General features: G+C 41.6%; 2 protein-coding genes across 2 annotated transcripts; one reads left to right on the plus strand and one right to left on the minus strand.

The window, feature by feature from the left end:
• Positions 1 to 28,172: 28,172 nt before the first annotated feature.
• Positions 28,173 to 29,207, minus strand: LOC138363607 (protein FAM186A-like). The gene has a single exon (XM_069322976.1). The coding sequence runs from the start codon at positions 29,205 to 29,207 to the stop codon at positions 28,173 to 28,175; it is 1,035 nt and encodes a 344-aa protein (XP_069179077.1).
• Positions 29,208 to 31,232: 2,025 nt separating this feature from the next.
• Positions 31,233 to 57,143, plus strand: LOC138363617 (U2 small nuclear ribonucleoprotein auxiliary factor 35 kDa subunit-related protein 2-like). Its single transcript, XM_069322986.1, has 3 exons — positions 31,233 to 31,371; positions 56,261 to 56,482; positions 57,121 to 57,143. Exons 1-3 carry the CDS (start codon positions 31,233 to 31,235, stop codon positions 57,141 to 57,143), a joined length of 384 nt encoding a protein of 127 aa, XP_069179087.1.
• The last annotated feature ends 14,946 nt before the right edge of the window (positions 57,144 to 72,089 follow it).

The raw sequence follows: 72,089 nt of genomic DNA on the forward strand, positions 1-72,089 counted from the left end.
TGTCCCTCGATAGAATTCTTGGCGACTCGGATACTTTTAATATCGTTCTCCTTATGCGATTTTGTTCTTGTATTGGCATCCTTGGTGATATTTAGCGCCCTCTGATTATCCCTCACATTTGATGGTGCTACATAGCCTTACCGGTTTGGTGCCTTCTATTGATAATTACTTACTTACTTGTTGTCGGCTGTGGCAGTTTCGGGTGGTCCGTCGTTGTCTTAGTATGTGATATCTTCGTTGGCATGGACAGCCAAGGTGGGTGACATCCCTGTTACCGTACTGGCTGTGGAGCCTGTTGTGGAGTCGGACGCCGGGCTGGCAGCAGCTGGAGAAGCTGAGAGAAGGTCACCGGGTATCGTCACTATTAGTAGTCCATTTGCGGTGAGCAGTCGGTTGATAGTGTTGACATATAGGTAAACGTCGTTGCCTGCTGATTTATCTGCGAGGTGTAGAATTACCTCTAGCAGGGTGTTGTTGGTGGTAATTGCAGGTTTGGTTGGTGATAGTGAGGACTGCGGAGGTGAAGGACCAGGCGGTGGTGAGGCAGCAGCAGCTTTCCCAGATGTGTTCCCGGGCAAGGCCGGGAAAGCAGACGTAGGCGGGTTGGCTGGCTGAGGTGAGGTGGAGGCAGCGTTTGCTGTCATCTTTTTTTTTTTTATTTCCTCATTTCCTCCTGCCGGTGAAGAGTCAGGTGAGACTGCAGTTGGCAGCCATTGCAGAGTAGGCAGCATCGGAGGAAGGTGTGAGAGTTTGGAAATTGAAGATGGAATGGTAATGAGGAATTGAACTCTAAAAATTCTAAAATTTCTAACAATTTTCTTTAGTTCTTTTAACCTTTACTCCTGTCGTGATATTCAATTAGGTCGCCTGAGGAAGGACCTGCTTAGCTAACACACCAGTGTAGTAAGCAGCTCATTCCTCACTCTGGGACCATTTATGAACAATTGACTAGGCGCGAGCAAACGCCGAGACCAAAAAAAGTTGAAATCCCCTGCATTTAGGTCATTGACCTTCGCCATTCGCCAAAGCAAATCTAACGAGTAGGTCCAGGGCTCTCACAACAATAATTTATTGGTATGTAGTGCCATATATTCAGTCAAAAACCCATGAATCAGTCTCAATTTAATAGTCGAGTGTGACAGAACACTTACATGACAAATATAATGTGTGGGGTGTAACGAAAAGACAGTGTTCAACATAACAACTTAGTTTATTCAATAAAGTACTAACTACTACAACAAAAACAAAAGAAATATCAATGACGTTACTCGAAATCCATCCTGTGACACTATCAATGACAGATAGACACCAGCCCCTCGGACTGCATAATGAACTAACTCGAACATCAGGTGTGAACACAGAGGAATCAATCAAGCAAGCAAGATACAGATCTATAATCACACCTGCAACTATGACACAGTAGGTTCTGAGACACGTCTCCAGTAACCTCCTAACTGTTCTCCGCCTCTGTGCAGTCTACACCTGCACTAGCGGTTGCAATGCAATCATATCAGTAGCCTGTCAATGACACAACAATGACTAATGAGTTCACTGGCAACTCCAGCACCCTTCCTCAATTAATCTTTACGTTAACACTCCATCCCACGGACGATCAACAATCAATAACAAATGATTTCCGTTAATAACAAAGTAACGTTTACGTTAATAACAAGGTAACATTTACGTTAATTTAATAACTCTTACAACTGTCACTAGTAACGCGGAAATTACACAACACCCTACCCGTCGAGCATTCAGTGAGTAAATCCCATTAATCCCTGTACTTCCAGACAGCTGATTAATCTCTTTACTAGTTACGTTAATTTACGTTATCAGCTACTATCGCTCAACGAGAGTTAACTCTGATTTACAATGTCCAAAGTGCTAAGAGAACAGTAATCACTTGTGATTACCTTTAGAGCAATTAATTACTATCCTCAAGATCAATAATTAAACAATTAAATACGCAACCTTTCACACTGGCTCGCCAATTTACATTAAAGTATGAATTCCGTCTGAGCCTTCCATACTCAGACCAATTCAGGTGGCTAATAACGGTAATTAGGCACCACGTTTACGTTATTCTAAAATGACGTTACTCTTCCCACGAGTCAATCAAGTGCCGGTTCTTCCGGACAGATAAATAACGACGTTACGTTAATGGAACAATGGAGCCTTCGTGCGAGTCGATCAACACGGATCAAAGTTAATTACTTTGACTTCCTGAAACACTCATTTACCTGGCCCACTGACCGTTAATTACGACAGACAATACTCTAATACTTGTCCGGCTGGTGGCTAAACTACCCTGAGACTACCATAGCTGCTTTCTGGAAAATAATTAACCCAAACGTATTCTACGTTACTCAAATTGTTAAAGAACAAATTCTCTTAAAGCAATGGGCGTTCCCTTGGTTACGTTATATTAATTGCCTCACAATCACCTCACTGAACACTGGACATCGATGTCCTTCCAGATCAAGAATATAAAACCTAAGTACTCGTCTTCAGCCGAGTTCACCCACGTCAATGTTAAATCACACTAACAAATCACAGTGATCGATGTTACAATCCGGTTGCAATTACAATATTGCAGAACACTAGTAAATAACCCTCAGAGCATGAACCGTCTAGAACATGACTCCACAATGATTTACTGAACTGCAAAACACCTCAGGTGATTGATCAACACTTGCAACAATCACCATCAATGACAACCCCTTTGCAATAACACACACGGCAATGTGTACTAAATCAAACTATATTAGTACACTGCTCAACACTTACTGTTGCAAATGACTTAACCGTACTATAAATTACCCCTTAGAACATAGGTCCACACGTTGCAATCACCACAGTAAATAACACTGGGCTTCATGACAACGAATATATATATATATATATATATATATATATATATATATATATATATATATATATATATATATATATATATATATATATATATATATATATATATATGTCGTACCTAGTAGCCAGAACTCACTTTTCAGCCTACAATGCAAGGCCCAATTTGCCTAATAAGCCAAGTTTTCATGAATTAATTGCTTTTCGACTACCTAACCTACCTAACCTAACCTAACCTAACTTTTTCGGCTACCTAACCTAACCTAACCTATAAAGATAGGTTAGGTTAGGTTAGGTAGGGTTGGTTAGGTTCGGTCATATATCTACGTTAATTTTAACTCCAATAAAAAAAAATTGACCTCTTACATAATGAAATGGGTTGCTTTATCATTTCATAAGAAAAAATTTAGAGAAAATATATTAATTTATGAAAACTTGGCTTATTAGGCAAATCGGGCCTTGCATTGTAGGCTGAAAAGTGAGTTCTGGCTACTAGGTACGACATATATATATATATGCCTGTACCTGTTATGCCAGTTGCTGGAAGGCTTCTGTGCTGGCTAGGGTTCGAGTCTCCTGGTGGGAAAGTGTTCTAAAGTTGTATATATATATATATATATATATATATATATATATATATATATATATATATATATATATATATATATATATATATATATATATATATATATATTTATATATATATATATATATATATATATATATATATATATATATATATGTCGTACCTAATAGCCAGAACGCACTTCTCAGCCTACTATTCAAGGCCCGATTTGCCTAATAAGCCAAGTTTTCATGAATTCATGTTTTTTCGTCTACCTAACCTACCTAACCTAACCTAACCTAGCTTTTTTTGGCTACCTAACCTAACCTTACCTATAAATATAGGTTAGGTTAGGTTAGGTAGGGTTTGTTAGGTTCGGTCATATATCTACGTTAATTTTAACTCCAATAAAAAAAAATTGACCTCATACATAGAGAAAAGGGTTGCTTTATCATTTCATAAGAAAAAAATTATAGTAAATATATTAATTCAGGAAAACTTGGCTTATTAGGCAAATCGGGCCTTGAATAGTAGGCTGAGAAGTGAGTTCTGGCTACTAGGTACGACATATATATATATATATATATATATATATATATATATATATATATATATATATATATATATATATAGAGCATAGTGAGGGGCTACTCACGTTCTTCCATCAAATTCCTGTTAATATAGGAGAACTCTGTGTCCATGCTTAATGCACAACTTGCCTAAACACGCAAGAGAAGTTATATAACCTTAGAACACTTTCCCAACAGGAGATTCGAACCCTAGCCAGCACAGAAGCCTTACAGCAACTGGCATAACTGGTATGCCTTTAACCCACTGCACCACAGCTCAGACCCTTAAAAGAGATGGTAATTTCAGAGTATTTAAATCCCCCAAAGATCACCACCTCCCAAGGGCAACTAGAGCATAGTGAGGGGCTACTCACGTTCTTTCATCAAATTCCTGTTAATATGGGAGAACTCTGTGTCCATGCTTAATGCACAACTTGCCTAAAGACGCAAGAGAAGTTAGGCAAAAAGTTAGGAAGTTTAGGCAAGTTGTGCATTAAGCATGGACACAGAGTTCTCCCATATTAACAGGAATTTGATGAAAGAACGTGAGTGGCCCCTTATTATGCTCTAGTTGCCCTTGGGAGGTGTGGTGATCTTTGGGGGATTTAAATACTCCGAAATTACCATATATATGTATATATATATATATATATATATATATATATATATATATATATATATATATATATATATATATATATATATATATATATATATATATATATATATATATATATATACAAGAATACCTGCATAATAGACAAAACCCAAGATGCAAGGAGATTACAAATTCTTGAAGCAATTCACATAAGAATAGAACAACCTACCATGAACACCCAAATCACGGAACTATTTACTCTACCCACCATGAGAGTAAAGACAAGACCAGAACATAACGGTAATTACTGAAGACAATGTCCAACATAACAGGCCAATTACACTGGATTAATCTTTGTATGTAGATAGGAGCTGCCTCGAATGGGCCAATAAGCCTTCTGCAGTTACCTCTATTCTTATGTTTCACCCCACATTTATCCCTTATGTATCCCCCCCTATGTTTTCACCTTTATTGTCTTATCACCTGACCCAGTGCGGGTATAAAATCAACCAGCATTGTAAGATCTCTTCACTTGAGAATGAACCATGGAGGTTCGAAACGTTGTGCAAATTGTATAAATAAGTGTAATACATTCTATAGTAAATCACTTCTTTTCTTCACCTTAAAAGAACGAAAATGAGTTTTGGAGAACTCCTATTTCAACTAAGCCCTGATGCTAAGAAAATAGTTAGAGGGATAGAAGCCCTAAACCAGAAAATAATCAATACAGAATATGCGGTCATATTCAGTGAAACATGTTTGAAAGAAAACCTGCTGCCAGTATACACCAATATATATATATATATATATATATATATATATATATATATATATATATATATATATATATATATATATATATATATATATATATATATATACTGGCAGCAGGTTTTCTTTCAAACATGTTTCATTGAATATGACCGCATATTCTGTATTTATTATTTTCTGGTATATATATATATATATATATATATATATATATATATATATATATATATATATATATATATATATATATATATATATATATACTGGCAGCAGGTTTTCTTTCAAACATGTTTCATTGAATATGACCGCATATTCTGTATTTATTATTTTCTGGTATATATATATATATATATATATATATATATATATATATATATATATATATATATATATATATATATATATAGGTGCCAATGTGGGGACCCATAGCCTCGGAGAAGAAAATAAAAAGTATTCAGAGGAGACCTTGTGGTTTCTCACTGAACACTAATATTATCTTCTCCTACCACCCCCATTCTTTTGTATGTACACATATATATTTACTTAATTTGAACTTTGTTACAAAAAAGGAGTTACATATGGGTCACAAAGATGGTTGTCATAGGTTGTCGAGTTCCTCCAGCTCCTCAGATGGCGGGCAGGAACCCTGGATGCAGTGCGCATTTCCCCTCTGTATCGCCACACTGAGGCGCTGGAAAAGAAAGCTTGCAGCTCTCGGGTCCCTTGTTGTTTCAATGAACCTAGAACCCAGTTCCTTCAAAAAACTGGTAGCACTTTTACCCCAGGCGCCGAGCGTCTCAGAAGCAATGGGGACAAAATTGTAGTGGTGATCCAGTTCTCTATACTTACGGGATTTGGCTGCTTCCCTGTGGGTGGCAGCGCCACCTGGTTGTGCAACACTGAGGTTAATGTAGGTGTTAGCCAGGATTGATACGCACGTGTAGTCCCATACCAACTGCTTGCCATTCTTCCAGGGATTCACTATGATACCATCCGGGCGACCAATAAGAGCATCAGAGTTACGGGGCGTTAGGTAACGGGGCTCTCTTTCAGCTGGGCATCCAGCTGTGGTGAGGCTCCTCTTGATGATGTCGTTAACTTCACTGTGCCTCGAGTGCCATCCCCCTGTGTTTTGGCAGAGTAGGCCATGGTGACCGTACCTGTCAGCCACCACCTCGCCGCAAATACACCTATATCTGGTGTGGATTGGGGCAGCAAGGCGGAGGGCCACAGCAATTCGGAGGGCGTGTGGTGTGAGACGCGTGCCAGTTGCCGACATTGGGGTTGCTAACAGGAAATCCCCTGCATGTGGTGCTGCTACTGCTGTGAGGCGAGCAATGTCGTGTTGTGTTGTTGCAGCACCCAGGCACTCTGCAGCAACTTGGTCTACAATGGGACCATCCCAGCTGGATTGCTTGTGGGATTTTGGGGATGGTGGTTGAGGTGATTGGCCTGCACGAGAGGCCCACTCTGTGGCACAGCGTGTAAAATTGGGATCATGTACACCTGCCAGCTGATGTAAGTGGGCAGGTAGAATTTCCTTCACAAGGTCGTCGGATGCTGATAAGGAGGACAGGAAGGCTGGAACAGCGATTTGCGTTGCTGTTCGAACTCCGAGGCCCCCAAGTCTTACGGGAAGAGAGGCTTGTTTCCACTGTAGGTCATCGAGAGAGAGGTTAAGGGCTTTTTCTAGCATTGATTTCAGTAACCGGTCATACTCACTTAGTTTTTGGCTACTGTAAGATGGTGAACACCTCAGAAAGTAGGTTAACCTGGGGAGGGACAGACATCTGGTGATGAGGTAGAGTGCATCATGAGCATCAATATCCTCAATCCTCCCATCCATCCTCTTAAGGTCGGCGATTTTCTTATCAAGGACCTCATCGATGGCTTTCAACCCCAGGGGAGCTCCTAGGAGTGTGCTGTCTTCAGGTTTAGTTTTATGGATATTTGGCAGAAGACCCTCTATTCTCTCTACGATGCCCTGGTTGGAACATATTATTTCACATTTAGAAGGGTTCAGGGTGAGGCCTAAAACTGCACCTTGCTCCTGGATTTTTCTGATGTCCTCCAGGAGGGAGTCTTGGGAACCAGCTAGGGTACCATCATCCAAGAACCAGATGTTAAGCTCGCTGGACAGGACCTCTGTGACTTGTTTGATGACAAAGCAGAAAAGGAGAGGAGCGAGGGGGTCACCCTGTTGGACGCCTTCTCGCGAGTCAATTTCATGTTCGCCAAAAAGTAGCTTAAGATCCATACTGTAGCATGAATGTAGAAAAGGGTAGAGGGAAGGGAAATGACTATGAACCGCACGGAGTACAGCATCCCTCCGCACCAAATTGAAGGCATTTTTGAAATCTAGCTTGATAAGGGCCTTTTCGTCTGTGATGTTGGCGATGAAGGCTCGAGCTGCATGGGCTGCCGCCTCACACCCTTGTGGAATGCCAAACCCGAGCTGTTTTGGCTTCAGCATGTTGGCCGCTGCATCACTAACTGTTCTTGCAGCTGCCTTTGCGACGAGACGCCGGAGAGAATTGCCCACAGCTATTGGCCTGATCCCTCCATCCTTTTTCTTCAGAGCACAGAGAGATGCTCCAAAAAAAATAGGTCTTATGGACGCTGGTATGTTGCCAGCTAGACATGTGTTGGTGAATCTGGTTAGTTCCACCAAGAGGTTCTTTGCAATGTCACCCAGTGCAGGGTTGAGCATTTGCTTGAGGTGGTTGGGTTTTAGTCCTGTGAACCCACCTGCTGATCCTGTAGGGAAGGACATGGCTGCTTTATGGACCACAGATTCAGCCACCCAGAGAGGTTCTGCTCCGGTAGCCCCCACTTGTACAATGTCGTCCTCACGCGGAGCCCTGGGTGGGTGTTTCTCCCTTAGGGCTTGAGCTGTTGCGGCATCTCTGTCGGCAATTGAGTCCTCACTGGTGATGACTCGTATTGCGCCAATAGTGTTTCCTTCTTCTATTTTCTTGGTGACTGATGTTCTGATTTTTGATGTCTCGGATATGCCACTGTTGCTCTTCCTGCCGTGGGTGTTTCTCGCGCGAGTGGGAAGGCGCACCTGGTTGTCCTCCCTGGGAAAATCATTTATAGCTTTGATGACTGAGGCAGCTAAGGTTTTGTCTCTCCTTGCAGGGGTGGCTAGACATATGACCTCCGTGGTCTGACATTGTCATATATATATATATATATATATATATATATATATATATATATATATATATATATATATATATATATATATATTGTGACGATATATATATATATATACTGCCAGTATATATATATATATATATATATATATATATATATATATATATATATATATATATATACTGGCAGCAGGTTTTCTTTCAAACATGTTTCATTGAATATGACCGCATATTCTGTATTTATTATTTTCTGGTATATATATATATATATATATATATATATATATATATATATATATATATATATATATGTGTGTGTGTGTGTATATCACGAAAATAAACACGTGATTAAGAATGTGACAATGTCAGACCACGGAGGAAAAATGAAACAGGAATTTCCTTAAGTACTTTCGTATATTAAATACATCTTCAGAAGATTAATATACGAAAGTACTTAAAGAAATTCCTGTTTTATTTTTCCTCCGTGGTCTGACATTGTCATATATATATATATATATATATATATATATATATATATATATATATATATATATATTGTGACGATAATCTCTTTCAAGAGAGATTGAGCCTGCTCTTCCCTACAAAGTACGTAAAAACAAAAGATAATATAGAAGATACGTCCAGCAAGTATCTCCAAAACGTTTTGCCCAGAGAGCAAAACGTATCCAGCACACCGGCACACCTGCTAGCTACCGCCACCGTAAACAGCAAACTTCTTGTCCTTTGCCTGCCTGTCGCTGATTGGCTGGTGTCCCGTCGCACCTGCCCTCCGCCCTCCGCCACAAGTTGATGTCTGGGCTGCAGTGCTTCAGTATTGTCAGAATTTCTCAGTGCTCCTTGCAGTTGACATCTCTCGCTGGTAGACTAAGCCTTGGCTTTCGTGTACTAAGGGAGGTGGCAGCTCGAAGCCAATATTCCAGCTCCATTCATATTTATTTTGCTATCACTGTAACTCACTTGTCTTAACGTAACTTTTCATTTGCCAGTGATTATTCATATTATTTTGTTTGTTGACTTGTCTTTTATATTTTATGTGCTTAACTTTATTCATGTCTTGTTTTTCTAAAGTAATTAAAATTTCATTGTTAATTTACTTGTGTTTTGTGTGTCTTCCCATTACCTTACCTCAGACGAAAGTTCCAGCTTTTCTCTTTTTTTTTCTATAATGTGACGAGGCCCTGCCCCTAGCTTTTGAAACAGCCGAACACCAACGCTTTACCGTCACATTAAAGTGGGGGCCTGTCCGGGATCTTCACTCAGGTACTGGTGCCAAGTAGTAATTTATGGTAAGCGTATTTGGCTTTGGTAACGTAGCTTTTTACTGTTTTCAATTTTTAATTTTATTTTTATATGGTGCTGTGTGTATTGTGCATTCCGAGAGTAGCATATGGTGAAGGTGAGACAACTTTGGATTACGTGGTGACTGTAGGCCTCAGTCATTCTCTTAATTGGTCATCTCTCCCTCCGTGTTATTACTCGTGTTTACCATCTTTTGTCCCTAGGATATTTCTCATTTTCGACAGATCATCATATTGGTACCCTGGTACTGTGGTCTGTCCCCGGGTCAAGTGCACCTAATCTTCTGCAATCTGACAGAAGGAGGATAAAGAGGGCCATAGTTCCTCTAGCACGAACTTTAGTTGCTGAATTGGGACCTCAGCAGCAGTTCTCGTCACCAGTTGACACCTCGCACCCCTACACGTCGGTCAGAGATGATGATACCTACATTGGTAGGGAATTAGCTTTCTTTTTCAGAGCACAAAAGTTCGCTAATTCTGTATCATATTAATTTCAGTGGGAAAACTTGCTTATATCCTATAGAGACTTGGCAAGGTATGCCTACATTCTTGGACTACAAATTTTACTTTTGAGGCAATTAACTGTTTCATTTGTTTTAGAAACTCAGTTTCGCTTGTTTAGAATGATTTTCTTGCCCTTATCCTCTTACATGAGTACCGGGTACAAGATTTCCTGTGACCTTGATTTAATTAATCATTTAACATCTTGTAATTAACTTTAATTGTTAAAGATTCCACAGGATAGGTACCAGTTGCCACGTTGTCCTGTTTCTGACATTCACCATATCACAACAGTATATTCGTTGTGCATTTATTTGCTAATTTCACCATGTTTCGTCTCCAAGCTTTCCGTGCAGATCCAGCAGGTGAAATAGGGACTTTAAGTCGTGCCAAGAGGACTGAATTACACACTCTTGCACATGAGTATCAACTAGAAGTTCCCTACCAAGCCAACAAAAATGAAATACACAACCTGTTACTGGATCATCTCCTAGAGCAAGGTAAGATAGACTCTGAAACTCACGAAACTTACTTTATTGCAGATAAAACTGATTTGGCAACGATGAAACTCAAAATAGAGCTGGCCAAGATTGAACGCGAGCAGCAAAGGGAAGCAGCTGCCATGCAAAGAGAAGCCCTCGAGCAACAAGAGCGAGCAGCTGCCATACGAAAGGAAGAACAAGAACGTGAGATTGCATTACTCCGTGAGCGGGAACGAATACAGCTTGAAACAAAACAACGCCAATTGGAGATGCAACACGAACATGACAAACAACAAGCAACTTTGGCTATGGAATGTCGTCAACGAGAATTCGCGTTGGAAACTTCACACCTCGCTCAACGCCAGCAAGCTACCGCCAATCTTCCCGTCAGTTTTAAAATATCACATGCACGTAAGTTAATGCCATCATTCGTAGAAACAGAAGTTGACATGTTTTTCACCACCTTTGAAACCCTTGCTAATCAACTTAGTTGGCCTGCCGACCAATGGGCCACCCTTCTCAGAGTACATCTTACAGGTAGAGCTGCAGTTACACTCAGTACTTTAGCGTCTGAAAATGACTACCAGACTCTGAAACAAGCAGTGTTGGACGCCTACCTTCTCTCCACCGAAAGTTATCGAAGGAAATTCCGTGACCACCTGAAGGCAAGTACCACTACCTTTCTCGAGTTTGCTAATACCAAAAGGAAATATTTTATGAAATGGCTGGAAGCAGCACATGTCTCTACCTTTGCAGAACTCGTCAACCTTATGCTAGTTGTAGAATTCTTGAGGCGTGTGCCGCCTCCTGTCCGTCTATATTTACCAGATAAAGAAGAAACCGACTACCTAAAGTGTGCTAAGTCTTCTGACACTTACAGCCTCATCCACCGGCTGACACCAGAACCATCCTCCAGTAAGAAGTCGTGGTACAGTTACGAGAAAGTGAGTACCGATCAAGCTGGCTCGCAATTGTACTGTAAGTATTGTAGACTCTATGGACATACCATAGATAAATGTGGTAAGTCTCAATACAAAGGAACCACCGAATCACCAAAACCCAAGCCAACTCCTCCTAAGTCCGGTAAGCCTGTGATGAATGTTGGTGTTCATGTTAATGATCTTTTTCTTTTCAGTAAACACCTGTATACTGGAACTGTCTCTGCCAACGGTTCAAATCCGGAGGGACGTTTCAAATTGAAGATCTTGAGGGACACAGCGGCTCTTCAATCGATTATTTTGAAGTCGGCTGTGCCCAACATCGCCTACACCGGAGAAACTGTCTTCATCACTGACCTCACTGCTACCACTCCTTATCCTCTCGCCAGAGTCCACCTGGATTGTCCCTTCGTGAACGGAGAAGTCCAAGTCGCCGTCAGGGAAAAGCCTTTTCCCATGCCTGGAGTGCAACTTCTCCTGGGCAACGACTTGGCAGAAGACCTGCAACCGAACAACCTGATCGTCATGGACAAACCCCAGGTGTGTACCTCTGTGACGGATAATCCTATTTTTGAGTATGTTCCAGCAAAGGTTCAAGAGAGTGATGAAGTTTCTCCTCCGGTTCTAGTGACCACCCGTGCACAAGCCGCACGACCACAGCCAGCTGACTCTACTGCTACCGCTGTCCCTCAAGACCCTCAGAAACTACCCCCGAATCTGATCAAGTTGGAGTTCCGTAAGTTACAGAGGGAAGATCTTACCTTGACACCATTATTTTTCCAGGCTGAGACTCAACCCGACAGTATTCCTGGGTTCTTCCTAGAGAACGAATTGCTCTACCACAGATATAGACCCAGTAAACTGAAGGAGGAGGACGATTGGGCCAACGTTGAACAACTTGTGATTCCTGCCAGCCTGCGGCCCACTATTCTACACCTGGCCCACGGAGCACTCTCCCACTACGGATTCAACAAGACCTACCATGGAATCCGTCAAGACTACTACTGGCCAGGTATGGTAAATAGCGTCAAACAGTACGTCAAACAGTGTCATACATGTCAGATGGCAGGTAAACCGAACATCTCTATTCCCAGAGCGCCACTGATTCCCATACAGGTGCCTGCGGAACCTTTCCACAGACTTATTATAGACTGTGTTGGTCCTTTACCTCGGACCAGTTCAGGTAACGCCTATATCTTAACCATCCTGTGTACTATCACCAGATTCCCCATAGCAGTTCCAGTAAAGAACATTACGGCTGCTATGGTTGTGAATCACTTATTGAAGATCTTCACCCAGTATGGATTTCCCAGGGAGGTTCAGAGCGACTGTGGCACCAACTTCACCAGTGATCTCTTCAAGAGGACACTGGAGGAGTTCAACATCAAACAGGTATTATCCAGCCCCTATCATCCTGCTTCACAGGGTTCTCTTGAGCGTAGTCATCAGACTATTAAAGCACTCCTGAAGAAGTTTTGTAATGAAACCTCTAAGGATTGGGATAAGCAAATTGACCTGATAATGTGCATATATAGAAGTCTTCCCAATGAGTCCCTAGGAGTATCTCCTTATGAGATGCTCTACGGACGTAAGTGCCGTACTTCCCTCAAGGCTTTCAAAGACTCTCTACGTGTTGACCAGACCACACACTAGAAATTGAAGGGACGACGACGTTTCGTCGATTCTGAAATTGCCTTTATCTACAAATCATTCTCTCGCCTTGGTTATCCTTTGCATTTCATCAACTGTGCCCACTCCCAAGCTAAACGAAATTTCTTTCATCCTAAACCTGCTTCCAACACTAGTAGCACTGTACTATGCCTTCCCTTCATATCTGAACTCAAAACTTTTACCAATACCTTTCGTCCTCTTGACATTAAACTCGCCTTTCGACAAACTAACACACTTCGTAGCAATCTAGTTCACACTGCTCCTCCTGCTTCTAATGCTGCTGGTGTCTACTCTATTTCCTGTTCATCTTGTCCTCTCCAATACTTTGGCGAAACTGGCCGTACACTGAATGACAGACTTAAAGAACACAAGAGAAGTGTTATGTCTGCAGACACTAACAATGCTCTCTTCTGCCATGTGAGGGATTCTAATCATCCCATTGATTGGTCTTCCTCCAAAATAATCTTTCCTGCCTCTACTCTACACAGACGCCGTCTTGTAGAATCGGCTCTTATTAACAATGTACCCAACATGAACTTGAGTCCTGGCTTTGTTGCTGTGGACTCTTCCCTTTCACAGTATATACTCAAATGCTCTAATCTTTCTAACAAACGTGACTTAACATAAGTTTTCCCCCTTCCATTTCTTTCTTTCTCTTTCCCTTTCTTTCTCTCTTCTCCCTTTTTCTGTTCATTGTCTTCTACGCTCCCTTGCTATCCTCTTCTTATTCCTATTACTATCTCCTTCGGTGGTTATAATAGGAGCTGCCTCGTATGGGCCAATAGGCCTGCTGCAGTTCTCATTACTACTATCCCCTACACCTGACTTTCCTCCTCAGCTCTCTCTTGCCTATTTAATGCCTGTCCCTACCTGTCCTCATCACAATCGACTTGAGAATGGTCCAGGACGGACCGAAACGTCGTCGTCCCTTCAATTTCTAGTGTGTGGTCTGGTCAACATACTTCAGCCACGTTATTGTGACTCATCGCCTGCACTCTCTACGTGATGCCACCTTCAGTGAGCATCAGAATGTGCCCCAGTTTCTTCAAAACCTACAACACATTCTAGAGAGAGTCCACAGTTTTGCCTAAGATAATCTATTGAAAGCACAGGAGAGGATGAAGACTCATTACGACCAGACCAGCAAAGTAAGAAAATTTAAGCCGGGAGACTTCGTACTTGCTTATTTTCCTATCCCAGGTTCTCCTTTACAAAACAGGTTTTCAGGACCCTACCGCATCAAGGAGTGCAGAAACAACCATAACTACGTTCTAGAGACTCCAGATAGGCGGCGGAAGACCCAGCTGTGCCACGTCAACCTCCTGAAGCTATATAACGGTACTCCTCCCACTGTCATGCTTAATTACTCTGCCTTTAAAGAGCCATACATCCACAGTGCGACCTTCCCTGCTTCTCCTCCCGAAAGCACTGACAAGGAGTCGGCGCTTTCTAATTCAGAAATCCTTACTGATCTTCCAAACTATTTTCAGGACAATCATAGTGCTCCTTTGCCATATTCTAATTCCACTCTCACCTCATCAGATATCACCAAGCCTTTCGTCCTTCATGTCGACGCCAGTGGTATCGGCGTTGGTGGTGTCCTGATACAACAACGATGCGAGGAGAATACACCTGTCAGCGACCACAGCTACAAGGAACTATGGAACAATTGGCAAGGAGCTACTCTTCATCATCCTGAATCTCCAGCACTTTGCTCCATACCTGAAAAGTGCTCGGTCTACCATCAACACGGACCACAACACCCTACACTTCCTGCAGCAAGCCCACTTCTACACTCAACGTCTTCTACGATGGGCTTGATAACTGCAGAAATTCAACCTGGAGATCCGCTATACCAGGGGTCTGACAACATCATAGCTGACTCCCTCTCCAGAGTTTATGAAGTAGAAGAAACTCCACCTATTACTCCACCACATGACGACGTAGTTCTTCCAGAACCGCAGGCTTCGGGGGAGAGTTGTGACGATAATCTCATTCAAGAGAGATTGAGCCTGCTCTTCCCTACAAAGTACGTAAAAACAAAAGATAATATAGAAGATACGTCCAGCAAGTATCTCCAAAACGTTTTGCCAAGAGAGCAAAACGTATCCAGCACACCAGCACACCTGCTAGCTACCGCCACCGTAAACAGCAAACTGCTTGTCCTTTGCCTGCCTGTCGCTGATTGGCTGGTGTCCCGTCGCACCTGCCCTCCACCCTCCGCCACAAGTTGATGTCTGGGTTGCAGTGCTTCAGTATTGTCAGAATATCTCAGTGCTCCTTGCAGTTGACATCTCTCGCTGGTAGACTAAGCCTTGGCTTTCGTGTACTAAGGGAGGTGGCAGCTCGAAGCCAATATTCCAGCTCCATTCATATTTATTTTGCTATCACTGTAACTCACTTGTCTTAACGTAACTTTTCATTTGCCAATGATTATTCATATTATTTTGTTTGTTGACTTGTCTTTTATATTTTATGTGCTTAACTTTATTCATGTCTTGTTTTTCTAAAGTAATTAAAATTTCATTGTTAATTTACTTGTGTTTTGTGTGTCTTCCCATTACCTTACCACAGACGAAAGTTCCAGTTTTTCACTTTTTTTTTCTATAATGTGACGAGGCCCTATGTCAAACTTTTGAAACAGCTGAGCACCAACGCTTTACCGTCACAATATATATATATATATATATATATATATATATATATATATATATATATATATATATATATATATATATATATATATATATATATATATATGCACAACTTGCCTAAACACACAAGAGAGATTATACAACCTTAGAACACTCTCCCACCAGGAGATTCGAACTCTAGCCAGCATAGAAGCCTTACAGCACCTGGCACAACTGGTACGCCTTTAACCCACTGCACCACAGCTCAGACCCTTAAAAGAGATGGTAATTTCGGAGTATTTCACCTCCAACGATCACCACCTCCTTAGGGCGAATAGAGCATAGTGAGGGATTACTCACGTTCTTTCATCAAATTCCTGTTAATATGGGAGAACTCTCTCTCTTGCGTGTTTAGGCAAGTTGTGCATTAAGCATAGACAGAGTTCTCCCATATTAACAGGAATTTGATGAAAGAACGTGAGTAATCCCTCACTATGCTCTATTCGCCCTTTGGAGGTGGTGATTGTTGGAGGTGAAATACTCCGAAATTACCATCTCTTTTAAGGGTCTGAGCTGTGGTGCAGTGGGTTAAAGGCGTACCAGTTATGTCAGGTGCTGTAAGGCTTCTGTGCTGGCTAGGGTTCGAATCTCCTGGTGGGAAAGTGTTCTAAGGTTGTATATATATATATATTTATATATATATATATATATATATATATATATATATATATATATATATATATATATATATATATATATATATATATATATATTTATATATATATATATATATATATATATATATATATATATATATATATATATATATGTATATATATATATATATATATATATATATATATATATATATATATTAGTATATTTTGGTAGCAGTCTTTCCTGTAGACATATATTATTAAATATGACCGAAAAAGTAAGATTAATAATTCTAACACGAATTTTCTCAATCTTTCGTACATTTCGTTTCACTGTTGGAGGTAAATCAAAAATCAATTCTCCAAAATTCATTTTTATTTCTAGTCTGACGCGACACGAGCGCGTTTCGTAAAACTTATTACATTTTCAAAGACTTTAGTTCACAAATACACAACTGAATAGAACTTACGTATCTCCGATTTTATATCTACATTTGAGTGAGGTGGAAGGGGTGATGTGGCATTAACACAAGACAGAACAAGATGTGGTATTAATAGGGTATTAATTTCATCAACACAAGACAGAACAAGAGTATTAATAGGGTATTAATTTCATTAACACAAGACAGAACACGAAACAATGGATATTGAATAGAAGTGTTTGTAGAAAGCCTATTGGTCCATATTTCTTGATGCTTCTATATTGGAGCGGAGTCTTGAGGTGGGTAGAATATAGTTGTGCAATAATTGGCTGTTGATTGCTGGTGTTGACTTCTTGATGTGTAGTGCCTCGCAAACGTCAAGCCGCCTGCTATCGCTGTATCTATTGATGATTTCTGTGTTGTTTACTAGGATTTCTCAGGCGATGGTTTGGTTGTGGGAAGAGATTATATGTTCCTTAATGGAGCCCTGTTGCTTATGCATCGTTAAACGCCTAGAAAGAGATGTTGTCTTGCCTATATACTGGGTTTTTTGGAACTTACAGTCCCCAAGAGGGCATTTGAAGGCATAGACGACGTTAGTCTCTTTTAAAGCGTTCTGTTTTGTGTCTGGAGAGTTTCTCATGAGTAGGCTGGCCGTTTTTCTGGTTTTATAGTAAATCGTCAGTTGTATCCTCTGATTTTTGTCTGTAGGGATAACGTTTCTATTAACAATATCTTTCAGGACCCTTTCCTCCGTTTTATGAGCTGTGGAAAAGAAGTTCCTGTAAAATAGTCTAATAGGGGGTATAGGTGTTGTGTTAGTTGTCTCTTCAGAGGTTGCATGGCTTTTCACTTTCCTTCTTATGATGTCTTCGACGAAACCATTGGAGAAGCCGTTATTGACTAGGACCTGCCTTACCCTACAGAGTTCTTCGTCGACTTGCTTCCATTCTGAGCTGTGGCTGAGAGCACGGTCGACATATGCGTTAACAACACTCCTCTTGTACCTGTCTGGGCAGTCGCTGTTGGCATTTAGGCACATTCCTATGTTTGTTTCCTTAGTGTAGACTGCAGTGTGGAAACCTCCGCCCTTTTCCATGACTGTTACATCTAGAAAGGGCAGCTTCCCATCCTTTTCCATCTCGTAAGTGAAACGCAGCACGGAACTCTGCTCAAATGCCTCCTTCAGCTCCTGCAGATGTCTGACATCAGGTACCTGTGTAAAAATGTCGTCAACATACCTGCAGTATATGGCCGGTTTCAAGTTCATGTCGACTAAGACTTTTTGCTCGATGGTACCCATGTAGAAGTTTGCAAACAGGACACCTAGGGGAGAACCCATGGCGACCCCATCTACTTGCTTATACATGTGCCCATCCGGGCTCAAGAAGGGTGCCTCTTTAGTACAAGCTTGGAGTAGTTTCCTCAGAATATTTTCTGGTATGTCAAGAGGAGTACAGGCTGGATCACGATACACTCTATCGGCTATCATTCCGATTGTCTCGTCCACAGGTACGTTGGTAAACAGCGATTCTACGTCCAACGAGGCTCTTATCCCTGTGGCCCGTGTGCCCCGCACGGGCCACAGTATTAATACCCTATTAATACTCTTGTTCTGTCTTGTGTTGATGAAATTAATACCACATCTTGTTCTGTCTTGTGTTAATGCCACATCACCCCTTCCACCTCACTCAAATGTAGATATAAAATCGGAGATACGTAAGTTCTATTCAGTTGTGTATTTGTGAACTAAAGTCTTTGAAAATGTAATAAGTTTTACGAAACGCGCTCGTGTCGCGTCAGACTAGAAATAAAAATGAATTTTGGAGAATTGATTTTTGATTTACCTCCAACAGTGAAACGAAATGTACGAAAGATTGAGAAAATTCGTGTTAGAATTATTAATCTTACTTTTTCGGTCATATTTAATAATATATGTCTACAGGAAAGACTGCTACCAAAATATACTAATATATATATATATATATATATATATATATATATATATATATATATATATATATATATATATATATATAGATAGATATATAGATAGATATATATATATATATAAACATATATATATATATATATATATATATATATATATATATATATATATATATATATATATATATATATATATATATATATAAACAAAACAAAATAAAAACAAAACATACAAAAAAATAATAGGGGTGGTAGGAGAAGAAAAGAATAAAGTATTCAGTGAGAATCCACAAGATCTTCTCTGAATGCTCTTTGTTTTCTTCTTCGAGGATGTGGGTCTCTTCAATTCCACCAGAGGTGGTACCCCTAATATATATATATAAATCATACTTGTCACGGCCCAGGGAACACAACAAGAAAATAACCACAATCTGGTATCATTCCACAATAATTAATTGCCAAGAATCCGTGGTGTACACACTCACACTATTACCTGAGCACTCAGTACTGGAATACCACACCTGCAACATTATATCACATGGAATAATATCACCAACAATGACTGAATTACCAAAATTCTACCAGAATGGAATATAAAATATTCTATGTAAACTTGTTCCCGTGTGTACCAAACACACACATATGTACGTCTGCCTACACAAGCCGTAAGTCCCTCTGGACTGACAAATGACAAAAAGAGTGATAATCTCGTGCGTTCACACTTCAACCGCCCCTCTACAGGTGCTTAGTGACAATGCGATGGAACACCTGACCTTAAATTCATGCTTAGAGAATATAAATCACCAAAATACACACGGAGGTACTACTCATATATACAGCCGGCATCACCCACTCACACAAGTGTCCTACCATACCTCAGCCAGCCAGCTGGCGGGTCGCTGTCTCAAGGTGGAGGAGCTGGCTGGCGAGATACCTCACGAGATATCGTTCGTACAAAGATGACTTGGCGCGTCTTTCGAACCCTCCCTCACAACACACGGCTCGGTTCGCATCCCTGACCCACCAGTGAAGTGGTATGTTCGTACACAGATGCGCACAACGTATAGTGTCTTACACAAACATGGAAAATCTGCCTTAATCACTGAGTAAGTGCATTTCTGCACTTACTCAGTGCATTTCCTGGTATAGTGGGAATACCGGTAGCACTTGTGTATCCTTCCTTGGTCACTTGGGCGAGTGGAATGGGGATTCTGGCGCATTTATGTCCGTGTTCTGTGGTGTGGGTCACTGTGATGGCTGTGATGACAGTCACCTTCAGTGTTGGTCTGCGGTTGTTATCAAAATTGGTGCTGGTCTTGTCCACTAACGCGGTCTGCGTCGGGCATTGACGCTGGCGAGGATGTCGTCGTCGCTGCGGTCGGCTATCCATGCGCTGATGTGTCTGGCAAACATAGTCGTGCCCGCCAGGTAGCATCGTGGAGGTGTGAGGGGTGAGGCCAGCGTCTAGCAGGGTACGTGGTATTAGTTGGAGCGACGAATAGCTTCTCTAGGTCCATGTCTCTGAGGAAGAGCAGAATACCTTCTCTAGTCTCCAGGATGTCAGCCGGTAAGACATTTCCGATGGTAGAGACCTTTTCTAAGATCTCAGCCGTGGTGAAAAGGAGGTCCTCACGGAGGCGAACCTTGACCCTGTACAACATGGTGCAGGCGGGGCCTGGACCATAGGTGCTTGGGTGTGTAATGTTATGTGCTGCAACGTGAACAAGGTCGATATTGATGAAGATTAAAGTATCCAGGAGGTGGTGGCACAGGTATAAATAGCCCGTAAGTGAACAAGATCCTAGGTCTTGCGTTTATAAATCCGTCAGAGAGACTAACTTGGCGTTCGCCTTTAGACACCATTGTGATTATGCTGCCAAGGGATGCCCAATTTTCAAAAGAATGCTCAATTATCCTGACCTCTGGGAACTGTGGGCAGGGCTCCGCGAAATCACTATCCAGACTCTAAATATCACAAGGTCGTCTCTGCTGATAGAACTTAATGAGATTAGTTTTGCTTAATTAAGAATAATTTTATGGTTAATTGGATCTACTTTACTAAAAGATTTATTATCCTTTACTGTCTCTGTAGCATCTATAATTACTCCATCTATCAGGTGACTATTTGTTATATGAGCAATTATATATAATTGAATAATTAAAGTAATAAGTAATATTTTAAATAAGTATTTTGTCCCTGCATTTACTAGAGAACTTAAATATTTTGCCTTCAGCTGAAACGCCATTCATTAAAAGAATTAAAACAAAATTGATCCAAACAAGTCTTCAGGGCCAGATGAAGTGTTGCCAGGGAGCTGAAGGGATATAAAGAAGAGCTTAGTGAGCCTCTTGTCTTGCATATTTATTAATCATTAGAGTGGAGCTGAGTATTGGATTGTGGTGCCAATTTTTAAGTCGGGATATAGATCACTTGTGCCGAACTCACAGGTAATTAGCTTAACATCAGTTGAAGGAAAATTGTTTGCATCGGTAATCGAAAAGCAATTCATCTTCGTCTTGAAAAGAAGACTAATAAATAATTAACAGAGTGGTTTTCCTAAGAGTTTTCCGTCATGATGTTTGACAAATTTATTCTCATTCTGTTGTTGCATATTCGAGCAAGTTAATAGTGGAAAGGTTTGTGACGCTGTGCACCGTGACTTTTGCTACTGTGACTCATGGCTTATGGTATATGGGCTGCTATCTTAAGCTGGATAAGAGTATGGCTAGATCCAATGAAACCAAGAGTTACTATAGAGCTATACCAGAATGGGACGCAGATGTAAGTGGAGTGTGCCAAACCCCACTCCTTGAACTCTCTCTCTCTCTCTCTCTCTCTCTCTCTCTCTCTCTCTCTCTCTCTCTCTCTCTCTCTCTCTCTCTCTCTCTCTCTCTCTCTCTCTCTCTTTAAATTTATTTTCCAAATGATTTTTTTTCCAAAACAGCAAGTTAAGGGTCCTCTGGTAGGTTAGGAGGGCAGGAAGCTCTCCTAAGGTATTAAAACGTCATGAAAACCTTTAATTGAAAGTTTCCTCTCCTAACCTAACAGCCTAAGTCAGAGGACCCAAAACAGAAAACGGGGAAAGTACATCACTTTCGTGAGCCGATTTCATTTTACCAAGTCGATTATAAGCCTGAGTGCGCATACGAGCAGAAATCGACGTAATTTGTAAGAGGACGGGTTGGATGACTCCCGTGTTCTTCCCAAGATAAATTATGAACATTAGATAGGCATTACCTTCCCCTCTCAACCTCCTCGTAACACACCCCTATTACCCACACCCATTACCCACCCCTCATTCCACACTCCCATTACCCACCCCATTACTTTCTCCGACTGCCCAACACCATTACCTCTCCTCTTACCCACCACCATTATGACACCCTCACCACAGCTTCACAAGGGTGCTGCCACCATTGACCACCACCATTATGACACCCTCACCACAGCTTCACAAGGGTGTTGCCACCATTGACCACCACGATTATGACACCCTCAACACAGCTTCACAAGGGTGTTGCCACCATTGACCACCACCATTATGACACCCTCAACACAGCTTCACAAGGGTGTTGCCACCATTGACCACCACCATTATGACACCCTCACCACAGCTTCACAAGGGTGTTGCCACCATTGACCACCACCATTATGACACCCTCAACACAGCTTCACAAGGGTGCTGCCACCATTGACCACCACCATTATGACACCCTCAACACAGCTTCACAAGGGTGCTGCCACCATTGACCACCACCATTATGACACCCTCAACACAGCTTCACAAGGGTGCTACCACCATTGACCACCACCATTATGACACCCTCACCACAGCTTCACAAGGGTGCTGCCACCATTGACCACCACCATTATGACACCCTCAACACAGCTTCACAAGGGTGCTGCCACCATTGACCACCACCATTATGACACCCTCAACACAGCTTCACAAGGGTGCTACCACCATTGACCACCACCATTATGACACCCTCACCACAGCTTCACAAGGGTGCTGCCACCATTGACCACCACCATTATGACACCCTCAACACAGCTTCACAAGGGTGCTACCACCATTGACCACCACCATTATGATCTATTGAATGAATAACTGACTCATAACGTAATTACATTACATTTACATTCATGTACAGCCACTAGTACGCGTAGCGTTTCGGGCAGGTCCCTGGAATACGATCCCCTGCCGCGAAGAATCGTTTTTTCATCCAAGTACACATTTTACTGTTGCGTTAAACAGAGGCTACAGTTAAGGAATTGCGCCCAGTAAACCCTCCCCGGCCAGGATACGAACCCATGACATAGCGTTCGCGGAACGCCAGGCGAGTGTCTTACCACTACACCACGGAGACTGTTCTTACCACTACACCACGGAGATATATTATATTAAGATATAATAAGAGATATTAAGAGATATATTATATTAATTATATTAAGGTATTAAGTTTATTGAATATATTATCCATTTGAACTGTAATAAAGATTTTAGGATTCACTCTTGTATTGTCTGTTATTGTAATGAATAATGAGAGTATGTCTGATGTATTACTGTATTACTGAGGATTGATCGGATGTAGTGGATTAGGGCAGTACCAAGTGTGTAGTGTGGGGTGAGGTGAAGGCAGTGCTGTGTAGTGTGAGGTGAGGTGAAGGCAGTACTGTGTAGTGTGTGGTGAGGTGAAGGCAGTACTGTGTAGTGTGAGGTGAGGTGAAGGCAGTACTGTGTAGTGTGGGGTGAGGTGAAGGCAGTACTGTGTAGTGTGGGGTGAGGTGAAGGCAGTACTGTGTAGTGTGAGGTGAGGTGAAGGCAGTACTGTGTAGTGTGAGGTGAGGTGAAGGCAGTACTGTGTAGTGTGAGGTGAGGTGAAGGCAGTACTGTGTAGTGTGAGGTGAGGTGAAGGCAGTACTGTGTAGTGTGGGGTGAGGTGAAGGCAGTACTGTGTAGTGTGAGGTGAGGTGAAGGCAGTACTGTGTAGTGTGAGGTGAGGTGAAGGCAGTACTGTGTAGTGTGGGGTGAGGTGAAGGCAGTACTGTGTAGTGTGAGGTGAGGTGAAGGCAGTACTGTGTAGTGTGAGGTGAGGTGAAGGCAGTACTGTGTAGTGTGAGGTGAGGTGAAGGCAGTACTGTGTAGTGTGAGGTGAGGTGAAGGCAGTACTGTGTAGTGTGAGGTGAGGTGAAGGCAGTACTGTGTAGTGTGGGGTGAGGTGAAGGCAGTACTGTGTAGTGTGGGGTGAGGTGAAGGCAGTACTGTGTAGTGTGAGGTGAGGTGAAGGCAGTACTGTGTAGTGTGGGGTGAGGTGAAGGCAGTACTGTGTAGTGTGGAGTGAGGTGAAGGCAGTACTGTGTAGTGTGGGGTGAGGTGAAGGCAGTACTGTGTAGTGTGGGGTGAGGTGAAGGCAGTACTGTGTAGTGTGGGGTGAGGTGAAGGCAGTACTGTGTAGTGTGAGGTGAGGTGAAGGCAGTGCTGTGTAGTGTGAGGTGAGGTGAATGCAGTAGTGTGAGGTGAGGTGAAGGCAGTAGTGTGAGGTGAGGTGAAGGCAGTACAGTGTAGTGTGAGGTGAGGTGAAGGCAGTACAGTGTAGCGTGAGGTGAAGTGAAGGCAGTACTGTGTAGTGTGAGGTGAGGTGAAGGCAGTGATGTGTAGTGTGAGGTGAGGTGAAGGCAGTAGTGTGAGGTGAGGTGAAGGCAGTACAGTGTAGTGTGAGGTGAGGTGAAGGCAGTACTGTGTAGTGTGAGGTGAGGTGAATTAAGAGGTCTCCGTAAGGTTTCCTTGGCCTAGAGTCGTTTATTATAACTCTGGAGTCATACATTTATGTATAAATGTTTATAATACAAGTATGTTTACCTCCTATGTAATGTTTATTCAGTATGTTGAATTTCCTTGCTTGTGAGAAGTCAGTTCCCACATCACGCTGTCATGCGGGATTCAGTTGCCAAGTAACGCTATGTTTCACTTACAGTAAATCTGGTGAGCCTGTCATTTTCAGTTAGGAGCCTACGGTATGTAGTAGGTTAATCATATACCCATCACCTGTGAGGGTATGTTAAATCCATAGTGTTGTGTTGGAGAATAACTTTCTCAAGTTTGTAATTAACTTGGCATGAGGCGAGCTGGTCAGGCCTACCACCTGAGATGTGAGACTGACCTGTGTTTTAAGTACGAGGTAATTCCTTAGTAACGAAAGCATTTAAGTATATGTGACCAAGTAATTACCAGCATTGTGATACTCAGCAGATTCTAAGTAAATAAATGAGGGCTTGAGAGATATAGGAGAGATAGCATTAGTAGTAAATTAACTAAGCCTACGCGCTCAAACAAATTCGTCCGAAGCCAGGCCCATCGGTACTCAAATCGCGCGCTCTTTAGTCAGCTGTTCGGGAGCGGCGAGCAGAGATGACATAGGCTTTTGATCTCTGAGAGCAGCTGCTCATTAGGTTCTTGTATTTTGTTGACGGTAACTAGGATAGGCATTAGGGTGTTCATTTGTGTGTTATTATACTGTGGAGTGCTAGTCACCCATTATTATACTGAGGAGTGCTAGTCAGCCATTATTATACTGTGGAGTGCTAGTCACCCATTATTATACTGTGGAGTGCTAGTCACCCATTATTATACTGAGGAGTGCTAGTCAGCCATTATTATACTGTATAGTGCTAGTCACCCATTATTATACTGTGGAGTGCTAGTCACCCATTATTATACTGAGGAGTGCTAGTCACCCATTATTATACTGTGGAGTGCTAGTCACCCATTATTATACTGTGGAGTGCTAGTCACCCATTATTATACTGAGGAGTGCTAGTCAGCCATTATTATACTGTATAGTGCTAGTCACCCATTATTATACTGTGGAGTGCTAGTCACCCATTATTATACTGTGGAGTGCTAGTCAGCCATTATTATACTGTGGAGTGCTAGTCACCCATTATTATACTGTGGAGTGCTAGTCAGCCATTATTATACTGTGGAGTGCTAGTCAGCCATTATTATACTGTGGAGTGCTAGTCACCCATTATTATACTGTGGAGTGCTAGTCACCCATTATTATACTGTATAGTGCTAGTCACCCATTATTATACTGTGGAGTTCTAGTCACCCATTATTATACTGTGGAGTGCTAGTCACCCATTATTATACTGTGGAGTGCTAGTCACCCATTATTATACTGCGGAGTGTTAGTCACCCATTATTATACTGTGGAGTGCTAGTCAGCCATTATTATACTGTGGAGTGCTAGTCACCCATTATTATACTGTGGAGTGCTAGTCAGCCATTATTATACTGTGGAGTGCTAGTCTGCCATTATTATACTGAGGAGTGCTAGTCAGCCATTATTATACTGTGAAGTGCTAGTCAGCCATTATTATACTGTGGAGTGCTAGTCAGCCATTATTATACTGTGGAGTTCTAGTCACCCATTATTATACTGTGGAGTGCTAGTCACCCATTATTATACTGTGGAGTGCTAGTCACCCATTATTATACTGCGGAGTGTTAGTCACCCATTATTATACTGTGGAGTGCTAGTCAGCCATTATTATACTGTGGAGTGCTAGTCACCCATTATTATACTGTGGAGTGCTAGTCAGCCATTATTATACTGTGGAGTGCTAGTCTGCCATTATTATACTGAGGAGTGCTAGTCAGCCATTATTATACTGTGAAGTGCTAGTCAGCCATTATTATACTGTGGAGTGCTAGTCAGCCATTATTATACTGTGGAGTGCTAGTCACCCATTATTATACTGAGGAGTGCTAGTCAGCCATTATTATACTGAGGAGTGCTAGTCAGCCATTATTATACTGTGGAGTGCTAGTCAGCCATTATTATACTGTGGAGTGTTAGTCAGCCATTATTATACTGTGGAGTGCTAGTCACCCATTATTATACTGTGGAGTGCTAGTCACCCATTATTATACTGTGGAGTGCTAGTCACCCATTATTATACTGTGGAGTGCTAGTCAGCCATTATTATACTGTGGAGTGCTAGTCACCCATTATTATACTGAGGAGTGCTAGTCACCCATTATTATACTGTGGAGCGCTAGTCACCCATTATTATACTGTGGAGTGCTAGTCACCCATTATTATACTGTGGAGTGCTAGTCAGCCATTATTATACTGTGGAGTGCTAGTCAGCCATTATTATACTGAGGAGTGCTAGTCAGCCATTATTATACTGTGGAGTGCTAGTCACCCATTATTATACTGTGGAGTGCTAGTCAGCCATTATTATACTGTGGAGTGCTAGTCACCCATTATTATACTGAGGAGTGCTAGTCAGCCATTATTATACTGTGGAGTGCTAGTCAGCCATTATTATACTGAGGAGTGCTAGTCAGCCATTATTATACTGTGGAGTGCTAGTCACCCATTATTATACTGTGGAGTGCTAGTCACCCATTATTATACTGTGGAGTGCTAGTCAGCCATTATTATACTGTGGAGTGCTAGTCACCCATTATTATACTGTGGAGTGCTAGTCAGCCATTATTATACTGTGGAGTGCTAGTCACCCATTATTATACTGTGGAGTGCTAGTCACCCATTATTATACTGTGGAGTGCTAGTCACCCATTATTATACTGTGGAGTGCTAGTCAGCCATTATTATACTGTGGAGTGCTAGTCAGCCATTATTATACTGAGGAGTGCTAGTCACCCATTATTATACTGTGGAGTGCTAGTCACCCATTATTATACTGTGGAGTGCTAGTCACCCATTATTATACTGTGGAGTGCTAGTCAGCCATTATTATACTGAGGAGTGCTAGTCAGCCATTATTATACTGTGGAGTGCTAGTCACCCATTATTATACTGTGGAGTGCTAGTCACCCATTATTATACTGTGGAGTGCTAGTCAGCCATTATTATACTGAGGAGTGCTAGTCAGCCATTATTATACTGAGGAGTGCTAGTCAGCCATTATTATACTGTGGAGTGCTAGTCAGCCATTATTATACTGTGGAGTGCTAGTCAGCCATTCATTGATTTATTGTTGTGGACAGGACTTTGGGCTCTAATTATTGGACCAGGTCACGTGTATATTTTTAAGTGTATGACTGAGGGAGAGTTTTGAACGGTGAGCCTATATCATTATACTGGTGTGACATGTATGGTGAGCCTATATCATTATACTGGTGTGACATGTATGGTGAGCCTATATCATTATACTGGTGTGACATGTATGGTGAGCCTATATCATTATACTGGTGTGACATGTATGGTGAGCCTATATCATTATACTGGTGTGACATGTATGGTGAGCCTATATCATTATACTGGTGTGACATGTATGGTGAGCCTATATCATTATACTGGTGTGACATGTATGGTGAGCCTATATCATTATACTGGTGTGACATGTATGGTGAGCCTATATCATTATACTGGTGTGACATGTATGGTGAGCCTATATCATTATACTGGTGTGACATGTATGGTGAGCCTATATCATTATACTGGTGTGACATGTATGGTGAGCCTATATCATTATACTGGTGTGACATGTATGGTGAGCCTATATCATTATACTGGTGTGACATGTATGGTGAGCCTATATCATTATACTGGTGTGACATGTATGGTGAGCCTATATCATTATACTGGTGTGACATGTATGGTGAGCCTATATCATTATACTGGTGTGACATGTATGGTGAGCCTATATCATTATACTGGTGTGACATGTATGGTGAGCCTATATCATTATACTGGTGTGACATGTATGGTGAGCCTATATCATTATACTGGTGTGACATGTATGGTGAGCCTATATCATTATACTGGTGTGACATGTATGGTGAGCCTATATCATTATACTGGTGTGACATGTATGGTGAGCCTATATCATTATACTGGTGTGACATGTATGGTGAGCCTATATCATTATACTGGTGTGACATGTATGGTGAGCCTATATCATTATACTGGTGTGACATGTATGGTGAGCCTATATCATTATACTGGTGTGTCATGTATGGTGAGCCTATATCATTATACTGGTGTGACATGTATGGTGAGCCTATATCATTATACTGGTGTGACATGTATGGTGAGCCTATATCATTATACTGGTGTGACATGTATGGTGAGCCTATATCATTATACTAGTGTAAATTGTATGGTGAGCCTATATCATTATACTGGTGTGACATGTATGGTGAGCCTATATCATTATACTGGTGTGACATGTATGGTGAGCCTATATCATTATACTGGTGTGACATGTATGGTGAGCCTATATCATTATACTGGTGTGACATGTATGGTGAGCCTATATCATTATACTGGTGTGACATGTATGGTGAGCCTATATCATTATACTGGTGTGACATGTTTGGTGAGCCTATATCATTATACTGGTGTGTCATGTATGGTGAGCCTATATCATTATACTGGTGTGACATGTATGGTGAGCCTATATCATTATACTGGTGTGACATGTATGGTGAGCCTATATCATTATACTGGTGTGACATGTATGGTGAGCCTATATCATTATACTAGTGTAAATTGTATGGTGAGCCTATATCATTATACTGGTGTGACATGTATGGTGAGCCTATATCATTATACTGGTGTGACATGTATGGTGAGCCTATATCATTATACTGGTGTGACATGTATGGTGAGCCTATATCATTATACTGGTGTGACATGTATGGTGAGCCTATATCATTATACTGGTGTGACATGTATGGTGAGCCTATATCATTATACTGGTGTGACATGTATGGTGAGCCTATATCATTATACTGGTGTGCCATGTATGGTGAGCCTATATCATTATACTGGTGTGACATGTATGGTGAGCCTATATCATTATACTGGTGTGACATGTATGGTGAGCCTATATCATTATACTGGTGTGACATGTATGGTGAGCCTATATCATTATACTAGTGTAAATTGTATGGTGAGCCTATATCATTATACTGGTGTGACATGTATGGTGAGCCTATATCATTATACTGGTGTGACATGTATGGTGAGCCTATATCATTATACTGGTGTGACATGTATGGTGAGCCTATATCATTATACTGGTGTGACATGTATGGTGAGCCTATATCATTATACTGGTGTGACATGTATGGTGAGCCTATATCATTATACTGGTGTGACATGTATGGTGAGCCTATATCATTATACTGGTGTGTCATGTATGGTGAGTCTATATCATTATACTGGTGTGACATGTATGGTGAGCCTATATCATTATACTGGTGTGACATGTATGGTGAGCCTATATCATTATACTAGTGTAAATTGTATGGTGAGCCTATATCATTATACTGGTGTGACATGTATGGTGAGCCTATATCATTATACTGGTGTGACATGTATGGTGAGCCTATATCATTATACTGGTGTGACATGTATGGTGAGCCTATATCATTATACTGGTGTAACATGTATGGTGAGCCTATATCATTATACTGGTGTGACATGTATGGTGAGCCTATATAATTATACTAGTGTAAATTGTATGGTGAGCCTATATCATTATACTGGTATAACTTGTATGTTGAGCTTATATCATCATACTGGTGTAACTTGTATGGTGAGCCTATATCATCATACTGGAGTAACTTGTATGGTGAGCCTATATCATCATACTGGAGTAACTTGTAGTAGTGACCCACACCCATATTTTCCTATATATACCGGGAGAGTTGAGGGCATTCAGGAGACATTGAGTTATTCACGAGCCGTAATGGTTGGCTCGTAACACACCACCCCTTAACACAGCTTCACAAGTGTGCTGCCACCATTGACCACCACTACCCCTTAACACAGCTTCACAAGTGTGCTGCCACCATTGAACATAACCAACCCTCAATACAGCTTCACAAGTGTCCTGCCACCATTCAACATCACCACCCCTTAACACAGTTTCACAAGTGTGCTGCCACCATTGACCATCACCAACCCTTAACACAGCTTCACAAGTGTGCTGCCACCATTGACCATCAGCTACCCTCAACACAGCTTCACAAGTGTCCTGCCACCATTGACCACCACTACCCCTTAACACAGCTTCACAAGTGTCCTGCCACCATTGAACATCACCATGATAATATCCTCAACACAGCTTTCAGGTAGTCATGAACGCAGCTACCTCACAGGAAGCAGCAATGTGCACTAGTCAGCTAATGGAAAGAAAGAGATCAGTGGTGGCAGTGGGCATTAGAGAACAGAAAGATGCATTGAAAAGGATGAACAAAGCATTTAGAATGTTTATAGGTAAGGCTGCTACAACAAGGACAGAGACCGCCTGATAAAGATTGTGCTAGCAAATGAAACCACGAAAGAGAGTATTCTAGCAAGGAAGGGCCATCTGCAATATGCGGAAGAATACAAAAAAGCATTTCTCCAAAGGGAGATGACGAGGCAGGAGAGAGACCTGGCAGCAGAAGCAAGGAAGAAGCGCAGGGTGAGAGGAGAAAACCAGGAATCCACAGCCCCTCAACACAACATTCCCAGAGGGGGAACCTACAAATAGAATCCCAGCAACACCTCCACCTTCCTCTACATCGGAACCCTCCCTGCACCCGACTCAAATGCTCAGTCCCCCCCCACCCTCATTCCCGCCCTGTTACCCCTCTCCCCTTTCCCTCCATGTCCCCCTCCCCCTTCATCCCATACCAACCCTGTCCCCCCTCCCCACTCACCCCATATCCTCCCTGTCCCTCCCTCCCTCCCTCCTTACCCCATACTCTCCCTGTCCCACTCCTTCCCTTGACCCCTCCCCCCCACCTCTCACCCCCAATATCCTCTGAGATCCTGTTAACCACCTCACAAATCTTCAAATCAATGGAACAATTTCCTCCCTCAGAAGAACGCGCACCAAGAAGGGGACATGAGAATGAACTGAAGAAAGTGAGCTTCAAGGCAATGTACACTAACATAGAAGGGATAAAAAAACAAGTGAACTTGGAGAATGGGGTACTAGAAAAAAACAGACATAATAGCACTCAGAAAAAACTAACGAAAACCATGACACATGCAGTTTTTTCTGCTGGATTACTATGTAGTGAGGAAAGAGAGTGAAAGAAGAGGAGGAGGAGGTGTAGCTCTGCTGGTAAGAAAATGCTCTAGTTTTCAGGACATGGTTGTTATGGTCTGTGAAGGTTTCAGTGAGTACATAACAGGTACCATATCACGTGGAGAACCAAAACTTATAGTAGTAGTCACTACTATAGTAGTGACTACTACTATAGTAGTAGTCACTACTATATCCCACTAAATGAGTGGGATATAAGGAAAGTTAAGTTGGAAGCACCCTTGGGAATGAGTGATCACAGTGTATTGATCTTTGAGTACTTAGTTTAGCTAGGATTTATTTCCCCTAAAAATGAACAGGAAAACAAATGGCTGGCATACCGAAAGTGGAATTTTGAGGAGAGGAAAAAAATCCTAAGCAATATACCATGGGACCAAGAACTCAAAACTAAGTCCGTATAAGACATGATGGACTATGTCACCCAAAAGTGTCAGGAGGCAGTGAACAGGTTTACACCGGTCCAAAAGGTAAAAACCTAGTAGCAGAAGAAGAATCCGTGGTTTAATAGGGCATGTTTGGAAACTAAGGAACTGAAAAAAGGGCGTGGAGGAACTTCCGAAATAACGGAACACCAGAAAGCAGAGAGAGATACCAGAGAACCCGGAAAGAGTATGAGAAAAGAAACAGAAAAAACATGATATTTATATAGCAAATAAAGCCAAAACCAAACTAAAGCTACTCCTCGGTCACATCAGGAAGGAAACAGTGAAACGACAGGTGGTGAAACTAAGAACGGGTGAGGACAGGTACACAGAGAATGACAGAGAGGTGCGTGAGAAACTCAGCAAGAGTTTCAAGGAGCTCTTCGCAATAAAACGAAGTGAAGTCACTGCACTAGGAGAGGTGGCAGTAAACCAGGCGTCCTTGGAAGGATTCGAAATTACGAGAGATGAGGTCAAGAGACATCTGTTGGATCTGGACGTGGGAATGGCTGTTGGTCCAGACGGAATATCACCATGGGTATTGAAAGAGTGTGCAGGAGCACTTTGCCTGCCACTCTCCATATTGTATAGTAGGTCACTGGAGACAGGAGACCTATCAGAAATATGAAAACGGCTAATGTAGTCCCAATTTACAAAAAGGGTGACAGACATGGGGCACTGAACTACAGGCCATTGTCCTTAACCTGTATACTATGCAAGGTGAGGGAGAAGATCGTGAGAAAATACCTAGTAGCACACAAGGAGAGAAGGGACTTCGTGGCAAACCACAAATAAGGGTTCAGAAAGGGTAAATCTTGCCTCATTGGCGTAATAGAATTCTACCATCAGGTGGCGAAGATTAAGCAAGAAAGAGAAGGATGGGTGGACTACATTTTTTTGGACTGTTGGAAAATCTTTGACACAGTACCCCAAAAGAGGCTAGTGCATAAGCTGGAGAATCAGGCAGGAGTAATTGGTATGGCGCTCCAATGGATAAGGGAGTACCTAAGCAATAGGAAGCAGTGAGTTACAGTGAGGGTAAGACCTCAGATTGGCGTGAAGTCACCAGTGGAGTCCCACAGGGCTTTGTACTCGGACCTATCTTGTTTATGATATATGTAAATGATATCCCAGAGGGTTTAGACTCATTCCTCTCAATGTTTGCTGATGATACTGAAATTATGTAAAAGATTAAGACAGACGAGAACAGCTTGAAGCTTCAAGAAGACCTGGGCAAACTGAAGGAATGGTCCAACAAATGGTTGTTAGCGTTTAACCCAAGCAAATGTAATGTAATGAAGATAGGTGCAGGGAGCAGGAGGTCAGATACAAGGTATCATTTGAAAGATAAAATTCTTCAAAATTCAGAGAGAGAAAGACCTGGGGGTTGATATCTCGCCAGACCTGTCCCTTGAAGCCCATATCAAGAGGATAACATCAGCGGCAACTGCCAGGTTGGCCAACATGAGAACGGCCTTTATAAACTTGTGTAAGGAATCATTCAGATCTTTGTATACCACATATGTCAGACTAATCCTGGCGTATGCGGCTCCAGCATGGAGTCCATATATAGTCAAGCATAAGACTTAACTGGAGATGGTTCAAAGGTTTGCCACCAGATTAGTACCCGAACTGAGGGATATGAGCTACAAGGAGAGACTACGAGAAATAAACCTCACGTCGCTGGAAGACAGAAGAGTTAGAGGGGGCATGATCACCACATCCAAGATTCTCAAAGGAATTGAAAGGGTATATAAAGACAGACTATTTAACACACGCACTAGGGGACACAGGTGTAAATTGAGTGTTCAAATAAGCCATAGAGAGATTAGAATCTTTCTTTTTAGTGTCAAGTATGCTGCCAACATTGACCACCACCACCATTATAACACCATCAACACAGCTTCACAAGGGTGCTGCCACCATTGACCACTATTACTGACATGCACAATGTCTGAAGTCAGCTGGTCAGAAATGCATTTCACCTTTGTAAACGCACGTTAGTGACACTGTGTAAAAGACACCTCCAACACTGATTATGTAGGACAGGCGTAAATTTGTGTATTTATTTATGTAAATTAGAGTGGCCCTGTAAAAGCACTAAAATCACCTTCTGTAGTTGATTGAGTGTTCAATAAATTACTGAACTGTATGTGTATCAGGTCTCTCTAACCCTGTCCTGGTTGATACCTGGTTGATGGGGTTCTGGGAGTTCTTCTACTCCCCAAGTCCGGCCCGAGGCCAGACTTGACTTGTAAGAGTTTGGTCCACCAGGCTGTTGCTCGGAGCGGCCCGCAGGCCCACATACCCACCACAGCCCGGTTGGTCCGGCACTCCTTGAAGGAAACAATCTAGCTTCCTCTTGAAGATGTCCACGGTTGTTCCTGTAATATTTCTGATGCTCGCTGGTAGGACATTGAACAACCGTGGACCTCTGATGTTTATACAGTGTTCTCTGATTGTGCCCATGGCACCTCTGCTCTTCACTGGTTCTATTCTGCATTTTCTTCCATGTCGTTCACTCCAGTACGTTGCTATTTTACTGTGAAGATTTGGGACCTGTCCCACCAGTATTTTCCATGTGTATATTATTTGGTATCTCTCTCGTCTCCTTTCTAGTGAGTACATTTGGAGAGTTTTGAGACGATCCCAATTATTTAGGTGCTTTATCTCTTCTAGGCGTGCCGTATATGTTCTCTGTATTCCATCAATTTCAGCAATCTCTCCTGCTCGGAAGGGGAAGTGAGTACTGAGCAGTACTCAAGACGGGACAACACAAGTGATTTGAAGAGTACAACCATTGTGATGGGATCTCTGGACTTGAAGGTTCTCGTAATCCATCCTATCATTTTCCTGGCTGACGCAATACTTGCTTGGTTATGCTCCCTAAACGTTAGGTCGTCGGACATCATTATTCCTAAATCCTTGACATGCTGTTTTCCTACTATGGGCAGATTCAATTCTGTTTTGCACCCTGTATTATGTTTAAGATCCCCATTTTTGCCGTATCTGAGTACCTGGAATTTATCACCATTAAACATCATGTTATTTTCTGCTGCCCAATCGAAAACTTTGTTAATATCTGTTTGTAGTTTATCAATGTCTTCAGCAGAGGTAATTTTCATGCTGATTTTTGTATCATCTGCAAAGGGTGACACGAAGCTGTGACTTGTGTTTTTGTCTATATCTGATATGAGAATAAGGAACAGCAGTGGTGCAAGGACTGTGCCTTGAGGTACAGAGCTTTTAACTGCGTTCTGACTCGATTTTACTTGATTGACTGTTACTCTTTGTGTTCTGTTCGACAGGAAATTTAGTATCCAGCGTCCTACTTTACCAGTTATACCCAATGACCTCATTTTGTGTGCAATCACTCCATGGTCAGATTTGTCGAATGCTTTTGCAAAATCTGTGTATACGACATCCGCGTTATGTTTTTCCTCTAATGCCTCAGTGATTTTGTCATAGTGGTCAAGTAGCTGTGAGAGGCATGATCTTCCTGCTCTAAATCCATGTTGGCCTGGGTTGTGGAGGTCATTGGTGTCCATGAATCTAGTGACCTGACTCCTGATCACTCTTTCAAATACTTTTATTATGTGGGAAGTTAGTGCAACCGGTCTATAATTCTTTGCCAATGCTTTGCTAGCACCCTTGAGTAGAGGGGCAATGTCTGCTGCTTTAAGCGCATCTGGTATCTCCCCCGTGTCCAAGCTCTTCCTCCACACTATACTGAGTGCCTGTGCTACTGGCACTTTGCATTTCTTTATAAATATTGAATTCCATGAGTCTGGACCTGGGGCTGAGTGCATGGGCATATTGTCAATTTCTCTTTCAAAATCTGCCATGCTCGTGTTGATATCAGCTATATTTACAGGTGTTTGAGTATCATTCATAAAGAAATTGTCCGAATCTTCCACTTTGATGCTAAGTATCGGAGTGCTAAACGTGTCTTCATACTGCTTTTTTAGGATTTCACTAATTTCTTTGTCATCCTCAGTGTATGAGCCTTCACGAATACGAATAGGTCCAATACTAGCAGTGGTTTTCGCTTTTGATTTAGCATATGTGAAGAAATATTTTGGGTTTTTTATTTCTTGAACTGCTTTCTGTTCTAGTTGCCTTTCTTCAGTCTGATAGGAATGCTTTAGTCTCTGTTCGAATTCTTCAATCTCCCTGTTTAAATTATTTCTTCTCTGTATACAGAGTCGTGTCTGCTTAAGCATTTCCGTTAGTTTCTTCCTCCTTTTGTAATGTCGTCTGCGTTCTCTTTCTACATTTGACCTCTTTCTGGCTTTCCTCAAAGGAACATGTTTCAGACAGACTTCATATGCTTCAAACGTCAGTTTTTCTCTTCCCTGTGTAGGATTTTTATTTCTTAGAACATTTTCCCATTTAATGTTTGTAAGTTCCCTGTTTATTTTCTCCCAGTCTATCCTCTTATTAAAATTGAATTTATTGAATAGCCCTTCTCGCTTGTTGTTTCTCTTGGGCCTACTACCGTTATTAATGTTAGTTTGCACTTCAATGAGCTTGTGGTCCGAGTACGTAGTGTCTGAGACAGTAATGTCTCTGATTTGCTCCTCATTGTTCGTGAATATCAGGTCCATCGTGTTTTCGTTCCTAGTTGGTTCTGTAATCTGTTGACTGAGCGAGAATTTGTCACAGAATCTCAGTAGTTCTCTGACCTGTGGTTGGTTATTTCCAGGTTGACTTCCTGCTATAATGTTATTGTTTACTATTCTCCATTTTATACTGGGTAGATTGAAGTCTCCAAGGAAGATGATATCTGGTACTGGGTTTGCTAGGTTATCAAGGATATTCTCTATTTTGTGGATGTGTTCAGAGAATTCCTCAACTGTTGCATCTGGCGGTTTGTATATTAAAATAATAAGTAGATTCATATTTTCTACCTTGATTCCAAGTCCCTCTACCACCTCATTGGACGAGTTCAGGAGCTTTGTGCATGCCAGCTCCTCTTTAATATACAGACCTACTACTCCACTTGACCTAATTACTCTGTCACATCTATGTAGATTATAATTCGGAATCCAGATTTCACTATCCATGTGGTCTTTTGTGCGGGTTTCTGTAAATGCACCAAATATTGAGTTCGATTCTATTAGGAGGTCATTTATGAACTTAACTTTATTTCTTGATTTTGGTTTCAAGCCTTGTATGTTTGCAAATATGAATGAATTCCCACATTGTGTGTCACTTTTGGTGGGCTTTGGTAGGTCCCCCCCCCTCTCTACCCCGGTCTAGGGTGTGTTGTTTTGGAAGTGATTCGTCCAGTTTTGGTAGTAGGACGGGAAAACAGAGGAAAATGTTTGTGTGCTGCTTAGCATTGTAAATATTAGGCCATGTCTGTGGTAGAAAAAATTGGTAAGTGCCATATATTCTCAAGATCCTCTAAGTATTTGTTGCATATATATATATATATATATATATATATATATATATATATATATATATATATATATATATATATATATATATATATATATATATATATATATATATATATGTCGTACCTAATAGCCAGAACGCACTTCTCAGCCTACTATTCAAGGCCCGATTTGCCTAATAGGCCAAGTTTTCATGAATTAATGTTTTTTCGTCTACCTAACCTACCTAACCTAACCTAACCTAGCTTTTTTTGGCTACCTAACCTAACCTTACCTATAAATATAGGTTAGGTTAGGTTAGGTAGGGTTGGTTAGGTTCGGTCATATATCTACGTTAATTTTAACTCCAATAAAAAAAAATTGACCTCATACATAGAGAAAAGGGCAGCTTTATCATTTCATAAGAAAAAAATTATAGTAAATATATTAATTCAGGAAAACTTGGCTTATTAGGCAAATCGGGCCTTGAATAGTAGGCTGAGAAGTGAGTTCTGGCTACTAGGTACGACATATATATATATATATATATATATATATATATATATATATATATATATATATGTCGTACCTAGTAGCCAGATCGCACTTCTCAGCCTACTATGCATGGCCCGATTTGCCTAATAAGCCAAGTTTTCCTGAATTAATATATTTTCTCTAAATTTTTTCTTATGAAATGATAAAGCTACCCATTTCATTATGTATGAGGTCAATTTTTTTTCATTGGAGTTAAAATTAACGTAGATATATGACCGAACCTAACCAACCCTACCTAACCAAACCTAATCTATCTCTATAGGTTAGGTTGGGTTATGTAGCCGAAAAAGTTAGGTTAGGTTAGGTTAGGTAGGTTCGGTAGTCGAAAAACAATTAATTCATGAAAACTTGGCTTATTAGGCAAATCGGGTCTTGCATAGTAGGCTGAGAAGTGAGTTCTGGCTACTAGGTACGACATATATATATATATATATATATATATATATATATATATATATATATATATATATATATATATATGTCGTACCTAGTAGCCAGAACTCACTTCTCAGCCTACTATTCAAGGCCCGATTTGCCTAATAAGCCAAGTTTTCCTGAATTAATATATTTACTATAATTTTTTTCTTATGAAATGATAAAGCTGCCCTTTTCTCTATGTATGAGGTCAATTTTTTTTTATTGGAGTTAAAATTAACGTAGATATATGACCGAACCTAACCAACCCTACCTAACCTAACCTAACCTATATTTATAGGTAAGGTTAGGTTAGGTAGCCAAAAAAAGCTAGGTTAGGTTAGGTTAGGTAGGTTAGGTAGACGAAAAAACATTAATTCATGAAAACTTGGCCTATTAGGCAAATCGGGCCTTGAATAGTAGGCTGAGAAGTGCGTTCTGGCTATTAGGTACGACATATATATATATATATATATATATATATGCAAACAAGCCTGAATGGTCCCCAGGCATACATGCAACTGAAAACTCACATCCCAGAAGTGACTCGAACCCATACTGCCAGGAGCACTATGCAACTGGTGTACAGGGCACCTTATCCACTCGACCATCACGACTGGACAAAAACCGATGGTAGCCGAGGCTATTTCCCCATCAGCCCGCCGGCACTCTGATGGTAATCTTGGGTATAACATTTAATCAAATCACCTCATTCTTTGGGGCACACTTGAGGAACACAAATGTGAACAAGCCTGAATGGTCCCCAGGCACACATGCAACAGAAAACTCACACCCCAGAAGTGACTCGAACCCATACTGCCAGGAGCACTATGCAACTGGTGTACAGAGCACCTTATCCACTCGACCATCACGACCGGACAAAAGCTGATGGTAGCCGAGTTTTCAGTTGCATGTATGCCTGGGGACCATTCAGGCTTGTTTGCATTTGTGGTCCTCACGTGTGCCCCAAAGAATGAGGTGATTTGATAAAATACTATACCCAAGATTACCATGAGAGTGCCGGCGGGCTGATGGGGAAATAGCCTCGGCTACCATCAGCTTTCCGTCCATGGTGCAGCAGGTAGTGGTGAAGGTTGTAGAGGTGTTGGTCTTGAAGTATCCACTGCAGCTTGGCAAGGGACACAGGCATCATGCATATCCTTTGCTTGACGATCAATGCCAGGAAACCACACCTTTTCTCGTAGCAGCTGTTTGGTCCTAACAAGACCTTGGTGTCCTTGATGTGTAAGCTTCAGAGCACGTTGCTGGAGAACAGCTGGAATGACGATACGAGTACCTCGCAGCACGGTGTCGCGTTGTTGCGTAACACTTAATTCTGTCTGGATGCGTTCAAGTGCTTTGAATGCATCTTGGTCAATTCCTGAGGGTGGGATGCGTGGAAACTTTTTCTTAGTCAATGCATCCAGCGTTGCTTGCAGAGTTGGGTCCTCGAGGGTTGCAGTACGGATTTCATCAAGAGTGAGAGCCTTAGGGACTGCATCACAGGTTACAGAGTGTACATATTCCTCGGCAACTTGCTGATGCTTGGTGATGGTGAAACTGTTGGCAGGATGTCGACTGATATAATCAGCGGGATTGCCTGCACCCGGCTTGTATTTCACCGTAAAGTTGTATGGTTGCAGACGAAGAGCCCATCTCTCAATGCGAGCTGGTGGTTTGGACTTTGGATTGTTGAAGATGGTCTCCAATGGTTTGTGGTCAGTGACTATCGTGGTGAAGGGTGCACCAAGCAGATACACATTGAAGTGTTCACAGCCCCATACAAGAGCAAGAGCTTCCTTCTCTGTCTGACTGTATCGTTGCTCAACATCTGTGAGAGAACGGCTGGCGTAGGCAATTACTACTCTGGAATCTGGTTGACCAGGTTTGTGTTGGGCTAAAACAGCACCTAAACCAACAGGACTAGCATCCACCGTTAACTCAGTGTCCATTGATGGATCAAAATACGCAGTAGTCGCATTCTCTACTAGTGCATCTTTCACAGCATCAAATGCATTTTGTTCGATATCGCTCCAGTACCATGATGCATTTTTCTTCAGGAGCTCACGTAGAGGCTTCGTAATGGTAGCAAAATCTGGAATGAAGCGAGAACAGTAGTTTGCCATTCCCAGAAAACTATGTACTTCAGTGGACGTTGAAGGAGGTGCAGCATTCTTGATATCTGCAACTTTCTTAGGATCTGGAGACAGACCTTTGTCACTAAGTACATGTCCAAAGAATTCAATTTTATGTTGATTGAACTCACACTTTGCTCGGCTTAGCGTCAAATTCTTTTCTCGTAAGCGTTGCAATGTTGCACGAAGAGCTTTGTCGTGTTCAGCTTGGGTACGGCCATAAACAATGATGTCATCAGACATGTTGTCAGCATTAGGTATATCTTGCAATACCTGGCTGATGATGTGCTGGAATACCTCGGCAGCACTGTTGATACCAAAACTCAGGCGCTTGTACCTATACAGACCTCGATGTGTCCTAAACGTTGTGATGAATCGACTCTCATCATCAAGTTCAAGCTGATGATAGCCCTTGTTTAAATCTAACTTGCTAAATACAGTTGCACCATTCAAGCGGTAAATCATATCATCTACAGTGGGTGTAGGATGGCGTTCACGCATTATTGCCTTGTTGGGAACACGCATGTCCACACAATTGCGTATCTCATCTGGATTCTTCGGCTTTGGTGGAGTGACAATTGGGCTTACCCATGGTGTTGGGCCTGTTACTGGTTCAATGATATCTAGTTCCATCAGCCTATCCAGTTCGGCATCGACTTTCTTGCGAGTATGGAATGGTTGTCGGCGATGTGGATGGGCAACTGGAATTACATCTGGGTTGATATGCAGATGTACTTAGCTATCAGTATAACCTATGGATTTAAATCGATCAGAAAATTCAGCAACAATACCATCAACATTGTTTGCAGATTCCACTGCTACAGCATTAGAAAGCTGAAGTAGCCCCAATTTGGTTGAAGTCTTGTAACTGAGTAAAGACTCCTTTGCATTCCTAACAACATGGAATGTAGTAGTGAGCATTGCATTCTTTGACTTAATCTCTGCAGTGAAAGTTCCAATCACTGGCAAGGCTACCTTTGAAGCATAGGCAGTGGCTTTGCCATTATAGTTCTCAAGCTTTGGGAACTGTTTTTTAAATTTCTCATAGTGGCACTCAGCAATGGTGTCAATGTTTGACCCAGTGTCTATGAGAACTTTGAGACAAATGCCAGCAATGTATACTATAGTCTCTGGGTTTTTTGGAAGATCATTCCATTCTGTGATTGCTTGTACTCCATAAGTATAATCACATTCACTGTCATCTGAGACTGGTTATAATGAAATGTTGTCTTGTACATTATTAACATTCTGGATATGAGGTGCAATATTGTGTTTACCACCTCGACCCCTCTGACCTGATCCTCGTACAGTGCTTTTATTCACTGACTGTGGTTTCTTTAGTGCAGAACGACACATAGCACCAAAATGACCCAGTTTTCCACACTCATAGCACTTCTTACCTTGAGCAGGACAAACACTACCTTGGTGTGGGTAGTCTCCTCCACAATTGTAACATTTATTGTTGACACCTTCTGATGTGGGTCGTTGTGACTGCTTGAGTCTTGTTCCATGACCCAAGTTGTGATGTGGTTCTCGGCTCAATTTACTGTTAGGTTTGGCATGATATCTTCTTTGATCACGGTGTCCTCCCTGAACCTTATGTACCTCATCACTGTTAGTAACAGTGGCAGAACTGTTGTTGGCATTGCACTCCATGACACGAGCATCACGTGCAGCATCTTCAATTCGACGAGCCATATCTAGTATCTTGGTAAGAGAACTTTCATCATCAACAAGTTCTAGTGCTCTTCGACGGAGACGTGTAGATGTACATATTTCAATTATTTGCTGTTTGATTTCTTTGTCAACATCAGCAAACTCACAATGGGCTGCTAAACCCTGCAGACGTGTATGGTATTGATCTACAGTTTCATTAAAGAGTTGTCTGGCTCTCCTGAAATGCATAATTTCCATTGCAGTATTTTGTCTTGGTTTGAAATTCTCTGTTAGTTTGGCTTTGGCAGTGTCATAATCTTTGGCACCACCAGTGTCTTTCAGTGTGTCAAAGATGTCACAAACTCTATCACCTGCATAATGAAGTAGAAAGGCACGCTTTCTTTCAGCATTTTTGATGTCAGAAACTATCAACAAATTTTCAAACCTTTTAAGCCATTTGGTCCACCACTGTGACAGGTTTGTCTGGTCACAGTCAAGATCAAATGCAGGAAACTGAGGTATATTTGCCATTTTTCCTGAATAAATGTAACTTATCACTTAAATGTTCCTCAGAATATTAAACACTTACTGCACTGTATATGTTAGTCAAGAATTCACTGTAATTACTTTAATTTTGCAAAGCACACAAGCATTTTAATGCAAAAGTTCACAACAGAGCACAATATAGCAGCAACTGACTTCTTACCTAACCCTTGTGTACATGTGTTGTTCCTACTCACAGCAACACAGCAGTTGGCACAGCAGTAGTTAGCAGTTGGTACAGCAGTTGGTGCAGCAGTTGGTGCAGCAGTTGGTACAGCAGTTGGCAACAGTTGGTACAGCAGTCAGTTCACAGCGTGAAGAATTTTAGCACAGAGCGCGCTTCGTATACAAAACATCGTGTTTTGTATACAGCATGAAGGCGTCGTTTCGTACACCGCGTCGGCAGATTCCTCAGTACACAGTTTCTTCAGTCAGCACAGCTTGGGTAGCACACAGCATTGGTTAGCACACAGCATCGTTTAGCACACAGCATTGGTTAGCACACAGCATTGGTTAGCATACAGCATCGGGTATGGCGCTCACAGTTTCTCTTCCTCCTCCAGGCAGCATGCTTCTCCCTTGTGTTTGAAACTGAACAAATACCTGCGTTCACAGTTCATCCTCGTCGCCAATGTGGTGTTTGTGTGTTACTGAGGAAGTCTTGGTTGTAGAGTTGATATAAAGCCATCGCTTTGTTACTGACTTAAATACTTATAAACAATTACATGACTAGCTGCTTCCAAGCTGATAGCGTCTTGTGTGCTCTTGTTTACCTTCTCTGGCGTCTGCTCCACCACACATAGAAAACGGATGGTACCATTTTCTGTGAACATGACAATATATATATATATATATATATATATATATATATATATATATATATATATATATATATATATATATATATATATATATATATATCGTACCTAGTAGCCAGAACGCACTTCTCAGCCTACTATGAAAGGCCCAATTTGCCTAATAAGCCAAGTTTTTATGAATAAATATATTTTCTCTAATTTTTTTCTTATGAAATGATAAAGCTACCCATTTCATTATGTATGAGTCATTATGTATCATTATGTCAATTTTTTTTATTTGAGTTAAAATTAACGTAGATATATGACCGAACCTAACCAACCCTACCTAACCTAACCTAACCTATCGTTATAGGTTAGGTTAGGTTAGGTTAGGTAGCCGAAAAAGTTAGGTTAGGTTAGGTTAGGTAGGTTAGGTAGTCAAAAAACAATTAATTCATGAAAACTTGGCTTATTAGGCAAATCGGGCCTTGCATAGTAGGCTGAGAAGTGCGTTCTGGCTACTAGGTACGACATATATATATATATATATATATATATATATATATATATATATATATATATATATATATATAATCTTTGGACAACACCCACCAGTGGGACTCGAACCCAGAAAGCACAACTACCTTCCAGTAGCTGGCATAACTAGTATGCTTTAACCCACTACGCCATCAGACCTTACAAAAGAAGTAGATAGTTCGAGATATATATATCTCAAACATCTCTACCTCCCGAAGGCACCAGATGAGTGAGGGGTCAGTCTGCAATTTTCGTCAAGCCACTGTCAATGTGAGAGAACTCGTGTCCAGCTTATAAGCCTATACTTGCATAAACCACAAGTGAAGATAAACAATCTTTGGACAACACCCACCAGTGGGACTCGAACCCAGAAAGCACAACTACCTTCCAGTAGCTGGCATAACTAGTATGCTTTAACCCACTACGCCATCAGACCTTACAAAAGAAGTAGATAGTTCGAGATATATATATCTCAAACATCTCTACCTCCCGAAGGCACCAGATGAGTGAGGGGTCAGTCTGCAATTTTCGTCAAGCCACTGTCAATGTGAGAGAACTCGTGTCCAGCTTATAAGCCTATACTTGCATAAACCACAAGTGAAGATAAACAATCTTTGGACAACACCCACCAGTGGGACTCGAACCCAGAAAGCACAACTACCTTCCAGTAGCTGGCATAACTAGTATGCTTTAACCCACTACGCCATCAGACCTTACAAAAGAAGTAGATAGTTCGAGATATATATATCTCAAACATCTCTACCTCCCGAAGGCACCAGATGAGTGAGGGGTCAGTCTGCAATTTTCGTCAAGCCACTGTCAATGTGAGAGAACTCGTGTCCAGCTTATAAGCCTATACTTGCATAAACCACAAGTGAAGATAAACAATCTTTGGACAACACCCACCAGTGGGACTCGAACCCAGAAAGCACAACTACCTTCCAGTAGCTGGCATAACTAGTATGCTTTAACCCACTACGCCATCAGACCTTACAAAAGAAGTAGATAGTTCGAGATATATATATCTCAAACATCTCTACCTCCCGAAGGCACCAGATGAGTGAGGGGTCAGTCTGCAATTTTCGTCAAGCCACTGTCAATGTGAGAGAACTCGTGTCCAGCTTATAAGCCTATACTTGCATAAACCACAAGTGAAGATAAACAATCTTTGGACAACACCCACCAGTGGGACTCGAACCCAGAAAGCACAACTACCTTCCAGTAGCTGGCATAACTAGTATGCTTTAACCCACTACGCCATCAGACCTTACAAAAGAAGTAGATAGTTCGAGATATATATATCTCAAACATCTCTACCTCCCGAAGGCACCAGATGAGTGAGGGGTCAGTCTGCAATTTTCGTCAAGCCACTGTCAATGTGAGAGAACTCGTGTCCAGCTTATAAGCCTATACTTGCATAAACCACAAGTGAAGATAAACAATCTTTGGACAACACCCACCAGTGGGACTCGAACCCAGAAAGCACAACTACCTTCCAGTAGCTGGCATAACTAGTATGCTTTAACCCACTACGCCATCAGACCTTACAAAAGAAGTAGATAGTTCGAGATATATATATCTCAAACATCTCTACCTCCCGAAGGCACCAGATGAGTGAGGGGTCAGTCTGCAATTTTCGTCAAGCCACTGTCAATGTGAGAGAACTCGTGTCCAGCTTATAAGCCTATACTTGCATAAACCACAAGTGAAGATAAACAATCTTTGGACAACACCCACCAGTGGGACTCGAACCCAGAAAGCACAACTACCTTCCAGTAGCTGGCATAACTAGTATGCTTTAACCCACTACGCCATCAGACCTTACAAAAGAAGTAGATAGTTCGAGATATATATATCTCAAACATCTCTACCTCCCGAAGGCACCAGATGAGTGAGGGGTCAGTCTGCAATTTTCGTCAAGCCACTGTCAATGTGAGAGAACTCGTGTCCAGCTTATAAGCCTATACTTGCATAAACCACAAGTGAAGATAAACAATCTTTGGACAACACCCACCAGTGGGACTCGAACCCAGAAAGCACAACTACCTTCCAGTAGCTGGCATAACTAGTATGCTTTAACCCACTACGCCATCAGACCTTACAAAAGAAGTAGATAGTTCGAGATATATATATCTCAAACATCTCTACCTCCCGAAGGCACCAGATGAGTATATATATATATATGTCGTACCTAGTAGCCAGAACGCACTTCTCAGCCTACTATGCTTTCTGGGTTCGAGTCCCACTGGTGGGTGTTGTCCAAAGATTGTTTATCTTCACTTGTGGTTTATGCAAGTATAGGCTTATAAGCTGGACACGAGTTCTCTCACATTGACAGTGGCTTGACGAAAATTGCAGACTGACCCCTCACTCATCTGGTGCCTTCGGGAGGTAGAGATGTTTGAGATATATATATCTCGAACTATCTACTTCTTTTGTAAGGTCTGATGGCGTAGTGGGTTAAAGCATACTAGTTATGCCAGCTACTGGAAGGTAGTTGTGCTTTCTGGGTTCGAGTCCCACTGGTGGGTGTTGTCCAAAGATTGTTTATCTTCACTTGTGGTTTATGCAAGTATAGGCTTATAAGCTGGACACGAGTTCTCTCACATTGACAGTGGCTTGACGAAAATTGCAGACTGACCCCTCACTCATCTGGTGCCTTCGGGAGGTAGAGATGTTTGAGATATATATATCTCGAACTATCTACTTCTTTTGTAAGGTCTGATGGCGTAGTGGGTTAAAGGTTACTAGTTATGCCAGCTACTGGAAGGTAGTTGTGCTTTCTGGGTTCGAGTCCCACTGGTGGGTGTTGTCCAAAGATTGTTTATCTTCACTTGTGGTTTATGCAAGTATAGGCTTATAAGCTGGACACGAGTTCTCTCACATTGACAGTGGCTTGACGAAAATTGCAGACTGACCCCTCACTCATCTGGTGCCTTCGGGAGGTAGAGATGTTTGAGATATATATATCTCGAACTATCTACTTCTTTTGTAAGGTCTGATGGCGTAGTGGGTTAAAGCATACTAGTTATGCCAGCTACTGGAAGGTAGTTGTGCTTTCTGGGTTCGAGTCCCACTGGTGGGTGTTGTCCAAAGATTGTTTATCTTCACTTGTGGTTTATGCAAGTATAGGCTTATAAGCTGGACACGAGTTCTCTCACATTGACAGTGGCTTGACGAAAATTGCAGACTGACCCCTCACTCATCTGGTGCCTTCGGGAGGTAGAGATGTTTGAGATATATATATCTCGAACTATCTACTTCTTTTGTAAGGTCTGATGGCGTAGTGGGTTAAAGCATACTAGTTATGCCAGCTACTGGAAGGTAGTTGTGCTTTCTGGGTTCGAGTCCCACTGGTGGGTGTTGTCCAAAGATTGTTTATCTTCACTTGTGGTTTATGCAAGTATAGGCTTATAAGCTGGACACGAGTTCTCTCACATTGACAGTGGCTTGACGAAAATTGCAGACTGACCCCTCACTCATCTGGTGCCTTCGGGAGGTAGAGATGTTTGAGATATATATATCTCGAACTATCTACTTCTTTTGTAAGGTCTGATGGCGTAGTGGGTTAAAGCATACTAGTTATGCCAGCTACTGGAAGGTAGTTGTGCTTTCTGGGTTCGAGTCCCACTGGTGGGTGTTGTCCAAAGATTGTTTATCTTCACTTGTGGTTTATGCAAGTATAGGCTTATAAGCTGGACACGAGTTCTCTCACATTGACAGTGGCTTGACGAAAATTGCAGACTGACCCCTCACTCATCTGGTGCCTTCGGGAGGTAGAGATGTTTGAGATATATATATCTCGAACTATCTACTTCTTTTGTAAGGTCTGATGGCGTAGTGGGTTAAAGGTTACTAGTTATGCCAGCTACTGGAAGGTAGTTGTGCTTTCTGGGTTCGAGTCCCACTGGTGGGTGTTGTCCAAAGATTGTTTATCTTCACTTGTGGTTTATGCAAGTATAGGCTTATAAGCTGGACACGAGTTCTCTCACATTGACAGTGGCTTGACGAAAATTGCAGACTGACCCCTCACTCATCTGGTGCCTTCGGGAGGTAGAGATGTTTGAGATATATATATCTCGAACTATCTACTTCTTTTGTAAAGTCTGATGGCGTAGTGGGTTAAAGCATACTAGTTATGCCAGCTACTGGAAGGTAGTTGTGCTTTCTGGGTTCGAGTCCCACTGGTGGGTGTTGTCCAAAGATTGTTTATCTTCACTTGTGGTTTATGCAAGTATAGGCTTATATATATATATATATATATATATATATATATATATATATATATATATATATATATATATATATATATATATATATATATATTGGTGTATACTGGCAGCAGGTTTTCTTTCAAACATGTTTCATTGAATATGACCGCATATTCTGTATTTATTATTTTCTGGTTTAGGGCTTCTATCCCTCTAACTATTTTCTTAGCATCAGGGCTTAATTGAAATAGGAGTTCTCCAAAACTCATTTTCGTACTTTTAAGGTGAAGAAAAGAAGTGATTTACTATAGAGTGTATTACACTTATTTGTATAATTTGCACGACGTTTCGAACCTCCATGGTTCATTCTCAAGTGAACAGATCTTACAATACTAGTTGATTTTATACCCGCATTAGGTCAGGTGATAATACAATGAAGGTGAAAACATGGGATACATAAGGGATAAACATAGGGGCTGCAGAAGGCTTATTGGCCCATACGAGGCATCTCCTATCTAAACACAAAGATTAATCTAGTGTAATTGGCCTGTTATGTTGGACATTGTCTTCTGTGTTGGCATCGATATGTTCTTGTCTTGTCCTTACTCTCATGGTGGGTAGAGTAAATAGTTCCGTGATTACCGACAAAACAGCAGCATATGTATTGATTCCTACCCATGAATACATGAACAAAATTAGCGACATCCTAAGTGACGACTCCAAATTTCAACGAATCACGAGGAACCCCGTAGAAGACCTTAAGCGGAAAGTAAACAAAACAATTACAGCAATCAACGCAAAGAAAGGTAGTGTGCATATCAATAAACTTCAAGGCGACTATGGCTTAGGATATGCGTACGGCAATGTTAAGACGCATAAACCAGGTAACCCACTTCGCCCTATAATCAGCCAAATACCAACCCCAACTTATCACCTGGCAAAGAAACTCAATGAACTCCTAACTCCATACACTCCAAGTAAGTTTAGTCTACAATCATCAGCAGATTTCCTAGAATTGATCAAATCTACCCAGCCCGATGGAATCATCGCTTCCCTGGACGTTGAATCCCTTTTTACCAACGTCCCAGTCGACACAACCATAGGAATGATACTGGACAGAGTATACAGAGACGAGAGCACCCCCAAATTAGACATACCTGAGCCACACTTGAAAAGTCTTCTCGAAGCATGTACAAAGGAAGCCCCTTTCATCAGTCCACAAGGAGACATGTATTTACAAATAGACGGAGTAGCAATGGGCTCCCCCTTAGGAGTTTTATTTGCTAATTTTTATATGGGAACCATCGAAGATAGGGTCTTCAGTAGCAGACAAAAACCAACTGTATACTGCCGTTATGTAGATGACATATTCGTAATAGTAAAAGACTCAGATGAACTAATTGACCTAAAAAGACACCTAGAGAGAGAGTCAGTACTCCGATTTACACATGAAAATAGTGAAAATAACAGTCTGCCATTCTTGGATGTACTAATAACAAAAACAGGAACCTCTTTAAGCACCAACGTATATACCAAGCCCACCAACATAGGATTATGCCTGAACGGTAGAAGTGAGTGCCCCCAAAGATACAAAGCCAGTGTTCTCAATGCTTATATTCGTCGAGCGCTTACCCACTGCTCTGAATGGAGCAACGTGAGTAGAGAGTTTGAAAGAGTAACTCAGGTATTGGTGAACAATGGATATAGCAACGCGGAAATAAACGCTGCTATAAGAAGACACTTGGACCGTTGGTATAATTCAGAACCTAGAACAGAAACCACAACACCCCCAATAAAATTATATTACAAATCAACCATGCACAGTGAACATATAAAAGAGGAAAGAATAATGAAAGAAATAATCCGTAAAGGAGTAAAAAGCACTACTCCTAACCAAAACATAAACCTGATAATATTCTACAAAACCAAGAAGACTTCCGAACTCCTTATCAAAAACAGCCCGAAGCCGACGGAGAACCCTCTACAGCAGTCAAGCGTTGTATACATGTACACTTGCCCCCACGAAGGATGTAACCTTCAATGTAAGTACATAGGTATGACGTCGACCAAGCTGACGAGGCGTTTGACATGCCATCTTCAATCTGGTGCCCCTAGGAATCACATGAGACAAGCCCATGACATTACTCTAACAAGAGAAATGTTGAACAAGAATACTTGCATAATAGACAAAACCCAAGATTCAAGAAGATTACAAATTCTTGAGGCAATTCACATAAGAATAGAGCGACCTACCATGAACACCCAAATCACGGAACTATTTACTCTACCCACCATGAGAGTAAGGACAAGACAAGAACATATCGATGCCAACACAGAAGACAATGTCCAACATAACAGGCCAATTACACTAGATTAATCTTTGTGTTTAGATAGGAGATGCCTCATATGGGCCAATAAGCCTTCTGCAGCCCCTATGTTTATCCCTTATGTATCCCATGTTTTCACCTTCATTGTATTATCACCTGACCTAATGCGGGTATAAAATTAACTAGTATTGTAAGATCTGTTCACTTGAGAATGAACCATGGAGGTTCGAAACGTCGTGCAAATTATACAAATAAGTGTAATACACTCTATAGTAAATCACTTCTTTTCTTCACCTTAAAAGTACGAAAATGAGTTTTGGAGAACTCCTATTTCAATTAAGCCCTGATGCTAAGAAAATAGTTAGAGGGATAGAAGCCCTAAACCAGAAAATAATAAATACAGAATATGCGGTCATATTCAATGAAACATATATATATATATATATATATATATATGACAATGTCAGACCACGGAGGAAAAATGAAACAGGAATTTCCTTAAGTACTTTCGTATATTAATACATCTTCAGAAGGAGTGCTATTATTAATATAGCACTTTCGTATTAATATACGAAAGTACTTAAGGAAATTTCTGTTTCATTTTTCCTCTGTGGTCTGACATTGTCATATTTTTAATCAAGTGTTTATTTTCGTGATATACACATATATATATATATATATATATGTATATATGTATATATGTATATATATATATATATATATATATATATATATATATATATATATATATATATATATATATATATATATATATATATATATATTAGTATATTTTGGTAGCAGTCTTTCCTGTAGACATATATTATTAAATATGACCGAAAAAGTAAGATTAATAATTCTAACACGAATTTTCTCAATCTTTCGTACATTACGCTTCACTGTTGGAGGTAAATCAAAAATCACTTCTCCAAAATTCATTTTTATTTCTAGTCTGACGCGACACGGGCGCGTTTCGTAAAACTTATTACATTTTCAAAGACTTCACAAATACACAACTGGTTAGAACGTATCTCTGATTTTATATCTACATTTGAGTGAGGTGGGAAGGATGATGTGGCATTAACACAAGACAGAACAGGAGGGGATATTAATAGGGTATTAAAAGTATCAACACAAGACAGAACAGAAACAATGGGTATTGAATAGAAGTGTTTGTAGAAAGCCTATTGGTCCATATTTCTTGATGCTTCTATATTGGAGCGGAGTCTTGAGGTGGGTAGAATATAGTTGTGCAATAATTGGCTGTTGATTGCTGGTGTTGACTTCTTGATGTGTAGTGCCTCGCAAACGTCAAGCCGCCTGCTATCGCTGTATCTATCGATGATTTCTGTGTTGTTTACTAGGATTTCTCTGGCGATGGTTTGGTTATGGGAAGAGATTATATGTTCCTTAATGGAGCCCTGTTGCTTATGCATCGTTAAACGCCTAGAAAGAGATGTTGTTGTCTTGCCTATATACTGGGTTTTTTGGAGCTTACAGTCCCCAAGTGGGCATTTGAAGGCATAGACGACATTAGTCTCTTTTAAAGCGTTCTGTTTTGTGTCTGGAGAGTTTCTCATGAGTAGGCTGGCCGTTTTTCTGGTTTTATAGTAAATCGTCAGTTGTATCCTCTGATTTTTGTCTGTAGGGATAACGTTTCTATTAACAATAACTTTCAGGACCCTTTCCTCCGTTTTATGAGCTGTGGAAAAGAAGTTCCTGTAAAATAGTCTAATAGGGGGTATAGGTGTTGTGTTAGTTGTCTCTTCAGAGGTTGCATGGCTTTTTACTTTCCTTCTTATGATGTCTTCGATGAAACCATTGGAGAAGCCGTTATTGACTAGGACCTGCCTTACCCTACAGAGTTCTTCAGAGGAAGAACTCTGTAGGGTAAGGCAGGTCCTAGTCAATAACGGCTTCTCCAATGGTTTCATCGAAGACATCATAAGAAGGAAAGTAAAAAGCCATGCAACCTCTGAAGAGACAACTAACACAACACCTATACCCCCTATTAGACTATTTTACAGGAACTTCTTTTCCACAGCTCATAAAACGGAGGAAAGGGTCCTGAAAGTTATTGTTAATAGAAACGTTATCCCTACAGACAAAAATCAGAGGATTCAACTGACGATTTACTATAAAACCAGAAAAACGGCCAGCCTACTCATGAGAAACTCTCCAGACACAAAACAGAACGCTTTAAAAGAGACTAATGTCGTCTATGCCTTCAAATGCCCACTTGGGGACTGTAAGCTCCAAAAAACCCAGTATATAGGCAAGACAACAACATCTCTTTCTAGGCGTTTAACGATGCATAAGCAACAGGGCTCCATTAAGGAACATATAATCTCTTCCCATAACCAGACCATCGCCAGAGAAATCCTAGTAAACAACACAGAAATCATCGATAGATACAGCGATAGCAGGCGGCTTGACGTTTGCGAGGCACTACACATCAAGAAGTCAACACCAGCAATCAACAGCCAATTATTGCACAACTATATTCTACCCACCTCAAGACTCCGCTCCAATATAGAAGCATCAAGAAATATGGACCAATAGGCTTTCTACAAACACTTCTATTCAATACCCATTGTTTCTGTTCTGTCTTGTGTTGATACTTTTAATACCCTATTAATATCCCCTCCTGTTCTGTCTTGTGTTAATGCCACATCACCCTTCCCACCTCACTCAAATGTAGATATAAAATCAGAGATACGTTCTAATCAGTTGTGTATTTGTGAAGTCTTTGAAAATGTAATAAGTTTTACGAAACGCGCCCGTGTCGCGTCAGACTAGAAATAAAAATGAATTTTGGAGAAGTGATTTTTTATTTACCTCCAACAGTGAAGCGTAATGTACGAAAGATTGAGAAAATTCGTGTTAGAATTATTAATCTTACTTTTTCGGTCATATTTAATTATATATATATATATATATATATATATATATATATATATATATATATATATATATATATATATATATATTGTGACGATAATCTCTTTCAAGAGAGATTGAGCCTGCTCTTCCCTACATGAAGTTACTTATATACATACAACAATAAAATGCTGCCTTCAAGATACGTCTAACAGTAGCACAAAACGTTTTGACCAGGAGGCAAACGTACCCTGAACTCCCCCCTACTCCACACTCCCTCCATGCCGGCTCGCCTCCGTCATCAACCAGCAAACTACCATTCCCAGCCTACCTGCTTCTGATTGGTGACCCGCCGACTGCACACCTGCACCTCAGCGCCCTCTACCAAGTCGATGTCTGGGCTTGAACCAGCCATTGAAGTTAGAATATCCTTGTGCTCTCAAGCTGTGAACAACTGATATACGTTCTGTCTATCAGGTGGATGTTTCTCAGCTAGCGCTTTATTCTCAGCACCTGTTATTTCATTTTGTCATTATATTATAGAGTAACGTCATCCATGTTCTTAATTTTTATGTTATATTTTTTTACTTGTTTGTTTGCAATGTACATAGCCAAGGAATTGTCTTTGTTTTTAATTTGCTTTCAGTTTAATTAAAGTTTCATTGTTCATACTTTTTTTTTTTTTTGAGATATATACAAGAGTTGTTACATTCTTGTACAGCCACTAGTACGCGTAGCGTTTCGGGCAGGTCCCTGGAATACGATCCCCTGCGCGAAGAATCGTTTTTTCATCCAAGTACACATTTTACTGTTGCATTAAACAGAGGCTACAGTTAAGGAATTGCGCCCAGTAAATCCTCCCCGGCTAGGATACGAACCCATGACATAGCGCTCGCGGAACGCCAGGCGAGTGTCTTACCACTACACCACGGATGTGGTCATACTATGTGTTTTGCATGTATTCCCTTACTCTACCACAGACAACAGCCAAGCAGTCGATCTTTTTTTTTCTTTAATGTGATAGGCATTGACACCAGCCATTAGGATGACTGCCGAACATCTACACTCCTTCATTTTCTCGTCACATTAATTGGGGGCCTGTCCGGGAGCCTCACTCAGGTACTAGTACTAGAACTTCAATTTGTGGTAAGTGTACTTGGCTTTGATACAGTTGCTTTTCAATATTTTCATTACTTTTAATGTTTATATGGTTCTGTGTATTTTGTGCTTTCCGAGAGTAGCATATTGTGAGTGTTGGATAACTTTGGATTACATGGTGACTGAAGGCCTCAGTCATTCTCTTAATTGGTCATCCCTCCGTCAGTGTTATTACTCGTGTATTCCACCTTTTGTCCCTAGGATATTTCTCAGTCTCAGACAGATCATCATTCTGGTACCCTGGTACTTTGATTTGTCTTCGGGTCAAAGCACATTATCTTCTGCAATCCGACCGAAGGAGGATACAGAGAGCCATAGTTCCTCTAGCACTGACTAAGTTGCTGAGTTGGGACCTCAACAGCAGTTCTCATCACCAGTTGACACTCGCACCCCTACACGTCGGTCAGAGATGATGATATTTACTTAGGTAGGGAATTAGCTTTCTTTTTTCAGAGCACAAAGTTCGCTAATTCTGTAAGTATCATATTTCACTTAGTGGGAAAACCCCTGCTTCTGTCCTATAGAGACTCGGCAAGGTATGCCTACGTTCTTGGACTACCTTATTCACTTTTGAAACAATTAAATGTTTCATTTGTTTTAGAAACTATCGGTTTCATTTATTTAGTAGGATTTTCTTGCCCTTATTCTCTTACATTGAGTACCAGGTACAAGATTTCCTGTGGTTTTGATTGACTAATCATTTACCCTACTAAAATTAACGTTAATTATTAACGATTAAAATTCCACAGGATAGTTACCAGTTGTCACGTCATCCTGTTACTGACACTTCCATATCACAAGTATATTCGTTGTACATTTATTTACTATTTTTCAACATATTTCATCTCCAAGCTTTTCGTAACGATCCAGCAGATGAAATAAGGAACTTAAGTCGTGCCAAGAGGACCGAATTACAAACTCTTGCACACGAGTATCAACTAGATGTTCCCCATGGAGCCAACAAAAATGACTTGCACAATTTAATATTGGATCACCTCTTAGATGAAGGGAAGATTGACTCTGACACTCACGAAAATTATTCTATTGCAGATAAACATGCGCTGGCAGCTATAAAATTGAAGCTCGAACTAGCAAACATTGAGCGACAACAACAAAAAGAAGCTCTCCAAATAAGGGAACGCAAGATGACCCTAAAGAAAGAAGAGGCTGCCCTAAGGAAAGAAGAACAAGAACGTGAGGCGGCCATAAAGAAAGAACAACAAGAACGCGAGGTGGCCCTAAAGGAACGGGAGATGGCCCTACTCCAAGAGAGTGAGCGAGAACAGCTTGAAGCAAGACAACATCACCTGGAGATGCAACGCGAGCATGATAAGAAGCAAGCCGATATGGCTCTAGCATGTCGTCAACAAGAACTCACGTTGGAAACTACACACCACACTCAGCGCCAACAAGCTACCGCTAGTCTTCCCTTAAGTTTCAATGTCTCCCATGCAAGTAAGTTAATGCCACCATTCGTTGAGACAGAGATCGATGTATTTTTCACCACTTTTGAGACCCTAGCTAAAAAACTTAGCTGGCCTGCAGAGCAATGGTTTACCCTTCTCAGAGTGCATCTCACAGGTAGAGCTGCAGTTACTCTCAGTACCTTAGCGTCTGAGAATGACTACCAGACCCTGAAGCAAGCAGTGTTGGACGCCTACCTTCTCTCCACCGAAAGCTACAGACGAAAATTCCGTGACCATCTTAAGGCAAGTACCACCACCTTTCTAGAATTTGCCAATACAAAGAAAAGATATTTCATGAAATGGCTGGAAGCAGCTCATGTCTCTACATTTTCAGAACTCGTCAACCTCATGCTAGTTGAGGAATTCTTGAGACGTGTTCCCCCCAAATATTCGTGTTCCCCCCCAATTCCCCCCAAACTAAATATAAACGTGGTATGTCCATAGAGTTTGCAATACTTACAATATAATTGAGAGCTCGCTTGATCTGTACTCACTTTATCATAACTATACCAAGACTTCTTACTGGAAGGTGGTTCTGGTGTAAGCCGGTGGATGAGGCTGTAGGTGTCAGCCGACTTCGCACATCTGATGTAGTCAGTTTCTTCTTTGTCTGCTAAATATAAACGGAAAAGGAACTCCTTTCCATCGTCCTGAATTTACAGCACTTTGCATCTTACCTACAATGTGCTCGGTCTACCACCATCTACTCAGACCACAATCCCCTACGCTTCTTGCAGCAAGCCCAATTCAACAATCAACGACTTCTACGATGGGCTTTGTATCTGCAGAATTTCAACCTGGAGATCTTCTACATCAAGGGTTCTGACAACATCATAGCAGACGCCCTCTCCAGAGTCTATGAGGTAGAAGCAGCTACACCTACCACTCTACCATCTGAAGACTTAACTTCACCCATTAGAGCAGGCTTCGGGGGAGAGTTGTGACGATAATCTCTTTCAAGAGAGATTGAACCTGCTCTTCCCTACATGAAGTTACTTATATACATACAACAATAAAATGCTGCCTTCACGATACGTCTACCAGTAGCACAAAACGTTTTGACCAGGAGGCAAACGTACCCTAAACTCCCCCTACTCCACACTCCCTCCATGCCGGCTCGCCTCTGTCATCAACCAGCAAACTACCATTCCCAGCCTGCCTGCTTCTGATTGGTGACCCGCCGACTGAACACCTGCACCTCAGCGCCCTCTACCAAGTCGATGTCAGGGCTTGAACCAGCCATTGATGTTAGAATATCCTTGTGCTCTCAAGCCGTGAACAACTAACTGATATACGCTCTGTCTATCAGGTGGATGTTTCTCAGCTAGCGCTTTATTCTCAGCACCTGTTATTTCATTTTGTCTTTATATTATAGAGTAACGTCATCCCTGTTCTTAATTTTTATATTATATTTTTTTACTTGTTTGTTTGCACTGTACATAGCCAAGGTATTGTCTTTGTTTTTAATTTGCTTTCAGTTTAATTAAAGTTTCATTGTTCATACTCTGTGTTTTGCGTGTCTTCCCTTACTCTACCACAGACAACAGCCAAGTAGTCGATCTTTTTTCTTTCTTTAATGTGATAGGCATTGACACCAGCCATTAGGAGGACTTCCGAACATCTACACTCCTTCATTTTCCCGTCACTATATATATATATATATATATATATATATATATATATATATATATATATATATATATATATATATATATATATATATATATATATATATATATAACCATGATGCCATATGTTGTAGGAGTGTATATACCCTAAATATTACACAGTAACAACGTATATCCATGATATGACACAGTAGCAGTGTATATACCCATGATATGACACAGTAGCAGTGTATATACCCATGATATGACACAGTAGCAGTGTATATGCGCATGATATGACACAGTAGCAGTAAATATACCCATGATATGACACAGTAGCAGTGTATATACCCATGATATGACACAGTAGCAGTGTATATACCCATGATATGACACAGTAGCAGTGTATATACCCATGATATGACACAGTAGCAGTGTATATACCCATGATATGACACAGTAGCAGTGAATATACCCATGATATGACACAGTCATAACGAATATACCCAGTATAACAAGTAACAACACACTTCCTGTAGTGTGGCCAATAGCAAGCAATGCGCCAAGCACCACATGTGAACTAATTTTAAAAATTCTTCAACAACAAACTCAAAATTTAGGTCAAACGCCGAAGGATATTTTTGTCTCCAAGTGCCCGCAAGAAGTATTCGTCAGGTTATTCATCCCAGTGTGGACTACACAGCTTTTCTCTTCCTTCCTATTCATGGTTATTCATGGTTTTCGCTTTGACCGTGAGTGAGCCAGAGGGATGTCATGAATAGTGAGTTTCGATATTAACCTTTTCACGTTCTTGGAAATTCATTGATTTCTGACTCAGTGTGAAAATTAGAGGACGGGTGACAGCGACACCAGCGGGTGAGAGACACAGAGAGAGAGAGAGAGAGAGAGAGAGAAAGAGAGAGAGAGAGAGAGAGAGAGAGAGAGAGAGAGAGAGAGAGAGAGAGAGAGAGAGAGAGAGAGAGAGAGAGAGAGAGAGAGAAAGAGAGAGAGAGAGAGAGAGAGAGAGAGAGAGAGAGAGAGAAAGAGAGAGAGAGAGAGAGAGAGAGAGAGAGAGAGAGAGAGAGAGAGAGAGAGAGAGAGAGAGAGAGAGAAAGAGAGAGAGAGAGAGAGAGAGAGAGAGAGAGAGAGAGAGAGAGAGAGAGAGAGAGAGAGAGAGAGAGAGAGAGAGAGAGAGAGTGGGGGGGGGGGCACTAGTACTACATCGCATTTTGACATATAAATCCATTGTGGCCAAAAATTTATGTAATAAAAATACCCTCGGCACGCAAAGTTCATGTGACGTTCCGTTTTCTTTTCGTGGGTCCTGGGTTAGGTTAAGTTCGGGCAATTTAGTACATCAGTTTAGTGACGAAGTGAACGCTGGAGATGATGGGCTGAACACCAATCAAGTAAATGTTTGATCACAACACTAATGATCACTGTGAGAGTCTGACCCAACCATCAGATACTGTGCCGTGCTGTGATGGTTCCTGGATCAGTAGTGACTCTTGGCGGGAAGTTGGTGTGTTCGTGGGTCGTAGTCCTAAGGGCCTGGGTTCGTTTTCCGGCCGAGGCAGAAACAAATGGGCAGAGTTTCTTTCACCGTGATGAAAGAAACCAATTTTTCCTATCTCGTATCTCCCTGTTCACCTATCAGTACCTGGAAATTAGACAGCTGCTACGGGCAGCTTCGTGGTGATGTGTGTGTGTGTGTGTGTTAAAGAGAAATATATGTAGTAGACATAATAGAGGAAAAATATAATGCTTAGAAAGGCGGGGTCCAAAAACCTTTGGATTCTGCAGGCACAAATAGCAAATAATAAATACATACACATATACACGTACATACATACATACATACATACATACATACATACATACATACATACATACATACATACATACATACATACATACATGCATACACACGCGTGCCAATGACTGTTGGGCCTGGCAGAAACTCACCACCTCATTAAGAGAGAGTACAGAAACACTATGTGTGCAACTCTCTGAAGTGTATAACTGGTCACTGGAAAGAACATACTTAATAGAAACTTAAAAGACAGATAATGTCCCAATATACAAAAAAAGGTGAAAGACGAAATACATTGAACTACAGGCCGGTTTCTCTAACTTGGAATAATTCTCCAAAGCGATGGAGAAGATCGTGAAGGAAAAAGGCTCATAGAACCTCTGAAGAGGAGCTTTGTAAGACACCACCAGCATGGGTTTAGGGATGGTAAATCGTGCCTCTCAGTTTTAATAAAATTTTATGACCAGGTGACAAAAATTAGACACGAAAGAGAAGGGTGGGCAGACTGCATTTTCTTGGACCGCCAGAAAGCCTTTGACATGTTAACACGTAAGAGTGCATAAGGGAGTATCTAAACAACAGGAAACAGCGAGTTACTGTGAGGGGGAGACCTGAGAGTGGCAGGATGTCACCAGTAGAGTCTCACAGGGTTCTGTACCGGGATCCATCCCGTTTCTGATATATGTAAACGATCTTCCTGAGGGAGTAGATTCATTCCCTTCAATGTTTGCTGATGATGCCAAAGTCACGAGAAGGATAAAGACAGAGAAAGGTGGAGAGAGACTACAAGACGACCTTGACAAACTGAAGTAATGAATGGCTACTGAAATATACCTCAGGTAAGTGTAAATTAATGAAAAGTGAAGGGAGCAGGTGGCCGAACACAAAGCACCAGTAGAGAGACAGGGAGCAGGTGGCCGAACACAAAGCACCAGTAGAGAGACAGATCTGGGGGTTGATATCACACCGAACCTGACCCAAGAAGCCTATATCAAAAGAATGTCATCAGCAACATGTTGGATAAGCCAATACAATAATTGCCTTTAGAAACGTGTGTAAGGAAATATTCAGAACCTTGTATATCACATATACCAGACCAATCCTGGAGTATACAGCTCCAGCCTAGAGTCCATGCCTAGTAAAACACAAGACAAAGTTAGAGAAGATTCAGAGGTATGCCACCAGACTAATTCCAGACCTGAGAGGTATGAGTTAAGAAAGGCTATGGGAGTTAAGCCTTACGTCCCTGGAATACAATACAGTTAAGGGAGACATGATGCACCCAAATTAAATTCTCTGAGGAATTGACAGGGTAAATAAAGACACTATTTACCACAGGTGGAACATGAACAAGAGGACACAGGTGGAGACTAAGTGTAACTGTCGTGGTGAGTCCTGTACGATGACCCACGCACCTCTCGCACCTGGGGAGGTGAGGCAGGGTTCACTCGCTTTAATTCCAAGGGAAAGAGAGATGTAACAGTTGTGGATGCGGCCTGGCCTTACGCTGTAAGATGATCTACCCACAACTCTCAGCCAGGGAGACGAGGTAGGGTCACGTGAGCCCCACCTCTAATAGATGTCCCAGAAGTTACAAGCTTCTGGTCTGATATCCAACGGATACAAGCCGGGGGTCCAGGGGTATACAGGCTGGGGGTCCAGGGGCATACAAGCTGGGGACAAGTTGGCTGAAGGGAGAGTGTGAACTGAGGGTCCAGTGTAAGTCACCAGACCAGAGAGAAGATTATGTGGAGAGAGACGAGTGAGCCGAGGCTTCAGACCGGTCACGTGCCTTGGTCCGTGGTGGTCGCCGCAGGGGACGGGCGACGGACCTCTAGTGTCGCCGAGGAAGATCAACATATCGGGATATTGAACCCGGTGAGTGGTTAGTAATGTGGTGTAACTGTGTTTCTTGTTAAGGTTTGTGAAACTCCGGGGCAGGCATATTGATTTCTCGACTTCTGTGTAGTGACTACTCCTATTGAGGATTCAATCAATTCTGAGATTGTTATGTATGGTAGCATTCAAAATGCCGAATAATTATAAAATGAATGTCAATATCCATGTTTGAAATGCTTGTCAACGAATCTAATATCTTAATATATAAAGAGAAAATACGTAGGAGCCGTGATGAGGGTTCAAACCTGGGCGGTTGGTGTACCCACACACACGCTCTAGACGACCAGGCCATGACATGGTATAAGTATTGCAACCTTGAATTCTACTGAACAGACGAGGGTTTCCCGAGGCTTCCACTGATGCCTGACCAGGATTTCACACCCCCCCCCCCATGAACACTGGCTCTCTCATCTATGAATGTTTACTGCTCTCGCTCCTCTTTCGATACACAGTGAGTAATCTCACTAACGTGACTACATCAATGAGAGAATGCCGTCACGTTATTGTCTCACTGATGCAGTCACGTTCTTGTCTCACTGATGCAGTCACGTTATTGTCTCACTGATGCAGTCACGTTATTGTCTCACTGATGCAGTCACGTTATTGTCTCACTGATGCAGTCACGTTATTGTCTCACTGATGCAGTCACGTTATTGTCTCACTGATGCAGTCACGTTATTGTCTCACTGATGCAGTCACGTTATTGTCTCACTGATGCAGTCACGTTACGTGTTATTACTCTCTGAGTATCCTAATATCTTAGATATATGCTATTGCATGTTATCATCAATTTGATAACTGTAGATAACAGATGAATTCCATTTCTCGTCTAAAAAATATATTTTAATGAATAGTGGCAGCTCTACTCCCTTCTCTTCCTCTCCTACTAATCCTATCCTTTCATCCTTAATACTATCCTATAATCCTTTCTTTTCATCCCTAATTCTATCTCAATTTTACCTTTTCACTAAATATTTCATCCTCCCTTCCATTTACATGCTTCCTCTCCCCTCTATCGTCCCCCTCCTTCCCCCCTTTCCTCTCTATCCCCTCCCTCTAGGCTGTTCTTCTTTACTCGTTTTCCTTTCTATATAATATTAATTTTCTATTCCATCCCCCCCATCCTCTTCCCACCTTACAATGGTACCCAAAGAAGCAACAGACATTAGATTATAACTATTTGTTCAGTGTCAAAGAAGTTAACAGATGGAATGCATTAGGAAGTGATGTGGTGGAGGTTGACTCCATACACAGTTTCAAATGTAGATATGGTACAGACCAGTAGACTCAGGAACCTCTGTACACCAGTTGATTGTGAGAGGCGTGACCAAAGAGCGGAAGCTCAACCCCCGCAAGCACAACTAGGCGAGTACAACTAGACGAGTGCACACGCACACAAGCAGGGATCACACCCAGCGGAGCCCGGGTCTCTGATCGTTTCTTTCCCTACCTTGAGGTTACTTTGAGATGATTTCGGGGCCTGGGGGCCGGCCCCGAAATCAACCGGGACACGTCTTGCCCGTGCCTGGGCAACCAGGATGCCCGGTCTTCGACCAGGCATCCTGGTTGCTGGACTGGTCAACCAAGCTGTTGGACGCGGCTGCTCGCAGCCTGACGCATGAGTCACAGCCTGGTTGATCAGATATCCCTTGAAGGTTCTTATCAGTTCTCTCTCTTGAACACTGTGCAGGGTCTGCCATTTATGCCCCTTATATGTAGTAGAAGCGTGTTGAACAGTCTCGGGCCTCTGATGTTGAGGGAGCTCTCTCAGAGTACCTGTAGCACCTCTGCTCTTCAACGGGGGTATTCTGCACATCCTGCAATGCCATCTGGGGACCATCACAGGGAAACCCAGCCCCCCCCCCCCTGTGATGGTCCCCGTAACTTGCAAACACTAAACAGAGTTTTACTATGCTAATATTTAAACAGCTTTTGTCTTATATACTCGCATTTGGGTGAGGTTATATGTTACAACAGTTTTGGATGAGGTGAAAACAAACTTTCAACACAAGACAGAACACGGTTCAATGGGTATAGATGAAAGGGATGAATGGAAGTAACTGCAAAGGACCTATTGGCCCATATTTCCTCTTGATGCTTCTATATTGGTATGGAGTCTTGAAGTGGGTAGAATATAGTTGTGCATTAATTGGCTGTTGATTGCTGGTGTTGACTTCTTGATGTGTAGTGCCTCTCAGATGTCAAGCCGCCTGCTATCGCTGTATCTATCGATGATTTCTGTGTTGTTTGTTAAGACTTCTCTGATGGTCTGGTTGTGAGAAGAGATTATATGTTATGTATATGATGAAGAGATTATATATGATTATATGTCTATATATGAGATTATATGATTATGGAGCCCAGTTGCTTATGCATTGTTAATCGCTTGGAAAGAGATGTTGTTATCTTGCCTATATACTGAGTTCTTTGGGGCTTACAGTCCCCCAAGTGGGCATTTAAAGGCATAAACGACGTTGGTCTCTTTTAAAGCGTTCTGCTTTGTGTCTGGAGAGTTTCTCATGAGTAGGTTGGCCGTTTTCTTGGTTTTATAGTAAATCGTCAATTGTATCTTCTGATTTTTGTCTGTAGGGATAACGTTCCTATTAACAATATCTTTCAGGACCCTTTCCTCCGTTTTATGAGCTGTGGAAAAGAAGTTCCTGTAAAATAGCCTAATAGGGGGTACAGGTGTTGTGTTAGGTGTCTCTTCGGAGGTTGCATGGCATTTCACCTTCCTTTTTATGATGTCTTCAACGAAGCCCTTGGAGAAGCCGTTGTTGACCAGGACCTGCCTTACCCTACAAAGTTCTTCATCGACTTGCTTGAGCTGTGGCTGAGAGCACGGTCCGCATAAGCGTCATAAGACATAAGTCTTTTTGCCACTGGCAAAAAGATTTAACGAACTCCTAACTCCAAACACTCCAAGCAAGTATAGTCTACAATCATCAGCAGATTTCCTAGAATTAATCAAATCTACTCAGCCCGTTGGAATCATTGCTTCCCTGGACGTCGCATCCCTATTTACCAACGTCTCAGTCGACACAACCATAGGAATGATACTGGACAGAGCATATAGAGACGAGAGCACCCCCAAATTAGACATACCTGAGCCACACTTGAAAAGTCTTCTCGAAGCATGTACAAAGGAAGCCCCTTTCATCTGCCCACAAGGAGACATGTATCTACAAATAGACGGAGTAGCAATGGGCTCCCCCTTAGGAGTTTTATTTGCTAATTTTTACATGGGAACCATCGAGTCTTCAGTAGCAGACAAAAACCAACTGTATACTGCCGTTATGTAGATGACATATTCGTTATAGTAAAAGACTCGGATGAACTAATTGATCTAAAAAGCCATCTAGAGAGAGTCAGTACTCCGATTTGTTATCTTCTTACTATCTTCTCATTTAGGGCTTCTATCCCTCTAACTATTTTCTTAGCATCAGGTCTTAGCTGAAAGAGGAGTTCTCCAAAACTCATTTTCGTAATTTCAAGGTGAAGAAAAAAAGTGAATTAATATAGAATGTATTACACTTATTTATACAATTTGCACAACGTCTCGAACCTCCATGGTTCATTCTCAAGTGAAAAGAATTTACAGAACTGGTTAATTTATACCTGCACTGGGTCAGGTGATAAGAGAATAAAGGTAAAAACATGGGGGATAAATGGGGGATGAAGCACATAAGAATAAAGGTAACAGCGGAAGGCCTATTGGCCCATCCGAGGCAGCTCCTTTCTACAAACCAAGATTAATATGGTGTAATTGGCCTGTTATGTTGAACAGTGTCTTTTGTATATTGCCGTTATGTAGATGACATATTCGTCATAGTATAATAATAGGGGGTACACATGTACTCCCCCTATTAGACTATTTTTCAGGAACTTCTTTTCGACAGATCATAAAACGGAGGAAAGGGTCCTGAAAGATATTGTTGATAGGAACGTTATCCCTACAGACAAAAATCAGAAAATACAATTGACGATTTACTATAAAACCAAGAAAACGGCCAACCTACTCATGAAAAACTCTCCAGACACAAAGCAGAACGCCTTGAAGGAAACCAACGTCGTCTATGCCTTCAAATGCCCTCTTGGGGGACTGTAAGCCCCAAAGAACTCAGTATATAGGCAAGACAACAACGTCTCTTTCCAGGCGATTAACAATGCATAAATAACAGGGTTCCATAAAGGAATATATAATCTCCTCTCCCAACCAGACCATCACCAGAGAAATCTTAACAAACAACACATAAATCGTCGATAGATACACCAATAGCAGGCAGCTCGACATCTGCGAGGCACTACACATCAAAAAGTCAACACCAGCAATCAACAGCCAATTAATGAACAACTATATTCTACCCATTTCAAGACTCCGAACCAATATAGAAGCATCAAGAGGAAGTATGAACCATAGGAGCTCTGCAGTTACTTCCTTTCTTATGCTCTCATATCCAATTAATACCCATAGTTTCGTGTTCTGTCTTGTGTTTGTCACAAGTTTGTTCACCTCATCCAAAACTGATGCACCATATCACCTCACCCAAATGGGAGTATATGTATGACGGATTAGCGTGTTTACTGGTTACTGTTGTGTGTGTAAACTAAACTCTATGAAAATGTAATAAGTTCTAACAAAACTCGTTCAAGCGTCGCGTCAGACTAGAAATAAAAATGAATTTTGGAGAGTTAATTTTTCAATTAAAATCGACAGTGAAAAGAACCATAAGAAATATTGAGAAAATTCGTGTTAGAATTATTTATCTTACGTTTTCGGTTATACTTAACAACATATTTTTACAAGAAAGACTGCTACCAATATATATATATATATATATATATATATATATATATATATATATATATATATATATATATATATATATATATATATATATATATATTTATATATATTCAGTAGCCTAGTTTCTATCTAACTAAATATAGGCTTTAGTTTCTGTAAAATCAATTATCCACCATGGATAATGGTGAGTATTCGCTTCATCCAATCACTGACGAAGAACCTCTTGTCTTGCTTCCAATCAGAGTAAAAGTGTTTGGGATTAATTAGTCTACCATTACGGCCAGTTCTCTTCTACATCCAATCAACACACAAGTGGTTGAGGGCTTTCCTCTGCATCCTCCTGGCATGCACCCCCCCCCCCCCCCGTCCAGAACCTCCCTTCCAACCCATACTAACTCCTTTCCTCTCCTCTTACTTCCTCCGCTCACACTACCTCTACCTCACACTACCTCCCCTCACACTTCCTCCCCTCACACTTCCTCCCCTCACACTACTCCCCACACACTTCCTCCCCTCACACAAACTCCCCTCTCACTACCTCTACGTCACACTACTTGTACCTCACACTACCTCCCCTCACACTACCTCCCCTCACACGACCTCCCCCTCACACTACCTCCCCTCACACTACCTCCCCTCACACGACCTCCCCCTCACACTACCTCCCCTCACGCTACCACCCCTCACGCTACCACCCCTCACGCTACCACCCCTCACACTACCTCCCTTCACACAGCTGTGAGGGGTATGCAAATTTCCTGCTAGAATACACATGGTTGATAGAAGAAAGCACTCTATCATTTTCCTTCCAGTTGCTTTCAGGGAGTACACAGGAGTGCATGCACTCTAACATTCTTAATATGGGCGCTAGACGCTTATAGGGACGCACCACTCTGGGACGCACAACTCTGGGACGCACCACTCTGGGACGCACAACTCTGGGACGCACAACTCTGGGACGCACCACTCTGGGACGCACAACTCTGGGATGCACCACTCTGGGACGCACAACTCTGGGATGCACCACTCTGGGACGCACAACTCTGGGATGCACCACTCTGGGACGCACAATTCTGGGATGCACCACTCTGGGACGCACAACTCTGGGATGCACCACTCTGGGACGCACAACTCTGGGACGCACCACTCTGGGACGCACAACTCTGGGACGCACCACTCTGGGACGCACCACTCTGGGACGCACCACTCTGGGACGCACAACTCTGGGACGCACCACTCTGGGACGCACAACTCTGGGATGCACCACTCTGGGACGCACAACTCTGGGATGCACCACTCTGGGACGCACAACTCTGGGATGCACCACTCTGGGACGCACCACCCTGGGACGCATCACTCTAGGACGCACCATTTGGGACGCACCACTCTGGGACGCACCACCCTGGGACGCACCACACCTTAAACGTGACAGCAACTATTTATACTCTCCCAAACTCATCCATATATACGTGTAGCCTTCGCCTGAAACAATACTCGAGTCCTAAGGCCATTATGGTTCCTGCTCGTCTATACGATAACTCAACGACGCTGTTTCCAAGCCAGTATTTACCCAGGTCCTTAATGTTTCTTATCTTGTCCAATTTATATACATTGTGTCGAGTTCTACTTTGTGTTGATATATTTACACCATATTTATATGTCTTTATGATACCATTTGGAGCGGTTATGTTCTTGAGTCACGTCACTCCCTGAGTCCTCGTGTTTGTGGCGAATGGAAAATTACCTCTTATAATGTCTTCATAAGTGAGGTTTGTATGTGCTGGGATGGTCAGTGTCCTCATTATCGCTACATGGGTACGTGACTGTGTGCCCACTCTCTAGTACAGTCACACAGTCACATCGTGTAACATGGGTACGTGACTGTGTGTCCACTCTCTAGTACAGTCACACAGTCACACCGTGTAACATGGGTACGTGACTGTGTGCCCACTCTCTAGTACAGTCACACAGTCACACCGTGTAACATGGGCACGTGACTGTGTGTTCACTCTCTAGTACAGTCACACAGTCACACCGTGTAACATGGGCACGTGACTGTGTGCTCACTCTCTAGTACAGTCACACAGTCACACCGTGTAACATGGGTACGTGACTGTGTGCCCACTCTCTAGTACAGTCACACAGTCACACCGTGTAACATGGGTACGTGACTGTGTGCCCACTCTCTAGTACAGTCACACCGTGTAACATGGGTACGTGACTGTGTGCCCACTCTCTAGTACAGTCACACAGTCACACCGTGTAACATGGGTACGTGACTGTGTGCCCACTCTCTAGTACAGTCACACAGTCACACCGTGTAACATGGAGGCTCATCATCTATCCTTATTTAGCGGACAGGTTTGTTCATTTGTTTATGTCATGTATTCTGGTGGTGAGGTGACCGCCCCGGGCACGAGTCTTGTATCACTGGGCAAAAGATGAGCCTTAACTTTCGCCAGGGGAGGAGAGGAGGGGTTTGATGCATGAGGAAGCCTTTGACTGTAATTGGTTGGGGGGGGGGGGGGGGGATACAATAGCCTTCTCTAGGGTCACTCTAGGGAAGGGTGGGATGGGTGTTCGGGGGATAGGGTAAGAGGGACTGAATCATAACAGGCTGCAGGCAGGATTACTGAGGATATTTTTATGCAAGTAGCCTTGTCCTAGCTCCAAGGAACCATGACAAGGATATATTACGAATATGACAGTATATAATGCAGTCACGTGACACTAAGGTAAGATAACAGCTTATAACCTCCGTGATAACACTAGGCGTGCTGTCAGCAAGCCTAACGTAATGTCCCAAGACATAGTGAAAGATACGACAATATTCACACACACCAACGATCGTAGGAGGCTTCGTACGCTTGAGGCTGTGGCCACACGGAAGCCGTAGTCAACATCCAGAGGAACTGGACTTCGAGCACCCAGGTGTTCGATCAACTTGTCCTCCTACAAATTACGTCGCTTTTCCCTCATATGCGCACTAAGGCTAAACAAGGACGAAACTGAAAATGGGATGTGCTCGCGAAAGTGAGTTTCTATTCCGTTTTCTGTTTTGGGTCCTCTGACTTAGGCTGTTAGGTTAGGAGAGGAAACTTTAAATTAACGGGTTTCATGACGTTTTAAACCTTAGGATAACTTCCTGCCCTCCTAACCTACCAGAGGACCCTTAACTTGCTGTTTTGGAAACAAACAAAAAAAAATCTAAAATTTATTTTCAATGAATTTTCCTTTTCATATTACGGTTTTTTTTGGCCGTAGCGCATACAAGCGAAGAGCGACGTAATTTGTAAGAGGACGGGTTAGTTCGATGGTCCTCCACTGACACAGAGGGAAGATGTAAGACCTGGCAGACTGCTAGAAGCCGGAGTCAGGCAACAATCGCCTCACGCAGCGCTTCGGCGTTCCCAATGATTAGTGAATCGTAGAGCGAGGTGTACTCACACTTCACAGATTAAGCGTTACAGATTAAGGAGCAAATCAAGAAGAAAATACTCCCATCTATCAAAACTCGTCACAGAGCCGAAGTAGTGGAAGCAAGACCCACTTCGATGTGATACGAACAAGCCACAGGGTACTACTCTTTCAAGCCTGACAAAAAGATATCCAGAGACATTGTAGTAGCCATACACAGACTTCGCTACAAATGCTGCTACGAGGTAATAAAGCCTTTAGTTAAAGAATGTAATACCTATAGAACAGATGCAGAGGCGCCACGATTACACTAATAGAATGTGAAGCAACTGAAGCCCTGCGCATCAAACTCAATATTCAACCAACAAGAGCAGCTGCATTGAATGCAAAATTTACAGCAACTACAATGGTTAGATAAGCAGTTGAAGAATGAGACATTAGTGAACACTGTGCATCTATATCCGCCACAAAAATAATGTTACTAAAATAAAAGACTAAAACCAGTGCGAAAAGAAGGAAAGCTCAACCTTTATTCAAACCTCTGACCCAAATATCACAGTAACAAGGTTATCGTGAATAACGGAACTCAGTTACGGGCTCACTATAGCCCGTGCTAGATGGCCATTTCTGAGCAGCTTTTCCTAAAACAACAATAACCTTGGCTCAGTATAGCTGTCAATTCAACAGTGTACTCCTGAAGAAGTCACACTGCTGACGAAACTGTGAACAATAAAGTTGAAAGATTAAGGGAACTAGTGTTTCTTCCCCCTCCGGATGAGAGAAAATATTTGCGTAAAAGGGAAAACATCCAAAACAAAATTAATGATAGTCACAATTCTGTTGTGTTTAATGACACGCGTATTAGCGAAAACTTGCTCCCAATATGTTATATATATATATATATATATATATATATATATATATATATATATATATATATATATATATATATATATATATTATATATATATATATATATATATATATATATATATATATATATATATATATATATATATTATTAAATATGACCGAAAAAGTAAGATTAATAATTCTAACACGAATTTTCTCAATCTTTCGTACATTACGCTTCACTGTTGGAGGTAAATCAAAAATTAATTCTCCAAAATTCATTTTTATTTCTAGTCTGACGCGACACGGGCTCGTTTCGTAAAACTTATTACATTTTCAAAGACTTTAGTTCACAAATACACAACTGAATAGAACTTACGTATCTCCGATTTTATATCTACATTTGAGTGAGGTGGGAGGGGTGATGTGGCATTAACACAAGACAGAACAAGAGGGGATATTAATAGGGTATTAAAAGTATCAACACAAGACAGAACACAAACAATGGGTATTGAATAGAAGTGTTTGTAGAAAGCCTATTGGTCCATATTTCTTGATGCTTCTATATTGGAGCGGAGTCTTGAGGTGGGTAGAATATAGTTGTGTAGTTGAATATAGTTGAATATAGAATTATATAACACAACTATATTCTACCCACCTCAAGACTCCGCTCCAATATAGAAGCATCAAGAAATATGGACCAATAGGCTTTCTCATCTCATTCTTTGTAGACTGCAGCTATTTGAACCACCCCACCGCCGGCACTCGGATGGTAATCTTGGGCATAGCTTGGGTTATTGTCCTGGGGACCATTCAGGCTTGTTCGCATTTGTGTTCCTCACGTGTGCCCCAAAGAATGAGGTGATTTGGTAAAATGCTATGCCCAAGATTACCATCCTTGCCGGCGGTGGGGTGGTTCAAATAGCTTCGGCTATCACCTCATTTTGTCCGGTCGTGATGGTCAAGTGGATTAAGGCGTCTTGTACATACCAGTTGCGTTGCTCCTGGGAGTATGGGT

Source organism: Procambarus clarkii, chromosome 1, assembly GCF_040958095.1.
Source record: "Procambarus clarkii isolate CNS0578487 chromosome 1, FALCON_Pclarkii_2.0, whole genome shotgun sequence".
NCBI lineage: Eukaryota > Metazoa > Arthropoda > Malacostraca > Decapoda > Cambaridae > Procambarus > Procambarus clarkii.

Bases quoted from the DNA above. Each gene is read 5' to 3' on its own strand.
- LOC138363607 (XM_069322976.1), bottom strand. From the start codon at position 29,207: ATGTCACACCAGTATAATGATATAGGCTCACCATACATGTCACACCAG.
- LOC138363617 (XM_069322986.1), top strand. From the start codon at position 31,233: ATGAACGCAGCTACCTCACAGGAAGCAGCAATGTGCACTAGTCAGCTA. The intron at 31,372-56,260 runs GTAAGGCTGCTA...ATTCTATTGCAG, and splicing joins AGCATTTAGAATGTTTATAG to ATAAACATGCGCTGGCAGCT. The intron at 56,483-57,120 runs GTGAGCGAGAAC...GTATGTCCATAG, and splicing joins GATGGCCCTACTCCAAGAGA to AGTTTGCAATACTTACAATA.